The sequence below is a fragment of the Arachis ipaensis genome, chromosome B7 (genome assembly GCF_059453495.1).
Source record: "Arachis ipaensis isolate K30076 ecotype BB chromosome B7, ASM5945349v1, whole genome shotgun sequence".
NCBI classification, from domain to species: Eukaryota; Viridiplantae; Streptophyta; class Magnoliopsida; order Fabales; family Fabaceae; genus Arachis; species Arachis ipaensis.
The window spans coordinates 48,218,563-48,290,651 of NC_142442.1; the positions used below are offsets into that span (position 1 = coordinate 48,218,563).

The 72,089-nt window shown below is 39.8% G+C and overlaps 1 protein-coding gene and 2 non-coding genes across 3 annotated transcripts; 2 read left to right on the forward strand and 1 right to left on the reverse strand.

Moving 5' to 3' along the window:
- Positions 1–4,913: 4,913 nt before the first annotated feature.
- Positions 4,914–39,155, forward strand: LOC148551071 (uncharacterized). Its single transcript, XM_088494703.1, has 5 exons — positions 4,914–5,129; positions 5,855–6,016; positions 38,002–38,289; positions 38,377–38,502; positions 39,000–39,155. The coding sequence occupies exons 1-5, from the start codon at positions 4,914–4,916 to the stop codon at positions 39,153–39,155; spliced, it is 948 nt and encodes a 315-aa protein (XP_088350829.1).
- On the forward strand, positions 14,288–14,395 carry LOC148551072 (small nucleolar RNA R71). Its single transcript, XR_015892591.1, has one exon. It is a non-coding gene; the product is annotated as a small nucleolar RNA R71 (small nucleolar RNA).
- LOC148551073 (small nucleolar RNA R71) lies at positions 18,291–18,397 on the reverse strand. Its single transcript, XR_015892907.1, has one exon. It is a non-coding gene; the product is annotated as a small nucleolar RNA R71 (small nucleolar RNA).
- Positions 39,156–72,089: the final 32,934 nt, after the last annotated feature.

Here is a 72,089-nt window from a genome sequence, read left to right on the forward strand (position 1 = left end):
ATTACCATTAGATGCCTTGATATGTGTGTTAAGTGTTTTCAGATATTATAAGGGAGGAATGGCTTGGAGGATGGAAAGAAAGCATGCAAAAGTGGAAGGAATGCAAGAAGTTGGAGAAATTGCTAAACTGTCCAGCCTGACCTCTCTGCACTCAAACGGCTATAACTTTAGCTGCAGAAGTCCAAACGATGCGGTTCCAGTTGCGTTGGAAAGCTAACGTCCGGGGCTTCGATTTGATATATAATATGCTATAGTTCCCCTGACTCTAGGCGACGCGACGGCGTGATCCATGCGGCCGCGTCGCAGTGACGAAAAACCAGCGTGGCAAAATCCGAAACCAGCGAATTCTGGACTGTTTCTGACCCAGTTTGCGGCCCAGAAAATACAGATTAGAGGCTATAAAGTGGGGGACTGTATCCATTCAAAAGAAGGCTTCCATAATTCATAATTTTAGGAGTAGATGTAGTTTTTAGAGAGAGAGGTTCTCTCCTCTCTCTTAGGATTAGGATTTAGGATTTCTCTTAGTTTTAGGAGTAGCTCTCAATCCCAGGTTCTTTATTTTTATTTATTTTTCCAATTTAATTTATGAACATCTATGCCAGATTTAATTTCTTTTGTTAATGCAATTCGAGGTATTTCAGATTTAAGATTGCTTTGCTTTATTTATATTGATGCTCTGTTTAAGATTGCTTTTAATTTAAATTAGATATTTTCTCCCTTTTGGCTTTGGTTAGGTAATTGGTAACACTTGAGTTGTCAAACTCAGGAGTGGTTGAAATTGGCTGATTTTGCTTTAGTTAGGATTGCTCTAACACTAGTCTCTCCACAGGAGTTGACTAGGACTTGAGGATCAAGCTAATTAGTCCACTTGACTTAACTAAGTGGGATTAAAATCCAATTCTCATCACATCTGATAAGGATAACAAGGACAGGATTTCCGGTTCTCATACCTTGCCAAGAGTTTATTTTACAGTTATTTATTTATTTTTATTGCTCGAAAATATACCTGTGCGCATTGCCCAAACTTCCAAAACCCCCAATTTACAATCTTCATAACTAATAATAAGAACATACCTCCCTGCAATTCCTTGAGAAGATGACCCGAGGTTTGAATACTCGGTTATCAATTTCAAAGGGGTTTGTTGCTTGTGACAACCAAAACGTTTGTACGAAGGGATTTTTGTCGGTTTAGAGACTACATCTACAACGCGACTGTTTTTATGACATTCTTTACTGGCGAAAATTCTAACGCCAATGCTATAATAAAATAACTCATCTGTGGGGAACTCAACAAAAATCTTAAAAAACAAAAGACTTCACAAGTAATTTAACACTAAACTAGAATAATAACTACTACTTTTCAAACTAAGGAACCTAGGAAGTTAACAGCCAAACTGGAGGAGCACTAGGTGAATTTGAGCTAGGGAAAAGCTGATAGAAGGCAGAATTAAAGCAAATTCAAAATACAATATATGAATAAAAGAAACAAAAAATAAAAACAAAAGCACATAAACTACTACTCATGTGTTTTTATGCCCGAAATAACAGCATTTTACTTTGATGATTCCTATAGTCCAAACCATGAAACCTATTTACATTAGTGTTCATACCCTGGGTCGAGCTATGCAATCCAGGTTGGACGAAGACCTGAACGACCGACCTCTTTCTAAAGAGCTCGGCCAAATCACCATATTGTCCCAAAGTAGGCCCAAAGCAGAGGATTATAGCCCACCTGAAGGCGGCTGAAAGATGAGTGACCTCACCCACAAAAAGATAAGATAAGATAACAAACTTATCTCAAGGAAGGTCACTCCCCACTGCTATAAATACGCTGGAGCACCCAGGTATAATACACACTTTGATTCTACACAAAAAACCTGCCTAAAGCCCGTGCTAACTTAAGCATCAGAGTCTCTTGCAGGTACCACCCCCCTCCGGTGATCAAGGATCAGCAGCATCTCAAGATTCAATAAGTCGGACCCAGCAGCTTCGATCACACCGAAGATCGACCTTCAATTTCAGGTAACCCTCGGAACAATTAGCTTTCACAGAAAATAGAAATCTACAACTTCACACTTATGTGACTGTTATCAAATAAAGTAATGAACACCCATATACCTCTCTATGAACACCCCTATACCTCCCAATGGAATAATGCCATTCTCTATTGAAAAGTGAATTACAGCTGTAGGGTGACAGAACAGACCTTCAGAGCTTCACCATGGAGAACTGGACTTTCATTTTCTCGCAAAGCTCGATTCAGCAACTTAGGAAAGTCAAAGTTCCAAATCCAAATAAAAATAAAACAAAAATTAAATATAGTCAAAGCTCCAAATCAAATGAAGCAAAGCAAATGTGTTTGAAGTCTGCATTACTATTTTATTTCAAGTTTTGTTCATTTTAACTTCGATTACATAATAAACTAGTTAGCTATAGTAATAATAAACTTTCTTATTCAATTCAATCCTATATTCTACCTTTATATCTCTTACCTATTATTAGGATAAGAAACAATGATTTACTTTTAAGAATTAAATTAAAAGTATAAGAGAATTATTACACACAGCAGCAGAGGATTAATTGAACATATAAATTAGGAATATATGTAACACCTTATTCTTTCTCGTAATAAGCTTTTACATTTTCATGACTCAAACTATATTGCAAGCCAAATATTAAGTTTAAAAACAAATGAATAAGAATTTCATGATTACACAAACCCTAAAATTAAAACGTAACATACACTAAGATAGAGACTCAAAGGAATAAGCATAAAGGTTTACCTTGATTTCCTTAGATGGATGAAGCATTTCGTCGAACAGGTCGGATGCATAAAGACACAAATACAAAAGTTCAAACAAAATTGTTTCACTTAGCAGCTCTGTTCGTGATGGAGAAATAGAGGAGCATAGGAGCAACGATCAACGAGAAACAGGCAACGAGCAACAAGTTTGGCCACCAGAGAGAAATAGAGGAACAACAACAACCATCGGCTACGACGACAACAACAACAAAATCCTGCTGAACTTTAGAATTAGCAAAAATATAAAATAAAAAAAATCGAAAACATAAAAGGAGAAGAACTAATGACGGCAGTGTGGTGTTACAGCAACAACGTCGTTCGCAAAGAGGCGGTTTCTCTCGATCTCAGAGGTTTGGGCGTCGCTACCAGATCTAGACATCAGCTATGTCTTCTCTTCTGAACCTTTGTTTCTGAAAATTCAAAACTAGGTAAACACTAATTTTTGAACTTGCAGTTATAAAATTACAAAAAAATTAAGTTAGGTTGGAAGAGAAAAAGATTCAGATTTCAATCGAAATCAGCACAAGCTTGTTTGAGAAAAGGATTCAGATCACGATTCAGACTGAGATGAAAAGTGGGAAGAAATTCGAGTGATAAAGATGGAATGATCAGTACGTGGTTCTCAGAGTCTAGAGAAAATGAGGCACTAAGAGAGTAGTTTGAGTGAGGGAAAACAGTGAGGTGCTGAGAGCGGGGAGATGTTTCAGAGTTTCAGGTTCAGTTGTTTTTGTTATTTTAAAATTTTAGTATTTTTTTAGTGGCAATAGTTTAAATACCATTATAAGTTATAGTATTATTGGTAAATATATAATTGCCGGTAAAAAATTGTTTTAAAAAGAGAAATTGTGGTAATACTACTATTGCTACTAAAAGTTTGTCCCTAAAAATCATTTTTCTTGTAGTGTTAGCCTTTCTATATGTAAGTGCGCAAATCTTTTATTAAACAGTTAATTACACTTGTTCTACTAACGAATCCCATACTAATCAACTCTAGTCCTACTTTCATCAAGGTTTTGGAAAGAAACTTGTCCTGGAGAAAGCGATGACCGATTTCCTCCTTGGTTTGCATCATATGTAAGTGCATAGATTCGTATCATTTGTTGTAAAGGATGCATTACCTAGTAATAACATATCACTTCTATTAAATAATTTGTTGCATGTTTCTAACTAGGTTCAAAATCAATGCAATGAAATTATTGATCCTGGTTTGCAATCACTTTCTTGGGGTCCTTCAAACAAAGCATCAAATTGTCCAATTTATAAAGTAAATTGATATACATTTCATACTCTTGCAAGGGAAAAAGGAAAAAAAATCGATAACATCGGTGTGTTTGTTAAAGGTGATGAAGGCAACGGGAAAAGTGATTGGTTTGGAGTATTAGAAGATATACTCGAGCTTGAATATACTGGTGGTGACTCTAATCGAGTTGTTTTGTTCAAATGTCAATGGTATGATCCAAGTCGTCCAAATGGAACACGTATTCATAATGACTACAAAATAACTGAAGTCAACCATAGTAAAAGATATCGCCACTATGATCCTTTCATTGTCACCCAAAAAGCTAAACAAGTTTACTTCTTACCTTATCCTGGAAATTGCAAGTCTATGTGGCGTGTTGTTGTAAACACTAAACCAAGAGGTAGAATTGAAACCAATTATGTACATATAGAGGAGGATAAGGAAGAGAATGATGTAGCTTATCAAGTGGATGAGAGCAATCCTTCTAGAATTTCTGACACTGAGTCTCCTATTTGTCTTAAGTCTCCATTTGGAGAGGACCGCATCATCGAATTGTCCATCGGCTCTAGTTCTGGGGCTAAAAATGAATATGATGATGTTGCAGACTTTGACGATCATATCGATTTTTAATAGGGTAATCATTTTTAATATTTGACTTGTCTTTAATATTATTTTAGCTTGTATTGTTTTAATATTGTCTTTAATATATATATGTAGGTCATGGCTCTTTGGGTCAAGGGTAAAGGTGTCAAGGGTCATAGAGGTTCTCGCACCACCACCGTAGTCGCTATTTCAACCACCTCCACCTCTTCTGGGACTTCAATTGTGCCAGATTTTTAGTCAGGACCACTTAGCCAGCTACCGTATTTGATGGTTTCTAATCTAGGCTACACGGGTATTCATCCACCAAGTTGGCCTACTCCAGGATGTATGGGTCCCCCTCCTCCACCCCCTCCTCCAATTTTGATTCCTCCTCTGCCTCGCAATTCCAGTCTATTAGTTGATTCAGAGACACTTGGAAGCTCTAGTATATCTCCTCCATTAGAGACTGCATCGGTTCCTAATAGTGTTACAAAAGAAAGATTGGTTCCAGATGAAAAAACCAGGTAAAATTTGGATCTCTCCATAACTAAATACAAGTTGAAAAAAGTTCTAAAATAACCATATATATATATATTAATTTTGATTATTAATTTTATTAATTTTGTTTGTATATGTTTTCACTAGTTATATGCTTCTAGATTATGATTAAAGTGCCAATAGACTAAAGATATGTGTTTACTACTATATTTAGTACATAGATTGTTACTCAAAAAATTAAATAAGGTGGAATGTCGCTGCTTTTATTTGTTGATCGATTTCATCTATAAATAGGAGAATAGTAAAAGGTTGAAAATTTTACTCAAAAATACACTTATACACATAGACTTCATCACTTCATCCTAAGTTAGTTTTCTATAGATTTATTTCCACTCTTTTTTATTCACAAAATAACAATTTTGATGCATAAAAATTATGATTTTGCTCCTAGATACTAGATTTTGAAACATGGTTTTACGTTGATTCTATCAACTTGTAGCCTTTGATCTCGAAAACATAAAACCGAACCTGCATAACATAAGTAATCTTTTAATAAAATTGTCTGCCTTAATAATTATGGAGAAAGTTAGATCCTGGCCGGCTACGAGGAACAATTCCAAATGTGAAAGGAATCATGCAAATTATAACACATTGAATGAATCCAAATTCCAAACCCATTGAGTGGCATTATCCATATATAAAAACATTCTGTTTAAAACTATTTTTTTTAGTTTCCTAACTTGTCAATTCTTTATGAAATTATCAATTGGTTACCTTTCCCTCCTGGTTCTCATAAGATTACAGAGATTATCAAGAAACGATATGATAAACCATACAAAAAGTTTGGAGATGTCCCTCTTCCGACAAAGAAGCTTTGGTTTAAGGAGTGGAAGGTAAAAGTAACATATATATCATGCAAATCATATAAATTATTCTAAGAACAAGATTATTTTCTTATGAATATTGTTATGTGGCAACTTAATTATAATTATGTTCATGTTGATCTTTGCGTGACACTAGACATGAATGAGAATTTTGTTGGATTGATATTAAAATGTGATTGATTGATTGCGTGATGATTCGCAAAAATTTACCTCTCAACAAATTTCCTAACGGCAAGTGCACCGGTTTGTCATCAAGTAAAAACTCACTGTAGAGTGAGGTCGAATCCCACAGGGATTGGTAGATTGATCAATGTTAATTGGAGAATTATACTAGTTGAGCGAAATCAGATTTGGTTGATAATTGCAGAAAGTAAAATTTGGCGGGAAACTTAAATTGCAAGAAAGTAGATGAACAGAAATTAAATTGCTAGAAATTAAATAACAGAAGCTTAAATTGCAAGAAATTAAATGGGAATGGGAATTAGTGTGAAATTAAAGAGTAAAAAGTAAATAGAATGGGTAGATCAGAGATGGGGGTTCATTGGGTTTCAAGATATTGAATTCTCCGGATCAAATCATTTTCACCTCTTCCTCAATCAATGCATTCATTGATATTGCTTGGCAATCTTAGATGATTGGATCCCAATGTCTTGGCTCACCAATCTTTCTAAGCATGAACAATTGTCCAATGTCTTTATTTAATTGCTCATGGAAAGAGTTGAGGTTCGGTCACTGACTATACCACACAAATTCATAGATCAAAGTATTGGTAGGATTACATGTCACTATATTCATCCAACCCCTAATCTAATCCAATGTGAGAAAGAAATTCTAGCATGAATTCTTCATCCCTCTCTCAAGGATCTGAAGAATTCCAATTATGGATAGCCTCTCTCTCAGGACAACTACCCAATTGAATTAAGACCGAAAGCTTTCTAACAAAAATCAAGAGAAAAGAAAGAATAAGAAGATGAAAACTACTATTGATCCATTGAAATACAATAGGGATCCCTAACCCAATGAAAGGGGTTTAGTTGTTCATAGCTCCCAAAATGAAAATTGGAATTGAAAGATACATTGCAAAGGAAAAATGAACAAAAAGTCCAATGTGCAGTACAGTAAAAGGAATAATAAAAGGGAAAAAGTCCACTGTAACTCAAATTCTAAGCTATTTATACACTCTCTTCCATTGATCTTTAATCTATGAATTGGGCTTTTGGCCTTGATGGAATTGGGTTGAATTGGCTCCAATTAGTTTCCCTTGCTGTTGAGAAGAGACCTGTTCGAATTGCAAATTATGATGCTTCACGTTGGAGTCAACGTTTGATGGCCAACGTTGACTCAAACGCTCTTCAAAAAAACCAGATAACTTTGTTGTCATTGGCGTTTGACTCAATGTTTGAGGGCCAACATTCTGCTATCCACGCGTACGCGTGCCTTGCGCATTTGCGCACAAAGGGCAAAAATAATCATCCACGCGTGCGCGTGCTTCACGCGTGCGCGTGGATGCAAAGATCTCATTTTCCAGCTATAAAACCATGCAGGGGATGTTGGCCTCAGCGTTGGACCTCCAACGCTCCTTCCAACGTTGGCATATTCACGCGTGCACGTACTCCACGCTTACGCATGATTCACCCTTTTCCCCATCCACGCGTACGCGTCACTGACGCGTACGCATCGATTCAAGTTTTTCAAATCCAAATTTTGGGCTCTTTATCGCGGACATTGGAGGCTAGCGTTTGAGGCAACATTGGACTCCAATGTTCTTGTAATGACGCGTATGTGTGACCCACGCGTACGCGTGGATGGTCAATTTTTCCATTCCACTCGTGCGCGTGATTCACGCTTGCGCGTGGATATGAAAATTTTGCTTTTTCACGCCTACGCGTCATAGACGCGTACGTGTCACTCAAAAATTCTTCAGCTCCAGAATTGATCATTTTCTCACAACGTTGGGGGTAACGTCGGATGTCCGACGCTCCCTCAAACGTGAGCATCAGCAAAATATGCAGAGACTTGTTCTGCTTCTCTTCCAACGTTGGAGGCAACGTTGGTGGTCCAACTTGGCCACCAACGTTGCTTCCTCTTCATCTTTTCCAGACTCCTTCTTCATCCTTCTTCCATGCTTTCTTTCACCTATCATCAACAAATACATGCATCAAAGCCTTGATAAAGTCATGAGAATTCTCATCATTCTTAGCATACAAGCAATTATGGCATAATTCTCATGAAATTGCATCAAATTAATCATGGTTGAATGATTCTAGGCATATATAAATTTCCTACCCAATTGCTTAGTTATAGCTCAAGAAAGTGCATAAAACCCATTAAAAACAAAGAAAAAGGCTAGTGAAAACTAGCCTAAGATGCCCTGGCATCACAACACCAAACTTAAATCTTGCTTGTCCCTAAGCAAGTAATGAATTATTTGAGAAGAAAGAATGAAACAGAAAGTGATGTTCATATCAGCAAGACATTATTAGTAGCTCATGGGGTTTAATGCAGAGAATGCAGCAGCTCATTTTTTATTGAGCTTTAGGTATAGGCTGTTTCCTTTAAGCATCAATTAACACACTGCTATGACCTCTTATTATTCACTCATCCTTGGTAATTGCTTTTCTTTATTTTCTTTTTCTGTAAACTTGTTTCTTACTTGTAGCTTAGTGTCATGTGTAGTAGTAGCTTCTTTAGCTCATTTGTACTCAACACATATTCACTACAGACACTTGGCTCACAATTCTTCTTAAGACATTGATGTCCAGCACCTCTTTGGGTCACTAAATGCCTTGTAACTAGGTTGTTCTTGATAATGGACTTTCGGTTGATAATCCCGGGTTAGTAAACCCAAGTTACCAAGTGTTAAAGCACTCCATAAAACCTAATCATCCAAGCAGATCCTAGTACAAAGACACCACAGGCATATGTCCTAAGGTCCAAGCTATTGGTGTCTAGCCTTATTCTTTTGCTTTCTTCTATTTTTGTTGCCACTTTTGGCCTTTCTTTTCTTTCTTTTTACTTGTTTTTCTTTCCTCCAAGGACTTTTATTTGCTAAGATTCATAGACAGCAAGCTAATTTACACTAAAATGAAAACAATCTATCCTTTTATTTATTATAAGTGAGATACTACACAATCAAACATATATACCACCACTTATTGTTATTTCACTTCTTGCTAAAAAGGAACTATTCCACTTCTTTGTTCAAACATTTCTTTTATTTAATTGAAAAGACTCAGGGGACAAGACAAGCATTTAACAAGTGAAAGTGGAAGCACACACACTTAGGCTAGTATACTTATTGCAACATTAAACATGACAGAATGCAAAACAACTTAAACTAACAATTACTATCAACTAAAATAGACATGTTCTTTCTTTATTGAATAGAATAGCCAAGGAGCAAGTCCACCTTTCATTTTTTATCCTGTTTGTCTTTCTTCTTCTTCTCGCTTGCTTTCTTACTAGTTTTTCCCTTGCCTTTGCCCTTTAGCTTTTGCCAGAATCCAGCTTTCTTCATTGTCTCTTCCACTCTGTTTTCAAGGCGTATTGCTTTGTCTATTTCTATGTCACTCCTTTCCTTGAAGTATTGATCGTAAATTAGAAATGCTGGGTCCATGCTATGTAGATATTTCGCAATGTAGTTGAGCTTGAGTTGGCCATTTATGTTATAATCAGCTTGAACTCCATATCTTGCATCCTGAAGGGTCGTGAACTCCTTGAAAGCTCTCATGTTATCAACTTGAAGTTGGGCCAGCTGGTTGAAAGATTCTTGAAATTGTGAAGCTTGTTCCCTTTGCATAACTAAGGATCTTGACTCATAATCTCTCTGTTGACTCATCATTCTCAACTGAAGCTCCTCTTGTCTTTGTTGAGCTCTCATGTACTGTGAATGGAATTCTTCTTGCTTCTCTTAAACTCTTATGTACTGTTCTGATAACCTTTCAATTGCTTCTTGCATCAGCCCCATGTCCATGTTGTTTTGTGGTTGGAATTGTTGCTCCTCTTCTTGTTCTTCTTGTTGTTCTTCTTCCTCCCGTGGTTCTTCTCTCCTTCTCCTCCTTTATGGTCTTCGACTATGTTGTGCCTCTGTGACATTCATCATCCTTTCGAGGGTCAAAGGCATGCCCGGATGCAGCCATGTTGGGTTTGCATCCTCCAGTGGCACTCTGGCCTTCATGCATAACCGTATTATAGTGCTGGGGTAGTTTAGCCAGGATTTAGCAGAATTTTTCTCTGAGATCTTCTGAATGTCATTTGCAATGATCTCATGAACCTTTACCTCTCCTCCTACTATTATACAGTGTAGCATGACAGCCTTTTGCCTGTTAACTTCAAAGGTGTTCACTGTGCCCAGAATTGATCTCTTTATAAGTTCATACCAACATTTTGCCTCAGGAGTGAGATCTCCTCTTCTCAGGTACTTGTGCCCTCCTTCATTGTCTCTCTCCTAGTTAGTATTTATCACACAGATATCACTGCAAATTTCATCATAATCAGGGTTCCAGTTCACTCTTTGTAGGTACCCTGGCTCATCAAAATGTGCTTGCCTTAGTCCTAAGACCTTCATAATGGCCTTCAGGCTAAAGTCTACCTCTACACCCCGTACAAAACTCTTGTATGTTGGTGCTTCAGTCATATCCAGCCTTGTAGCATTAGCATAGAACTCCCTTATGATGTTTGCATTAATCCTGGTGATTGGTGAGGTAAGCTCTTCCCACTTCCTCTTTCTGATCTTGGCTTTTATTTCTGGGCATCCCTCCTCAGGCAACAGGAAAGGAATTTCTGGATATATCTTTTTGTCATTCATCCACCCAAGTTGCAATTGGTGGAACCATGATATGAACTTTCATCGATCATAGTCATTTTCAGCTTCCTTAGTGACAGGTTCCTTTCCTCTCTTTATTTTTGAACTTGAAGAAGATTCCATGCTTTCCTTGATAGTTAGCCGAGTGGGGGTTAAAGGTTTGTCAAGAGCGACGGTTGGTGTGATGCACTCTCGGGGGAAAAGTGTTTGAAGTTAAGGTAGTGTTATGGAAGCAAGTGAACAAGGGTGCTTTGTTGCACAAATAACACGGCTATTAGGTTTTAGTTTTAGAGAACACAAGAGTTTAATATTTGGAGTACAAGAAGTGTGAAACTATAGTTTACATGCATGGTTCAAGGGAGGCCATTTATAGTAAGCTTTAATGAAGAACGGATGGCTAGGATTCTCTGGGACAAGTCATGAATTAATGGTTTGCATGTAAAGATGAATGAGGACAAAAGTTGCCTCTTCATTAAGCATGTGGGGTCGGTCTTCTAAGGGTTTCTCCCAAGGATATGCAGATCTTGATCCTTACAAAGCAACCTTCCAAGCCATGTGATCTACTTTTGTCTTCATGCTAGCTTTACTCTTCCTTGTCTTGTCCCTTTCATCAAACATTTCTTCTGCATACCTATCCATCATGTCACAACAAAGAAAAGAATTAAAATAGGTGGTGGTGAATACATGGCAAGCAATGCTTAAATTTTAAACTAAAAATTTGACTAGTGTTCTTCATAATTGCTCATCCATCTGTGACTCCTTTTGTACTTTATATATTCTTGGAGGACACCAAACTCAGTGTTTGGCTATATGGTTCAAAGTGTTACTTCCTCCAAATATTATCATTGAGATCTCACAGGATTATTGTCACTTTTGGTTGGACCATTATGAGAACACTTTATTTTTTCTATTTCTAAACATGAACTAAAAATTATAAACATGGTTGCACTTTCATGACTTTCAAAACTCAAAAGAACTTTGACTCTCATGACTTGTTCTTGCAATATATAGAACACCAAACTTAATGTTTGGCTATATATTCCAGGAAACATATGTCACCATGGCAATATGATCATTATTTTTGAAAGGTATCTTAGTATGCTTGTAGGCACACCAAACTTAGAATTGGATCATATGCTTCACCATATCATGGATAGTTGTCAAAATTGTCTATGAGAGCTTGAATTCATGTTAGAGCAACAATTATTATTCATACTGAATTATTAAAAACAACGAAACTAAACCATGGGCTGCCTCCCATGGAGCGCTTCTTTAGCGTCACTAGCTTGACGGTTGGTCTTTGTCATGGTGGATTGTAGTGCCTTAGGTCTTCTCCCCTTACAGTGAAGCGGTCTCCACTTGATTCCTTAATGATTTCTTCATGCTCTAGGGAGAGGACATTTCTAATGGTGAACACTTGAGGTAATTGAGATGGAATGGTTGGAAGATAGGGTGGGGTTGGTGGATGGTGGGCTGATATCACCTTGTCTCCAGTGGAAAAACCCTCTGTAGGAATCTTTTTATTTCTCCATCCCCTTGGCAATTTCTTCACAATTCTTTCCTCTTCTTCCAGTGGTGCTCCAATGAGTATTGTGTCAGGAAGTTTCTTGTTAGATGCTCCTCTCAACTCTTGTGGCTTCAGTTCTTTCTTGAGTTCTCCTGGTTGCTGTATCTCTTAAATTTCTTGCTTGTTCACCAAAGAAGGTTTCAGTGGTTCAGCTGCTGATTTACTGTTGCTTTCCTTTGTGCACATGTTGCTGTGATCATTCTTTGACTCTTTAGGTTCTGGCTCAGACTCAGATGTAGGTTTGAACACATGGAAGGTGAGGTGTTCATCATGTATTCTCAGGATTAACTCTCCTTGTTCCACATCTATCAGGGCTCTAGCAGTGGCTAGAAATGGTCTCCCTGGAATAATGGGATGAAGGTAACTTTCCTCCATGTCCATAACAACAAAGTCAGTGGGGAGGAAGTAGTTTCCTACTTTCACCAATACATTTTCAACTACTCCTTCGGCCTGCTTATGAGTTTTATCTACCAATTGGATGATTACATCCGTGGATCTCAGCTCATTGATTTGCAACTTCTTCATAAGAGATAGAGGCATCACATTTATGCTAGCTCCTAAGTCACAGAATCCTCTGTCAATTTTTGTCTCTCCTATGGCACATGGAATATGAAAGCTCCCTGGATCTTTTTTCTTCATGAGTATGTCTTTCTTGATGAGGGCACTACATTCCTTGTTCATTGTCACTGTTTGTCCCCCTTTTAAGGTTCCTTTCTTGGTCAACAGTTCTTTCATGCACTTGATGTATGTTGGCATCTGTTGGAGAATTTTGATGAAGGGGATGTTGACACTGAGGGATGCAAACATGTCTAGGAATCTTGAATATGACCTGTCTTTCTCACTTCCCTTGAGTCTCTGTGGAAATGGTGCTTGTGGCATAAAAGGCTTGAGGGATTCTTTCTCTTTTTGTTCCTTCCTCTGTTCAGGGCTAGCCATTTCTTCTATCTCCCTTACATTCTTTTTTGACTCTCCTTCATCATGCTCTGAGTGTCTGGAGCATTCTTTCTTCAGACCTTTTTCACTGATTAGATTGATTGACTAGCATTCTTTCCACCGTACCTTCTTCATTCCCCCTCTGGATTTTTCTCTGTATCACTTGGAAAACTATCAGTGGACTTTGGAGTCTATTGTGAAAGATGTCCTACATGAGATTCGAGATTTTTAAGAACCTCCCCTCGGCTTTTTATATTACCTCTCTCTTCTTCCCTGAATTTTTTCATGTCTTCACACTCTTTGCTAAGGTTTGCAAGCATAGCTTCCATCTTGGCCATTCTGTCATCATCATGTGGTGATGGTTGGTTGGAATTGGGGTGTTGAGAGTGGTTGTTGTGGTTTTCATATGGTGGCTGTGAATAAGTGTTTTGTGTGGTCTGGTATGGTTTTTGGTTGGAGTTTTGGTGAGTAGAGTTGTTATACTGGTTGGGTTATGGGGTCTGTGATCTTGGCCTTGATTTTGTTGGTTTCCCCACCCAAAATTTGGGTGGTTCCTCCAACTAGAGTTATAGGTTTTAGAATAAGGATCATTAGCTGGCCTAGATGAGTTTCCAAGGTAATTAGCTTTCTCCCAGTTAACTCCTTCTTCTGTATCCAACTCTTCTTGGGTTGATGGTTGAGTGTGGATAGCTGCAGCCTGATTCTTCTCTATTTGTTTGGTCAATTCAGCTAGTTGCTTGGTGATCATCTTATTCTAGGCCAGGATTGCATCCATATGGTTTAATTCCAAGACTCCCCTGTTGTTGCTCCTATCTGAGGCATAAAAGTACTCATTGTCAGCCACTGTCTCTATAATATCAATGGCTTCTTCAATGGTCTTCTTCTTGTTGAGGGAACCTCCAGATGAGTGGTCTATAGCCTTCTTTGATTCATGACTCAGCCTTTCATAGAAGATATGGATTTGCACCCACTCATTAAACATGTTAGGGGGGTATTTCCTTATCAAATCCTTGAATCTCTCCCAGGCTTCATATAGAGTCTCACAATCCTGTTGTTTGAAAGTTTGTACCTCAGTTCTCAGCCTGTTTACTTTTTGTGGAGGGTAGAACCTTGTTAAGAATCTGTTCATTACATCTTCTCAGGTGGTCAAGCTTTCCTTGGGAAATGACTCTAGCCATTTTGATGCTTTGTCCCTCAAAGAAAATGGAAACAGTAGCAATCTATAGGTATCAGGATGAACACCATTAGATTTAACTGTGTCACATATCCTTTGGAATTTAGTGAGATGCTCATTAGGATTCTCTTGGGCACTTCCTCCAAAAGAACAGTTGTTTTGGACAAGCGTTATGAGCTGAGGCTTCAATTCAAAATTATTAGCATGAATTGTTAGCTTTTGAATGCTGCTGCCACAATTTCCTGGATTTGGATTGATGTATGATCCCAAAACTCTCCTTTCTTGTCCAGCAGGGTTAGCTCCACCTCTTCTAGCATGATTGTTTACCTTTCCTTCATGATGGTTTTCCATATCATCGTCATGGTTATATCAAAGTATTCCTCCTCTTCTTCTGCACCAACAACTCTTTTTCCTCTTGCTTCCCTCCTTAGTCTCAGGAAGGTTCTTTCCGGTTCACTATCAAATAAGGTTGAGGTTTCCTTTCTCATACCTGTCATACAAGTAGCACAACAAGCAGCAACCAGCAAGAATTCACAATTAATGAAAAAGGTGGTTAGAGCAATGATGCCAGGGCATTTTGGCTAGTTTCATTGACCTTTTCTTTACTGTTTTTAGGGTAGTTTCATGCATTTTCTTAGAAAATAAGCTAGTCTGGGTAGATATTCACTTACATCTTGATTCAAGCATACATTGTGCACTTTACATTATTTCATGAGGATTTTGCATGAATTTAATGACAAATTGGATGTTGCATTTCCCATGACTTGGATTAGAACTTTGATGCACATTATTGCTTAATTTTAGGACAAAAGAGGCAAGGAAGAACCACGTTAGCAGCCACGTTAATCTAACTAACGTGACCTCTAACATGGAATGGGAGCTAACTTGCAAAGTTAATGAGAAAAGTAATCGCCAATAACGCCCTCGAAGCCATCATAGCCCACGTTAAGAGTCACGTTAACTAAGTTAACGTGAACTCTAACGTGGAAGAAAAAAAATGGAGCCAACATTAGTGACACTTACCTTTGTCACTAATGTTGGACCAAGCTCATAAGTGGCCACGTTAAGAGCCACGTTAACTTAGTTAACGTGGACTCTAACGTTGGGAAGCAAAGAAGAAGCCAACGTTAGTGACACTAACCCTTGTCACTAACGTTGGCCAAGCCTCAATGAGCCACGTTAACTCCCACGTTAACCTAATTAACGTGGAAGCTAACGTGGAGATAGCATGTGATCGCCAACGTTAGTGACACCTACCTTTGTCACTAACGTTGGAATGAACCCACACAAGCCACTATGAGCCACGTTAACTCCCACGTTAACTTAGTTAACGTGGAAGCTAACGTGGATAAGGGAATGATGAGCCAACGTTAGTGACACTCACCTTTGTCACTAACGTTAGAGATGGCTAGCATTGCTACGTTAGAAGCCACGTTAACCTAGTTAACGTGGACTCTAACGTGGGAAATAGGGGCATATTGGAACGTTAGTGACAAAGGTAAGTGTCACTAACGTTCTCGAAGGATTGGCAAGCCTACGTTGAGAGCCACGTTAACTAAGTTAACATGGACTCTAACATAGGGAAGGGGGAGGCTTATCAACGTTATTGGGAAAGGTAAGTCCTAATAACGTGTGCGAAGGACCAAGAGGCAACGTTAGTGGCACGTTTGTGCCACTAACGTTGAGGTTAACGTGGCTCATACTTGGGTGAGCAATGTTAGTGAAAAAGGTGATTGTCACTAACGTTCTCGAACCCACACCTCCACTTAACGTTAATACCACTAACGTCCTAAGCTAAAAGTCCCTGCCTACTTCACACTTTCTCTCTGCAAGCAAAGCTAAGCCCAATGAAGAAGATAACTGCTTCAAACTCCGGATCCAAAGGCCCATACCCAAGACTTGAAGAGCCAACTAGAAGATCAGAAGAGTAGTATATATAGGAGTAGCTTTGAATTAGTTAAGAGAGATGGAAACTTTAGAGAGCCTTTGGCTTAGAATTACTCTCTGTATTTTACTTTCTCTGCACTTCTAGTTTACTTTCAGCATGTATTCTCCATCTTTGTTTTCATTTTCCAGAGCTATGAACAACTAAACCCCTTTCATTGGGTTAGGGAGCTCTGTTGTAATTTGATGGATCAATTTTAGTTTTCATTATCCTTCTTCTATCTTTTCTCTTGATTTTACTAGAAAGCTTTCGATCTTCATCCAATTGGGTAGTTATCTTGGAAAAGAAGCTATTCATACTTGGATCTCTTCTGAACCTTGAAAGAGGAATGAAGGGATCATGCTAGAAATGCTTTCTCATGCTGGACCAAATTGGGTGTGGAAGGATATGTAACTATAATCCTTCCAACACTTGATTTGGGAAATGCATGTGGTATAATCAGTGACCATACTTCATCTCTTTTCATGAGCAATTGACCAAGGAATTGGCTATTGATCAAGATTTGAGAGATTGAATTACAAGGAATTGTAATTCGATCACTTAAGATTGCCAAGGAAATCAATGAATGCATTGATTGAGGAAGAGATGAAAATGAACTTGATCCGGAGAATGCAACATCTCCTGAGCCCAATGAACTCCCCATTTCTGATCTTACCCATTCTCTTTAATTTCTGCCATTTACTTTTATGAGCAATTACCCCATTCCCATTTAAGATTCTGCAATTTACTTTCTGCCATCTACATTCAGCTCTTTATTTCCAGCATTTACTGTTTCTGCCTTTTACTACCCACTATTTAATTTTTTACAATTCTCAACTCAAATTTTGGTTCGCTCAACTAGAACATTCCTTTAATTAAAGTTGCTTGATCAATCAATCTCTGTGGGATTCGACCTCACTCTATTGTGAGTTTTTACTTGACGACGAATTCGGTACACTTGCCGAAGGAAATTTGTTGCGAGACAAGTTTTCCGCGTATCAAGTTTATGGCGCCGTTGCCGGGGATTGATTTTGAATCAACAATGATTAAATTGGAGGATAACTAGATTGAGCATTTTTAGTTTGTTTGATTTAATTTTTCTGTTTGAGTAATTTACTTTAAGTTTTAGTTAATTTCTTCCCCTCCCCCTACTTTTTCGTTTTTTTCTTAGTTATTTACAATTCAGTTCACTGACCCACTAACTGTTTGATATATTGCATCACTCACACTAACAGTAATTCTAACAGAAATATTTCCTGCGTCTATTTTCTTTGCTTGTGCTTTGTTGGTTGTATGACAGGGAGAAGAAGTGGGGCTTCAACTTTCTTTGATTCAGAACCTGAGAGGACCTTCCTTAGATTAAGGAGGGAAGCAAGAGAAAAACGAGTAGTGGGTGCCGAGGAAGAGGAGGAATACTTTGAACCAAACATGGAAGAAAACATGGAAAACCATCATGAAGAAGAGGCTCTCAACCATGGCATAGAAGGTCGAGCAAATCATGCTGGGGAAGAGAGAAGAGTTTTAGGCTCTCACATCAATCCAAACCCAGGAAACTGTGGAAGTAGCATTCAAAAGCCGACCATCCATGCCAATAATTTTGAACTAAAACCACAGCTCATCACCCTTGTTCAAAACAACTGTTCGTTCGGAGGAGGAGTCCAAGAAGACCCCAATCAACATCTAACCACCTTCCTGAGGATATGTAACACGGTGAAGTCTAATGGTGTTCATCCTGACGCCTATAGACTGCTCTTATTTCCATTCTCACTCAAGGATAAGGCAGCCAAGTGGCTGGAGTCTTTTCCGAAGGAGAGTTTGACAACTTGGGAAGATGTGGTGAACAAATTTTTAGCCAAATTCTATCCTCCCCAAAGAATCAACAGGCTGAGAGCTGAGGTCTAAACCTTCAAGCAACAAGATGGTGAGACTCTATATGAAGCATGGGAGAGGTTTAAGGACCTGACAAGGAGGTGTCCACCAGATGTGTTCAATGAATGGGTGCAGCTACACATTTTCTATGAAGGCTTTTCTTATGAATCAAAGAAGGCAGTAGACCATTCATCTAGAGGATCTCTGAGCAAGAAGAAGACCATTGAGGAGGCCATAGATGTCATTAAAACTGTAGCAGAAAATGACTATTTCTATGCTTCTGAAAGAGGCAACACTAGAGGAGCAATGGAGCTAAACACTGTGGATGCACTGCTTGCTCAAAACAAGCTCATTACCAAGCAGCTGGCTGACCTCACCAAGAAGATGGAGAGGAACCAAGTAGCAGCAATCACCACTTTATCAGCAACCCAAGAAGGAGTGAATAAAGAAGCAGAGGGTAGTCAGGAGCAAGCCAACTACATTGGGTATTCACCTAGGCAAAACCATGATCCGTACTCCAAGACCTACAACCCTGGTTGGAAGAATCACCCAAAATTTGGGTGGGGGAATCAACAAGATCAAGGGCAAGATCGGAGACATCACAACCCCAACAACAATGCAGCTCACCAATAATTCACATAGAGAACATATCAACACCACCATGACAACACCTCTCCACATGCATATCAAAACCAAAATAACACTCCTCATCCTTCCACCTCTAATCTCAATCCACCATCATTTGATGACAGACTCTCAAGGATTGAGAATCTACTTGAAGGCATAGGCAAAGAGATTCAAGACAACAAGGCGTTCAAGGAGGAAGTGCGAGCAAATTTTAAGAACCAAGGAGACACCATCAAGAGGTTGGAATCTCATGTAGGGTATCTCTCTGAGCAGATTCCCAAACCTACAGATGGATTCCCAAGTGACACAGAGAAAAATCTGAGAGGAGAAACAAAGAAAGTAAGATGGGAAGATTACAAGATGGTCACTATAAGTGATAAGGAGACTGAGGACAAGCCAAACAAGCCGTCAGAACAACCTAGAGATACCTCAGCAGAGGAGAAGGAAAAAGATCACCAAGAACTAAAAATCTCACAACAGGAGCTGCTGAGACTCTATGCACCCTTTCCTCAACTACTCAATGGTGCTGTGGAGAAGAGAATATACTCAAGATTTCTTGACTTGTTTGCATCTCTGCATGTAAACATACCATTCATCAAGACCATCCAACAAATGCCTGCATACATCAAGTATATGAAGGAACTGCTTCCCAGGAAAAGCTCACTCAAGGGAGGCCAAACTATAGTGATGAACAAGGAGTGCAGCGCCCTCATTCAACCAGAGTTGCCTACAAAAAGAAAGGACCCAGGGAGTTTTCACATACCCTGTACCATAGGAGAAACAATGTTTGATAGAGCACTCTGTGATTTGGGAGCAAGCATCAACTTAATGCCCTTGTCCCTTGTGAAGAGGCTGCAGATCAATGAGATAATGCCCACAGATGTAGTCATCAGGCTGGCTGACAAAACTCAAAAACAAGCAATAAGAGTGGTGGAAAATGTGTTGGTAAAGGTTGGGAAATACTTCCTCCCAGCAGACTTTGTCATATTGGACATGGAAGAGAGTTACACTCACCCAATCATATTGGGAAGACCATTCCTAGCTACAGCCAGAGCACTCATAGATGTGGAGCGAGGGGAGCTAATCTTGAGGATCCATGATGAACAGCTCGCCTTCACTATTTTCAAACACTCACAGGAAATAGATCAAGAGAACAAGGAACCAAGGAAGGATCACAGTGAGACACTGAAGGAAGAGGCAAGTACTAAAGAACAACAAGCTCATCCGGAGACTCCCTTGGTTAATGGACAAGGAAACAAGTAGCTGTCACAGCTCAAGGAAAAGTTGGAGGAACCTAAACCACTAGTGGCATGTGAAGACAACCTCAAAATTCCTTTAGAAGAAGAGGCCACAAAGAGCAAGGCAACATCAAAAGAAACAAAGAAGAAGGTACCAAGGAGGTGGAGGAACAAAAAGATCCCTACAGAGGACTTCTCTCCAGGGGATAAAGTGATCTTAGCTTACTTCCCAGATATCCCCCCTGATCTCCCCACTGTACCATTGATAAACCACTATTTTATGGTTTATATTGTGCTCAATTGAGTGGTTTTTATCTACTCTTTACCCACTTATTCATACTATTTGCATGGTTTTACATTTGCCTTCCTAATTATGTGCTTTGATTGAAAACATGCTTCTTTGATCTTATATTTGCTTATTATTAATCCTCTCTTATTAGCATTAGATTCCTTGATATGTGTGTTAAGTGATTTCAGAGATTACAGGGCAAGAATGGCTTGGAGGATGGAAAGGAAGCATGCAAAAGTGGAAGGAATACAAGAAGTTGGAGAAACTGCTAAGCTGTCCAGCCTGACCTCTTCGCACTCAAACGGCTATAACTTTAGCTATAGAGGTCCAAACGACGCGGTTTCAGTTGCATTGGAAAGCTAACATCCGGGGATTCGATTTGATATATAATATACTATAGTTTCCCTGACGCTAGGCGACGTGACCGCATGATCTATGCGGCCACGTCGCAGTGACGGAAATCCAGCGTGGCAAAATTCGAAACCAGCGAATTCTGGACTGTTTTTGACCCAGTTTGCGGCCCAGAAAACACAGATTAGAGGCTATAAACTGGGGGAATACATCCATTCATAAGGAGGCTCTCATAATTCACTTCTCATGATTTAGATTAGTTTTGAGAGAGGTTCTCTCCTCTCTCTCTTAGGATTTAGGATTTCTCTTAGTTTTAGGAGTGACTCTCAATCCCAAGTTCTTTATTTTTATTTATTTTTCCAATTTAATTTATGAACTCTTCCATGTTACATTTGATGTCTTTATTAGAGTTAATTGAGGTATTCCAGACTTATGATTGCTTTCTTTAATTTATTAAAGTTCTCGATTTATCCAAATTATTTTCATTCAAGTAGAATTTCTCCCCTTTTGGCTTTGGTTAAATAATTGGTGACTCTTGAGTTATCAAACTCATTGTTGATTGAGAATAAGAATTCTTCAAAAATTAATTCATCCACTTAACTTACCTTCATAGTTAGAGGTTAATAAAGTGGGAGAATAATCCAATTCTCATTACAATTGATAAGGATAACTGGGATAGGACCTCCAGTCTTCATACCTTGCCAATAGTTTATTTTATTATTACTATTTTATTTTATTCTTTTTGTGCAACATACTGCTTCCTTACTTCTAAAACCCCCAATTTACAATCTTCATAACCAATAATAAGAACATACCTCCCTGCAATTCCTTGAGAAGACGACTGATAAACCACTATTTTATAGTTTATATTGTGTTTAATTGTGTGATTTTGTCATGATCCTTACCCACTTATTCATCAATTTAGCATGCATTTAGATTTCCTTCCTAAATTCAGTACATGTTTGAAAATTGCTTCCTAGAGACTTTAATTATTTAATTTTAATTCTCCTTTATTCCATTCGATGCCGTGATCTGTGTGTCAAGTGTTTCAGGCTTTATAGGGCATGAATGAGATGGAGATTGGAGAGGAAGCTAGCAAAAAATGGAAGGAACACAAGAATTTGAGGAGATAACCAGCGAGAAGTGACGCGGTCGCATGGCTCACGCGACCGCGGGAAGGAGCGCAAATCGCAGTGACGCGGCCGCATGGCTTGCGCGGCCGCACGGATTGGAAAGCGCAAGCGACGCGGTAGCGTGGACGACGCGAACGCGTGGAGAGGAAAAAGCGCAAGCGACGCGAAAGCGTGGAGAGGAAAAAGCGCAAGCGACGCGTCCGCATGGACGACGCGATCGCGTGACATGTGCGATCTGCATAATCTGCAGAATTCGCTGGGGCGATTTTTGGACCTTATTTCGGCCCAGTTTTCGGCCCGGAACAGCAGACTAGAGTCAGAGAATATGCAGAAACAACACACACATTCATTCAGTAGTTTTAGATCTAGTTTTTCACTCTCTTATGTTTTTCTCTTTAGTTTTTAGAATTTTAATTTTCAATTGGTCTTAGCATTGGAACATTGAGAAGAGTTATTTCCTCATCAAGACTTCATCATTCTAGTTTGTTTTCTTAACTTGGTTTTATTCTTCCATATTCTTTGTTTTGTTCAATTTTATTATTCAGATACTTTTATGATTATTTAATGCAAGGATTATTTCTTTTTAATTCAATTTCAATTCCAATAATCATGTCTTCTTTTAATTCCCTTTTATGTGTTATGGGTTTATTATTTACAATGCGTGAGTAGTTTCCTTACTTGATGGAGAATTGATTGAAAAGGAACTCTTGAGTTGGAAGGATTAAAAGAAAATTTGTAATTGGGTTAATTGTTGAATTGCTATCCTGTCACCAACATCAATCCCTTGAACTAAGTGGGTTGTAACTCGTGAACGGATCTAGTAATCCAACTTGTTTGACTTTCCCTTACCTAGTAAAGGATAACTAAACAGAGTAACCGTTAATTATAAATCCATCTAAAAAATCATTCCATCAATGATAGAGATTCTAACTAATCAATTTCTAGTCAAGGTTTTTATTCATATCATTTAATTTTCCTCAGTTTACATTCCAATTTACTTACCTCAACTTCTTCGAACCTCTGATTAATAAGATAGCACCCTTCTCTGCAACTCGTTGGGAGACGACCTGGGACTTAAAACTCCCAGTAATTTTGATTTAAACTCTTTGTGACACATTTCTAAATTGATAGGCAGATTTTCGGTGAATTAAGAACTATACTTGCAACGTATCAATTTTAATAATTTTTTAATTCATCAGCTTCTGCTTCCCATCAACGACCCGAGGTTTGAATACTTCGGTTATCAATTTATTTAGGGGTTTGTTACTTGTGACAAACAAAACGTTTGTACGAAGGGATTTCTGTCGGTTTAGAGACTATATCTACAACGCGACTGTTTTTATGACATTCTTTATTGGCAAAAATCCCAACGTCAAAATGGCGCCGTTGCCGGGGAATTGCAAACGTGTGCCTTATTATTGGTTATTGTAAATATTTTTTTATTTTTGCTTGTTTATTTGTTTTTATTTTTGTTTTTTATTTTTGCTTTTTCATAAATTAAGAGGTTATTGGTTTTTATTTAGTTATTAAAAATTTTCAAAAATTTATTCTTAGTGTTCATCTTGATCTTCAAGTTGTTCTTCACGTTCATCTTGACCTTCAAGCTGTTCTTAGTTGTTTTCTTCGTTTTGATCTAAAAATTTAAAATTTGGTGTCATTTTATTGTTTTTCTCTTTCTTCATTAAATTCAAAAATATTTTTAATTAATTTTTTTCGAAAAAAAATTTCAGATTTTTATTTTTAAAATTTTTATCTTATCTTATCTTATTTCAAAAATCAAATTTCAACATTCAAATTTCAAAACTTCAAATTTCAAATTTCAAAATTTAATTTTCAAATTCAAAATTTAAATAACCTTTTAATTTAAATTTATTTTTATTTTTATTTTCATTTTTAATTTTTATTTGCTACTATGAACTCTCACCCCTTTGGCTATGAGTCTGGTTACAATACTGTTGCAGGAAGAAGAAATTACAGTGAGAACAGGCATCAAGGTTGGAACAATCAAAGATGGGAGGAGCCACAAGGATTTGATCAATCCTCATGGCAACAACCACCTCCAATGGACTATCAACAACCACCACCATATGCCTATGAACCCTTTCCTCAACATAACTTTGGACCACCAAACTCACAAGCCCCTTTCCGCCATTCACCTCCATATGACCCTAACCCTCAACCACCATACCAACCACCTTATGAGCCATATGAACCATATATAGAACCACCCCAATTCCAATCCAATCACTCCCAACCACCACTACTTTCTTTTGTATGATGTCCAAGTCCGGTAACCCGAGAAGCAGAGGTTCGCCTAAGGGAAACAGTAATTAAATTTCAGGCAACCGTTCAACAACTGGAGCAAGTATTAATTCAATGGGCTTCTAGACGCTCAAATATACAAGGGTCAACCACAGCCCCATGTGGACAGTTTCATGAAGGGCGTAGCATGAAGGAGATACTAGAGGCTCCAGTGGACAAGACAGAGCATGAATTCATACTAGAACAAGTAGAAGAAGCTGTCATCGTTCAAGAAGAAGAATTGGTTAAAGACTTAGGAGATGCAGAACCTCCATGGGAAAGTCAAGACATAGAGCCTCCTTCCAAGACGGTTGAAATTGATGCTGAAGAGGGTGTACAACCTCCAAAGCATATTATAGTTGAAGACTTAGAAGAGGTTGATCAAGAGATGGATATTCAAGAAGAAGAAGCACAACCTCCCATGCCCTTGGAAAGCAATGAAGAGAAGATTGAATTGGAAGGAAGCTACCAAGAGGAAGAGGTTGAAATTGAAGAAGCTTGCAAAGAGGTGGTAATTATCAGAGAAGAACACAAGGGAGTGGAGCTTGCAATTTCAATAAAAACACCTCCCCCTAAGTTGCCATCATCCTTCACAACATTCAAGTGGGTAAAATTCATATCCCATAGCTTTTTAATCCCACTTGAATATGGGCTACTGGAGACGGATAGTCAACTTAGAGCTCTTTGTGGCATTAAGAGTAAGAGGAAGATGGCCAGTGGTAAGAATTGTCCTGCAAGGTTCATCATGGTTGGAAGCTTTAAGTTTAAACGCAAAGGTTGGTGTAGAGCTCAATTGAATGGGTCTAGGAAGCTGTTTGGTAGCTGCAGTGAGAATTCAAATTACTTATCACCCGACTGGAAAAATACAGATCCCGACAAAAATGGGTGTAAAAGCAAGGTTTGGGATCCTGGAATCCGTTCTGACATCCAACACCCCAGGAGCCTAAGAATCTCTTTGAAGTTGCTCAAGGGTTTTACATGCCTAGTTTGGGACCCCAGAGGTTACTGGAATCACAAACACTGGTGGAGATTTCTGGATGAGTTCAAGCATAAGCCACCATAACAGGAAGCTCATCAAATGTCCAACTTAAGGACTTTAACTAAAAGTGCTAGGTGGGAGACAACCCACCGTGGTATAATCATTCCTTTCTCAATTTTAATTTTATTTAGTTTTGTTTGTTTTTGAAATTTTATTTTAGTTTATATTGAACCTGGAGTTTTGCATCACATTCATGTTAACACTGCATTCTGCATCATTTCAGACTTAAAAAAAAAAAAGCGAGCACGCGACGCGACCGCATCAGTGACGCGTCCGCGTCGCAAGGAGATGGGAGACAATATTAATATGAACAGAGAGTTTCACAGGAGCAGTGCTGGAGGCGTGCTAATGGCACAAATCGACCCACGCGACCGCGTGCCCCACGCGGCCGCGTGACCTGAAAATCGACGTCAACTAGGTGCATGGCCGAAAGTTGAGCTGGAGTTGGGCTGGACTCGTGCTAGTAGCACAAGCCCTGCCACGCGAACGCGTCACCCACGCGTCCGCGTCATATTGGAAATAAGGCCACCTGCGCGATCGCGTCGACCACATGACCGCGTCACCCTGGATTTTGGCAATACTAAATTTTGAACAGAGAGTTATGCGACCGCGAGGCTGCACTCGCGCCACTAGCACAAATCGAGTTACACGATCGCGTGCCCCACGCGTCCATGTCACCTGACCTTATTGCGCATCACGCGACCGCGTCACCCACGCGACCGCGTCGCCAGCGTCGCACAACCTATCCAGATTAGTACCAATTTTCTTATCTTTTCTCTTCTAATCCTAATTTCTTCCTTCTCTCTCCTTTCTCACTTTCTTTTTCTACTTCTCATTCTTTTTCACTTTCATTTTATTTTATTTAATTTATTTGCATACTTTCATTCATTGCATATTTTTATTTTTCTAAATTTATTATTGGTGTTCAAATGTTCTTATTCAACTGTTACATGTTTTCTGGTATTTTCTTGGTGCTTAGTGACTTGTTTAATTCTGATTGGGTAATATTATTTAAATCAATGCTAATTTTTATAATACTGATATTCCTTTTGCATTGACATGAACTCACATTGTCTTTCATTACCCACTCTTTTCTCCATTGTTGCAAATTTTGCACCATTGGTATGCCATGGCTTCTATTATTTTCTCACTTACATGTTGAAGCTTCCATGTAAATGAGACCCTTATTATTTGGCATTAACCCACCCATACTTCTTTTATTTTCTTATCTCTATTTCTGGGTTACTCTTCTTCCCTTTTTCTTTCAGGATGGCCACCCAAAAGGGAATCGGAAGACGTTTACATGGGGAGACAAACAAGTCCATCTGCACAATCCTTGAAGAAAAGCATCAGTTGGAACAGCCCGTCCACTTGTACATCTTAGCATGCACCGAGGACGGTGCAACCTTTAAGTGTGGGAAGTTCGATACCGATCTCCGTGGGTTAGTACTTTCTTTTCAACACCAATAATCTTATTTTCTTTATTTGTTCATTGTTGCATCTGCATATTTGATTGCATATTTATTTGATTTTGTGCATTTAGTTACTACTTGGTTAAAATAATAAATCTCTTTTTAAGATCCTATTTTTGAAAAAAATTTCACTAATTTAAATAAATTTTTTTTTTTAAATTTTTATGTGTTAAATTTGTTTGAAGTTGTATTTGGAACATGGTTTTTGAGTCAAAGAACACACAACCTGTGAGACTTTGAGCTTATTTACATAGTTACATTATTTAACCATAAATATTTTATTCCTGTGTGTTCCTTTCTCTATGATTGTAATCTATATTTTGTTTCAATCTATATGTCCATTATTTAGTATATTTACATGCTTGCATATGATTGAGGCCATTGTTTGATTTTAGCTCACTTATCCCAAATAAGCCTACCCTTTAAATCACCCTTGTCAGCCACTTTGAGCCTTTTAAATCCCCATTTGTTCTGTATTTCACCATATCACTAGCCTTAAGCAGAAAAACAATTAAATATCCCAATTGAATCTTTGGTTAGCTTAAGATAGGGATTGTGCAACAATTAAGTACGGGGAAACTGTGGGAACATGGGTTAATAAGGGAATGTATCATGTTTCTAATTTTGAATATTGGGAATTTGGGAACCTACTCATGAAAAATCAAAATAGAAAAATAATGGAAAATCCATGTGCATTGATGAGTTATGTTTACTTTTATGATTCAAAAAAAAAAAAGAAAAGAAAGAAAGAAAGAAAGAAAAGAAAAAAAAATAATATTCAATAAATAAGCAAATAAATAAGGGGACAAAATTACCCCAATGTTAAGTTAATGAAAAATCAATGCTCATGTGATAAAAATTAAAGAGAATTTGGTACATGAGTATGGGAATTATACAAAAGTGAGAATTATGGGTAGCTAGGTATGATTTTAAAGTTATATAGAGTATATGTATATTAGGTGAGAGCTTAGGTTAATTAATGATTCATATTATAGCTCACTTGGCCATACATATATCCTTACCTTTACCTCAGCCCCATTACAACCTTTAAAAGACCTCATGATGTTTGCATTGGTACATTAAATATTTGTTGATTGGTTAGATGAAGAACAAGGTTTAGAAAGCATGACTAGAAAAGAGTAGAGTGAAAAAAACCCTATACACTTGAGAGATTAGAGTGATATACACTACCAGTGAGGGTTCAGTACTTAATTCTATGTTTCCTGCTTTCATGAGCTATCTTCTTACAAGTTTACTTGCTTTTTATTATGATTTGAATTAGTGAAATCCAGTTCATATTTCCTCTTGAAAGATTTGTTTACTTTTAACTAAGTAGGTAGAATCATTTTGCATGTAGTTGCATTCATAGGATTGCATTTCATACATTCTACCATTCCTTTTCATCTTTATAGCTTTTCTTGAGCTTAGCACGAGGACATGCTAGTGTTTAAGTGTGGGGAGGTTGATAAACCACTATTTTATGGTTTATCTTGTGCTCAATTGAGTGGTTTTTATCTACTCTTTACCCACTTATTCATACTATTTGCATGGTTTTACATTTGCCTTCCTAATTATGTGCTTTGATTGAAAATATGCTTCTTTGATCTTATATTTGCTTATTATTAATCCTCTCTTATTAGCATTAGATTCCTTGATATGTGTGTTAAGTGATTTCAGAGATTACAGGGCAAAAATGGCTTGGAGGATGGAAAAGAAGCATGCAAAAGTGGAAGGAATACATAAGAAGTTGGAGAAACTGCTAAGCTGTCCAACCTGACCTCTTCGCACTCAAACGGCTATAACTTTAGCTATAGAGGTCCAAACGACGCGGTTCCAGTTGCGTTGGAAAGCTAACGTCCGGGATTCGATTTGATATATAATATACTATAGTTCCCCTAACGCTAGGCGATGCAACCGCGTGATCCATGCGGCCGCGTCGCAGTGACGGAAATCCAGCGTGGCAAAATTCGAAACCAGCGAATTCTGGACTGTTTTTGACCCAGTTTGCGGCCCAGAAAACACAAATTAGAGGCTATAAAGTGGGAAAATACATCCATTCATAAGGAGGCTCTCATAATTCACTTCTCATGATTTAGATTAGTTTTGAGAGAGGTTCTCTCCTCTCTCTCTTAGGATTTAGGATTTCTCTTAGTTTTAGGAGTGACTCTCAATCCCAGGTTCTTTATTTTTATTTATTTTTCCAATTTAATTTATGAACTCTTCCATGTTACATTTGATGTCTTTATTAGAGTTAATTGAGGTATTCCAGACTTATGATTGCTTTCTTTAATTTATTAAAGTTCTCGATTTATCCAAATTATTTTCATTCAAGTAGAATTTCTCCCCTTTTGGCTTTGGTTAAATAATTGGTGACTCTTGAGTTATCAAACTCATTGTTGATTGAGAATTGGAATTCTTCAAGAATTAATTCATCCACTTAACTTACATTCATAGTTAGAGGTTAATAAAGTGGAAGAATAATCCAATTCTCATTACAATTGATAAGGATAACTGGGATAGGACCTCCAGTCTTCATACCTTGCCAAGAGTTTATTTTATTATTACTATTTTATTTTATTCTTTTTGTGTAATATACTGCTTCCTTACTTCCAAAACCCCCAATTTACAATCTTCATAACTAATAATAAGAACATACCTCCCTGCAATTCCTTGAGAAGACGACCCGAGGTTTGAATACTTCAGTTATCAATTTATTTAGGGGTTTGTTACTTGTGACAACCAAAACGTTTGTACGAAGGGATTTCTGTCGGTTTAGAGACTATATCTACAACGCGACTGTTTCTATGACATTCTTTACTAGCAAAAATCCCAACGTCAACCATCTCAGCTACCTAAGGTCTTCACTATCAACAGAGTTCTTTCCTTGGAACATGTAGAGATCATTGATACAACCAATGTTTATAGGTCCACTGCAAGAGGGGAGGACTTGAAGCATTACCAATCACCCTGACAAAGGAAAAAACGTCAAGCTAGTGACTCTAAAGAAGCGCTTCATGGGAGGCAACCCATGTTTTATATGCTTTTAGAAAATTGTTAATAAGTCAATTTTTATGAATTCCAACCCAAACTTGACTAACACTTGGTGAAATCCTTGTCATGCAGTATATAGTGAATAACAAGTTTGGTGTTCAAAGCCTGCCAAGGAAGCATGAATACAACTCAGAGCATGCTAGTCTTGGAGCTTTGAACAACAACTTTTTCATCACTGTGCTTCAAACTAAGTTTGGTGTCACCCAAGGTGCACACATACATGAGATGCATCGAAGACAAATAGAACAGGCAGAACTATTGGACGAGCAAAGGGCATTCGCAGAAGGAGTTTACACGAGCGAGACTGGGCATCATATAAACACTCAAGCCAGGCTCGGTTACTTAGTAGGACAGCTGCCTATATTGCATCCGGGAATCGCAAGGTATGAAGAAATGAGGGATGAATTAGCACGAGAAGAAAGACAAAGGGTGGAAGAGAGCCATGAATCAGTGAGGAAGGCACTTGAGGAGTGGAAGCAAGCAAGATTGGCACGGATGCGAGGAAATACAAGAAGACACAAAGAGGACAAGCAAGGAGGGGAGCATGGTCATCCAGATGAGTAAAAGGTGGTGGAGTTCCTTCGTTGGTCCATCCTTTTTCTATGCTTTAAATAAGGAAGATCTTGTATGAAATAGAACATGCTTCCATGATAGTTTGAACCTTTTTAAATTCTGTCTTTTAAGATTTTTGTTGAATAGGTCTATGCTTGCTAGTCTTTATGTCACTGCATCCTTTCCTTACTTACTTGTATGCTTGTCCTTTTGAATCAAATGAAAAGAGAATGAGTGTTTATTAAAAGACTAGAGTGGAGTTCATACTATGGAGTAAGTCCTGAGCTTGTGGTGTGGTCATAAGTTAGCTAAGTTGGTTCAACCACAAGGTGGGAAGACAACTATCTGTCCGGAATCGTATGCTTGAGACACACCCCATGAGACTAACTAAATAACAAGATCCTAATAAGAAAAAGGGGGAAAAGAAAAATGAAAGTGGAAAAATAAAAGAAAAAGAGTAAGCAATAAGGCTAGGCACCAATGGTTTTAATCTTGAGGCATATGTCTGTGGTGCTCCTGTGTGAGGGATTTACTTGGATGAATAAGCTCTTAGGGGTGCCTGATCACTTGGTAACTTGGGTTAGCTAACTCGGGATTATCAGCTGAAAGTCCACTATCAAGAGTAACCCTCACTACAGAGCATTTAGTAACCCAAAGAGGTGCTGGACACCAAGGTCTCAAGAAAGAAAATAAATAAACCATATGCCTGTGGTGTGTATGTATGGGGGAGAGACTTGAGGGAGTAAGTCCTTAGGGGTGCTTCAACACCTAGCACCTTGAACCAACTGGTTCGGGAGTGTTGGCTAAAAGCTTATTTTAAAGAGTTGCCCCCTTACAGAGCACTTAGCCTAAGAACACAAATAAGCCCTGAAATAACAACAAAAGGATCAATGAATAAAAGTCTCATGGGATGCAATCACAGTGAGGATTCTATGACATGATAAAGGTCTGAAAGCCAGTGAAGGAATGAACCTAAGTTGCTATGCATGAAACCACCATAAAACCAGAAACATGACTTCCACAAGAATGACTCATTTCTTTTGGCATTCCATTCATCATTCTCTTGTTCCAGTACTTGCTTAGGGACAAGCAAGCTTTAAGTTTGGTGTTGTGATGCCAGGGCATTTTGGCCAGTTTCACTGACCTTTTCTTTACTACTTTTAGGGTAGTTTCATGCATTTTCTTAGAAAATAAGCTAGTCTGGGTAGATATTCACTTACATTTTGATTCAAGCATACATTGTGCACTTTACATGATTTCATGAGGATTTTGCATGAATTTAATGACAAATTGGATGTTGCATTTCCCATGACTTGGATTAGAACTTTGATGCACTTTATTGCTTGATTTCAGAACAAAAGAGGCAAGGAAGAACCACGTTAGCAGCCACGTTAATCTAACTAACGTGACCTCTAACATGGAATGGGAGCTAACTTTCAAAGTTAATGAGAAAAGTAATCGCCAATAACGCCCTCGAAGCCATCATAGCCCACATTAAGAGTCACATTAACTAAGTTAACGTGAACTCTAACGTGGAAGAAAGAAAATGGAGCCAACATTAGTGACATTTACCTTTGTCACTAACGTTGGACCAAGCTCATAAGTGACCACGTTAAGAGCCACGTTAACTTAGTTAACGTGGACTTTAACGTTGGGAAGCAAAGGAGAAGCCAACGTTAGTGACACTAACCCTTGTCACTAACGTTGGCCAAGCCTCAATGAGCCACGTTAACTCCCACGTTAACCTAATTAACGTGGAAGCTAACGTGGAGATAGCATGTGATCGCCAACGTTAGTGACACCTACCTTTGTCACTAACGTTGGAATGAACCCATACAAGCCACTATGAGCCATGTTAACTCCCACGTTAACTAGTTAACGTGGAAGCTAACGTGGATAAGGGAATGATGAGCCAACGTTAGTGACACTCACCTTTGTCACTAACGTTGGGGATGGCTAGCATTGCTACGCTAAAAGCCACGTTAACCTAGTTAACGTGGACTCTAACGTGGGAAATAGGGGCATATTGGAACGTTAGTGACAAAGGTAAGTGTCACTAACGTTCTCGAAGGATTGGCAAGCCTACGTTGAGAGCCACGTTAACTAAGTTAACGTGGACTCTAACGTAGGGAAGAGGGAGGCTTATCAACGTTATTGGGAAAGGTAAGTCCCAATAACGTGTGCGAAGGACCAAGAGGCAACGTTAGTGGAACGTTTGTGCCACTAACGTTGAGGTTAACGTGGCTCATACTTGGGTGAGCAACGTTAGTGAAAAAGGTGATTGTCACTAACGTTCTCGAACCCACACCTCCACTTAACGTTAACACCACTAACATCCTGAGCTAAAAGTCCCTACCTACTTCACACTTTCTCTCTGCAAGCAAAGCTAAGCCCAATGAAGAAGATAACTGCTTCAAACTCAGGATCCAAAGGCCCATCCCCAAGACTTGAAGAGCCAACTAGAAGATCAGAAGAGTAGTATATATAGGAGTAGCTTTGAATTAGTTAAGAGAGCTGGAAACTTTAGGGAGCCTTTGGCCTAGAATTACTCTCTGTATTTTACTTTCTCTGCACTTCTAGTTTACTTTTAGCATGTATTCTCCATCTTTGTTTTCATTTTCCAGAGCTATGAACAAATAAACCCCTTTCATTGGGTTAGGGAGCTCTGTTGTAATTTGATGGATCAATTTTAGTTTTCATTCTCCTTCTTCTATCTTTTCTCTTGATTTTACTAGAAAGCTTTCGATCTTCATCCAATTGGGTAGTTATCTTGGAAAAAAAGCCCTTTTCATACTTGGATCTCTTCTGAACCTTGAAAGAGGAATGAAGGGATCATGCTAGAAATGCTTTCTCATGCTGGACCAAATTGGGTGTGGATGGATATGTGACTATAATCCTTCCAACACTTGATTTGGGAAATGCATGTGGTATAATCAGTGACCATAATTCATCTCTTCTCATGAGCAATTGACCAAGGAATTGGCTATTGATCAAGATTTGAGAGATTGAATTACAAGGAATTGTAATTCGATCACTTAAGATTGCCAAGGAGATCAATGAATGCATTGATTGAGGAAGAGATGAAAATGAACTTAATTCGGAGAATACAACATCTCCTGAGCCCAATGAACTCCCCATTTCTGATCTTACCCATTCTCTTTAATTTCTGCCATTTACTTTTATGAGCAATTACCCCATTCCCATTTAAGATTCTGCAATTTACTTTCCGCCATCTACATTCAGCTCTTTATTTCCAGCATTTACTGTTTCTGTCATTTACTTTCCCACTATTTAATTTTCTGCAATTCTCAACTCAAATTCTGGTTCGCTCAACTAGAACATTCCTTTAATTAAAGTTGCTTGATCAATCAATCTCTTAGGGATTCGACCTCACTCTATTGTGAGTTTTTACTTGACGACGAATTTGGTACACTTGCCGAAGGAAATTTGTTGCAAGACAAGTTTTTTGCGTATCAAGCAATTAAGGTAATTAATCAAACAGTTAATGAGTTAGTGGATTAGCCTTGCTGGAAAGTAAAGAAGTAAGGTAAAATTAAAGAGGAATAACTAACAGAAAATTACAGAGAATAAAATGAACAACTGAAATTAAAATTTAATTAATCAAAACAAAAAGTAAAGTTCTCAATCTAGTTATCCTTCAATTTAGTAATTGTCAATACAAAACCAATCCCCGGCAATGGTGCCATAAACTTGATTCGCGAAAATTTGCCTCTCAACAAATTTCCTACCAGCATGTGCACCAGTTTGTCGTCAAGTAAAAACTCACTGTAGAGTGACGTTGAATCCCACAGAGATTGGTAGATTGATCAATGTTAATTGGAGAATTATACTAGTCGAGAAAAATCAGATTTGGTTGAGAATTGCAGAAAGTAAAATTTGGCGAGAAACTTAAATTGCAAGAAAGTAGATGAACAGAAATTAAATTGCTGGAAATTTAATGATAAAAGCTTAAATTGCAAGAAATTAAATGGAAATGGGAATTAGCATGAAATTAAAGAGTAAAAAGTAAATAGAATGGGTAGATCAGAGATGGGGGTTCATTGTGTTTCAAGAGATATTGAATTCTCTGGATCAAATCCTTTTCACCTCTTCCTCAATCAATGCATTCATTGACATTGCTTAGCAATCTTAGATGATTGGATCCTAATGTCTTGGCTCACTGATAAACCACTATTTTATGGTTTATCTTATACTCAATTGAGTGATTTTTATTAACTCTTTACCCACTTATTCATACTATTTGCATGGTTTTATATTTCCTTCCTAATTATGTGTTTTGATTGAAAACATGCTTCTTTGATCTTATATTTGCTTATTATTAATCCTCTCTTATTACCATTAGATGCCTTGATATGTGTGTTAAGTGTTTTCAGATATTATAAGGCAGGAATGGCTTGGAGGATGAGAAGAAAGCATGCAAAAGTGGAAGGAATACAAGAAGTTGGAGAAATTGCTAAGCTGTCCAGTCAGACCTCTTCGCACTCAAACGGCTATAACTTTAGCTACAGAGGTCCAAACGACGCAGTTTCAGTTGCGTTGGAAAGCTAACGTCCGGGGCTTCGATTTGATATATAATATGTTATAGTTTCCCTGACGCTAGGCGACGCGACCGCGTGATCCATGCGGCCGCATCGCAATGACGGAAATCCAGTGTGGCAAAATTCGAAACCAGCGAATTCTGGACTGTTTCTGACGTAGTTTGCGGCCCAAAAAACACAGATTAGAGGCTATAAAGTGGAGGACTGCATCCATTCATAAAAAGGCTCTCATAATTCACTTCTCATGATTTAGATTTAGTTGGAGAGAGGTTCTCTCCTCTCTCTCTTAGGATTTAGGACTTCTCTTAGTTTTGGGAGTAACTCTCAAATCCCAGGTTCTTTATTTTTATTTATTTTCCCAATTTAGTTTATAAACTGTTCTAGATTACTTGAATTAATGTTATTTGAGATATTTCAGTTATTATTGCTCTCTTTTATTTACATGATTATTGCTTCCCATCTGAAGGCATTCTTATTCCAGTAGATTTACTTTTCCCCTTTTGGTCTTGGTTAAGAAATCAATAACTCAGGAGTTATCCAACTCAACAACATAATTGTTAATTATTATCTTGCCAATTGAATTGAACTTCAATAATCCCAATCTTTTCTTAGGAAATAAATAGGATTCGAAGAGCAAACTAATTAATCCCTTGACTTTCCTTTACTTTAGTAAAGGTTGACTAAGTGGAATTAAGATTCAATTTTCATTATCATTGATAAAGATAACTTGGTCTAGACTTTCAATTTCTCTTACCTTGCCAAGAGTTTAGTTTATAGTTATTTATTTATTTTACTTGTCATTTAAATATACCTGTGCCCATTGCCCAAACTCAACATTCCCCAAAAACACACTTTTTCATAATCAATAATAAGAACACCTCCCTGCAATTCCTTGAGAAGACGACCCGAGGTTTAAATACTCAGTTATCAATTTTAAAGGGGTTTGTTACTTGTGACAACCAAAACGTTTGTATGAAAGGACTTTTGAAGGTTTAGAAACTATACTTGCAACGAGGATTTATCCGCAAATTTCTAGACCACGCAAAAGTTCTCTCATCACTCACCAATCTCTCTAAGAATGAACAATTGCCCAATGTCTTGATTTAATTGCTCATGGGAAGAGTTGAGGTTCGGTCACTGACTATACCACACAAATTCATAGATCAAAGTATTGGTAGGATTACATGTCACTATATCCATCCAACCCCCAATCTAATCCAATGTGAGAAAGTAATTCTAGCATGAATTCTTCATCCCTCTCTCAAGGATTCGAAGAATTCTAATTATGGATATCCTCTCTCTCAAGATAACTACCCAATTGAATTAAGACCGAAAGCTTTCTAACAAAAATCAACAGAAAAGAAAGAAGAAGAAGATGAAAACTACTATTGATCCATTAAAATACAATAGAGCTCCCTAACCCAATGAATGGGGTTTAGTTGTTCATAGCTCCCAAAATGGAAATTGGAATTGAAAGATACATTGCAAAGGAAAAATGAACAGAAAGTCCAATGTGCAGTATAGAAAAAGGAATAATAAAAGGGAAAAAGTCCACTGTAACTCAAATTCTAAGCTATTTATACACTCTCTTCCATTAATCTTCAATCTCTGTTGGGCTTTTGGCCTTGATGGAATTGGGTTGAATTGGCTCCAATTAGTTTCCCTTGCTGTTGAGAAGAGACCTGTTCGAATTGCAGATTCTGATGCTTCACGATGGAGTCAACATTTGATGGTCAATGTTGACTCAAACGCTCTTCAGAAAAACCAGATAACATTGCTATCATTGGCATTTGACTCAATGTTTGAGGACCAACGTTCTGCTATCCACACGTACGCGTGCCTTGCGTGTTTGTGCACAAAGGGCAAAAATGATCATCCACGCATGCGCGTGCTTCACGCGTGCGCGTGGATGCAAAGATCTCATTTTCTAGCTTTAAAACCATGCAGGGGACGTTGGCCTCAGCATTGGACCTCCAACGTTCCCTCCAATGTTGACATATTCACGCGTGCGCATACTCCACGCTTACGTGTGATTCACCCTTTTCCCCATCCACGCGTACGCGTCGATTCAAGTTTTTCAAATCCAAATTCTGGGCTCTTTATCGTGGACGTTGGAGGCTAGTGTTTGAGGCAACGTTGGACTCCAATGTTCGTGTAATGACGCGTATGCGTGACCCACGCGTACGCATGGATGGTCAATTTTGCCATTCCACGCATTCGCGTGATTCACGCTTGCGCGTGGATATGAAAATTCTGCTTTTTCACGCGTACGTGTCATAGACGCATACGCGTAACTCAAAAATTCTTCAGCTCCAAAATTGATCATTTTCTCACAACGTTGGGGGTAACGTTGGATGCCAACGCTCCCTCAAATGTGAGCATAAGCAAAATACGCAGAGACTTATTTTGCTTCTCTTCCAACATTGGAGGCAACGTTGGTGGTCCAACTTGGCCACCAACGTTGCTTCCTCTTCATCTTTTCCAGGCTCCTTCTTCAACCTTCTTCCATGCTTTCTTTCACCTATCATCAACCAATACATGCATCAAAGCCTTGCTAAAGTCGTGAGAATTCTCATCATTCTTAGCATACAAGCAATTATAGCATAATTCTCATGAAATTGCATCAAATTAATCATGATTGAATGATTCTAGGTATACATAAATTTCTAACCCAATTGCTTACTTATAGCTCAAGAAAGTGCATAAAACCCATTAAAAACAAAGAAAAAGGCTAGTGAAACTAGCCTAAGATGCCCTAGCACCATATGACACCAGCAGGAGGGTGTTGTGGGGTTTCCATTTGGGGGATGGTTCTCATTATTATGTAGCCAATAAGATAATATATTTTACCATTTCCTTACATGAACCGCCTAAAAGATGTAAAGTTCCTTCTGTTTGTGTCGTTATTATTGTTTAGTTTAATGTGACTTTATGCAAAGTTGCAAACTCTTGCTAATGCATGCTTAAATATATACCTCATCAGTCACTAAATTTGGGATATTATTTAAGTATCATTGATAGTTATGTCTTGTCTATACGTAACAACTTGATGAGTATGGGATGGATAGCTGGATTTAAATTCTTATATCATAGTATCCTTTTTATGTGCAGAGCCACTTTCTTATTGATGACGATGATGATGATGAGTTTTTTTGGAGGGCTTTCAAGTATAGGACAAGTAAGCGATTTAGTCAAATGATGTCAGATATCCGTGAAGGTGTGGATACAACCCACGAATGGCTAATTCCTGCTTACAAAAAGGTGTTGGAAAGGTACTGGAAAACAGATGAGAAATGGAAAAATATAAGAAAAAAAGCAAGGGAGAATCGAGCGTCACTCTTACGTGGTTCTGTCCATTACGATGGTTCTATTCCATTGAGCTCAACTATAGAGAGGATGGCAACATAATTTAAGTGGCTTTAGATATTATTTAATAGTCATCTATCTGTGTTAAATTTTTCTTATTTTGTATTTTATGTGAAACAGAAGAAGCAATTGGGCTGTACACCAACCTACGAGGAAGTTTTCAAGGAAACCCACACATTTAAAAGTGACAAGTCTAAATGGGTAGACAAGTGGTCTCAAGACACTCATGTGAGATATAGCATAAATGTTAAATTAATGTACACACATGTATGTATGTATATATGCAACTAGAAATGATTAATTAGTTTAGGGTGTGATTAAGTGAAAGATGAGTTGTTAAATTAATAGTTTATTAGTGGATTGATTTAAGAGTGGAGAGAAAGAAGAGGAAAAGAAAGTGGTGAAAGAATATTAATTAAATGAGCGGAGAGATTGGCATCAAAGAGAGAGAAGGTAATTGATTTCATGTGCCCAAATAAAACCTATCTTCTTCTGAATTTGATGCAATTTTTTTCCCAGCAAGTTGTATTTGATGTATGCATAGAGATATATATGTTTATAGTTTATCTCATGCTGTATTGTACTAAATCTAAAGTGATAATAGGAATATTTGAATAATTTTTTGGTAGACATAATCAAGCCATAAATACCCTATTATTCTTAAATAGTGTACTATATTATTTAAAACTTGATTTATATAATTGATATAATCATTGTGCAACAGGAGAACTTTATAAAAATAGTTGGCAGAAGTTCAGGCCCAACATGCCTTGGCTCAAGCACAGGGAATGGAGCTACCACCAATTGATGAAGACTTGATTTGGGAGGAAGTGTGTGGTGGGCAAAAGAAGAATCGAGTTTGCGAAAAAGGGGAATTCTTTTCTAGCTCTATCATGTAACACCCTAATATTCAAATCCTTATGCTCGAGTCATAAGTCAATGATATTACGGTGGTACGACCCTCAAGGTAGATTTTTATTACATAATTATAAGTATAATATAAAGTGGTATTAATCGAGAAGCCTGAAAAGAGTAAAAATAAAATTGCGAAGTCGTATCAGTCACGCATCGACAACTAAAAGATAAAGCGTGAAGTCGAAAGCGATATACAGATAAAGGCATAAAGGAGAATAAGATAAGAACATTATATAGATATATAACATAAGTAAATAGCTACTAGTCGCGGCCCGCGAAGTTTAGGCCAGCTAGGGTACGGTATGAAAGTAGTTGACAACAGTATCTCCTAATCTCTCCCAAAAGAAACATAAAAGCCTCTATAGGCAAGTTCAAAAGAGTCCAATACATAATATAAGCTTTTCCAAATAAAGGTGGAGAAATTCTAAGCAAAATATAAAGTAGAGAATATAAAGATCTTTGCCATCTATCAGATGAAGCACAGCTCACTTCTGAGCACCTGGACCTGTATCTAAAAAATAAGAGATATATACAGAATGAGAACCCCCGACCCATGGGTTCCCAGTACGGTAAAAGTACCAAATAAATATAATGCATTGTAATAAAAACTCACTAAGCATCCTAAACTTCCTTTCATCATATATTCATCCTATGTTCTCACTAATCCAAGAATAGGTAACTGTCATAGGGGAATGCAAAAATCTAATTCATATTCCTCATGCTTCCCAACTTTATAACTCTTCGACAAATCAGAATCGGAATCATAAGCCAAACCATCACCAGTTACTTTGTCTCAGTGATTCTATATCAATACTTCATATTCTCACCTAGAGCAAGTGAAATCACTTCAGTACGTCTACCTAGGGAACTCAAATTGTCACATTCAGTAATCATCATTTTAAATTAATCATATCATTATTCCATCTCAACAAGAACAGCCCTCAGCGTCAACCGACACCAGCATGAGGGAACTCTCAGTTGTACAAACACAATCAATACAGACAAGTAATATACAATTAAGGTACAAGTAGAATAGATAGTATATAGTCAGGTAACATAGCATATATGATATAGCAATCCAAACAAATAGGCAAACCCAACCAATTCAAACATATGCAAACATTAGAGGGTAGCTAACCTGGGCACAGTCTCTTTGTTGTGTATTAATATCATTAGAGGGAATACGTGCCCTGTCACCATTAGAGGGTATCTGCGCCCTGTCGCCATTAGAGGGTGTTCATGCCCTGGGTCGAGCTGTATGACCCGGGCTGGCTAAAGACAAGTCGACCGACCTCTTTGGATCAGGATTACCCGACCTCGTCATAAAAGAGTTCGGCCAAATTGCTACAGAGGCCCAAGTAGGCCCAAACAGAGGAACATGACCCAAATCTAAAGGAATCCCAAACCTAGAAAGATAAGGGCAGTTCCCTTAAAGATAAAGATGACTTCACTCAAAGATAAGATAAGATAACTATCTTATCTCAAGAGAAGATCACTCCACATCATTATAAATATACTAGAGTACCCAGGTATAACTCATACTCTGATTCTACAAAATACCTACTTAAAACCCATGCTAACTTAAGCATCAGAGTCTCTTGCAGTACCACCACCCTCTGGTGACAAAGGATCAGCTACATCAGCACCACCACCACCTCCCACAAGTCGGATGTATCAGCTCCGGCCGCCACAGCAGATCTCATCCGAGATTGACCTAACAGTTTCAAGTAACTCTCGGAACATTGGCGCCGTTGCCGGGGAACCTGTAAGTCATCCCATTACCATGACGGACAACCTTAACAATGACCACGACTCCAGATTGGAGGAGAGAACTCCGTATAAGAACGCGGACACCACACCAAAGGATACACCTCAACCAAACAAAGACAAGAATTCGCCAAACACAGAAATTATGGAGGCCCTACAAGCTCAACAAGATCGCCTCAAATAGCTCGAAAAAGAGGCCGAACATCAATAGGAAGCCGAAAGAAACCTCCAGAGAGAAACTAGGCGATGCCGAGAGTTGGAGGACAAACTCCTAAAACTCAAAGCCGACCTGAAAACCAAAACCATCCAAACCAGTCGCGATGACACATCCCACAAGGATCAAGGCCCTTTATCAAGGAAATCATGAAAGCTAAGGTTCCAAAGGATTTTAAAGCTCCCGACATGACCCCATACGACGGTACCTTCGATCCCAGCCATCATCTTAGCAATTTCAGAAGCAGAATGTATCTCACTGATGCCTTAGACGCAACTCGATGCAAAGCCTTCCCGACCACTTTAACAAAGACAGCAATTAAGTGGTTTGACAATCTGCCCCCTAGATCCATCACAAGTTTTGACGACTTAGCCAAGAAATTTCTTGCCAGATTTTCCATCCAGAAAGACAAAGCCAAACACGCCCCACGCTTATTAGGGATCAAGCATGGAGATCGGGAGAGTCTTCGCAATTACATGGAAAGATTCAACAAAGCGTGTTTGGACATATATGATTTACCAACAGAAGCAGCCATCATGGGTCTCATCAATGGCCTACGTGAAGGACCTTTTAGTCACTCCATATCAAAGAAACATCCTACGTCTTTGAATGAAGTGCAAGAACGAGCAGAGAAGTATATCAACATGGAGGAAAACTCTCGACTAGGAGAAACCTCAAAATTTGGATTCTCCTATCCCTCTCAGGACAAGGATAAAGAGTCCAAGAAAAAAGAAGATTAACATGGAGAGAAGATTAAAAAATACCACAATTACACCCTTCTTCGGGTGTCACTCGTGGAAGTTTACCGAGAAGTTGCCACACTGAGAAGATTCCACCGCCTCGACCAATCAAAGGTAAAAGAGGAGGTGGAAATCGGATAGAATATTGTGAATATCATCGAATCTACGGACATCCCACCAACGAGTGCTTCGACTTGAAGAATGTCATAGAAAAATTGGTAAGAGAGGGGAGACTAGATCGGTACTTAGCTAGCAAGACGGATGAGCCCAGAAAAAGAAGAAGGGACGAAGAGGTCGGACGAACTGAACGACCACCTCTCACCCCACAGAGACATGTCCACATGATAAACGGAGGATTTGCAGGAGGAGGAATCTCCAAATCATCTCGCAAAAGACACCTTAAAGAGATATATCATGTCGAGGGAGGAGAAGGAGCACCCGACCTCCCTACTATTATTTTCACCAAAGAGGACGCAGCAGGCATCATCCCGGGACATGATGATCCCATGGTGATTACTATCATATTGGCCAATGCTAATCTCCACCGTACATTGGTGGACCAAGGAAGCTCGGCAAATATCTTGTTTAAATCTGCCTTCGACAAACTCGACTTACAAGAAAAAGAGCTCAGAGCATATCCAAACAGTTTGTTTGGACTAGGAGATACTTCAATCCAACTACTTGGATACATCTCACTACACACAACCTTTAGCAAGGGAACTCGATCAAGGACACTCAATATAGACTACATCGTAGTCGATGTGGGCTCAGCCTACATCGCCTTGATAGGTCGGACAACGCTAAATCAGCTCGCCACGGTAGTTTCAACTCCACATCTATGCATGAAATTCCCAACTTCAGAAGGGATCGCGATGATAAAAGGAGATAAAAAAATCGCGCGACGATGTTATAATGAAAGTCTGAACCTTAGAGGCAAAGGAGAAGAAATCAACACTATCGAACTCGGAGGAGTTCGAAGTCAGGAAGAGCTTCGTCCACAACCGGAGGGCGAGATCGAGGAAGTCCAGATCGGAGATGTCCCAGATAAGTCAACAAATATTGGGGCGACTTTGAAAGGAGACATAAAGGAATCTCTGATACAGTTCTTAAGAGATAATGTCGACCTCTTTGCATGGAAGGCCGCAAACATGCTGGACATAGATCCTAAGCTAATGTGCCACAAACTGGCAGTATACCCAGGATCTCGGCCAGTACAACAGAAACGTCGGAAGCTCGGGCCAGAAAGATCCCAAGCTGTGGAAGAACAAGTACAAGCTCTACTGGAGGCAGGATTCATAAGAGAAGTCAAGTACCCACTATGGCTAGCTAACGTCATATTGGTGAAAAAGTCAAATGGAAAATGGAGGATGTGCACTTATTACACCGACCTCAATAAAGCCTGTCCAAAAGATCCATATCCACTCCCAAGCATAGACACTCTAGTGGATGCCTCCTCCGGATACAAGTACCTTTCCTTCATGGATGCGTATTCGGGATATAATTAAATCCCAATGTACCCACCTGATCAAGAAAAGACCTCATTCTTAACCCCAAGGATCGGGACACATAAAATTCCTCATCGTATGGGTAGACTATTTCACAAAGTGGATTGAGCCAGAGCCCCTAGCTAATGCCACTGCTCAAAGAAGTCAGAAATTCCTATATGGAAACATTGTCACAAGGTTTGGTGTTCCTCACTCCATCACCACAGACAATGACACTCAATTCACATATACAAGATTTAGAAAGTTGGTAGCCGACTTAAAAATAAAGCACCAATTCACATCCGTAGAACACCCCCAGGCTAATGGACAAGCAGAAGCTGCCAACAAAGTCATACTAGCCGGGTTAAAACGGAGACTACAGGACGCGAAGGGAGCCTGGGCTGAAGAGCTCCCACAAGTCCTATGGGCATATCGAACAACTCCACACTCCACCACAAAGGAATCACCTTTCCGATTGGCTTACGGAATGGAGGCAATGATCCCAGTGGAGGTCGAAGAAGGATCGTCCAGAATGATCCACTACAGTGAAGAGGCCAACTCTCAACTTCAAAGGGAAGAACTCGACCTACTTCTAGAAATCTGAGAAAGAGCTCGGATCAGGGAAGAGGCGTTAAAATGTCGAATGGCCTCAAGATACAATTAGAAGGTAGTACAGCGAAGCTTTGCCAACAACGACCTCATCCTAATCCGAAATGATATTGGAACAAGTCGACTGGGAGAGGGGAAGCTAGCAGCTAACTGGAAATGACCCTACTGAGTCACAGAGGTACTGGGAAAAGGCTACTACAGGGTGTCCGAACTAGAAGGGCGAGAGCTACCAAGGTCATGGTATGCCTGCAACCTAAGAAGGTATTATAGTTAGAGGTAATAAAGATCTTAGGTCAAGGTGCACTCTTTTTCCTGAAAAGGTTTTTTAACGAGGCACCAAGCCAAGATCTATAAAATTGCCCGACTTAGAAGGGTAAACACCCACTTGTATATATTTTATTTGCCTATATGTCTACTTTCTTTTGGAATAAAACTTTTCAGATTTTCTACAAAGTTTCTCTACAAAGACGCATTAATCTGAACGCAAAAATTCATCGCCCGATTATAAAGCTACAGGTCGGCAAGGTGAAAACCAAATTCGCCACCCGATCACGATGAAGTCGAATTCATCGTCTGAAATTCTACAAACGTCGGCAAGGTGAAAACAAAAATTCACCACCCGACTTCGACAAAGTCGACCAAGCAAGAACAAAACTCACCGCCCAACTTCGACGAAATTGGCAAGATGAAAAAGCGATAAAAACATATTAATGCGAAAGCGACAAAAGTTATAAAAAGTAATCCATAGAAAAAGGCCCGACGAGGTCTGAGAAAAAATGGATTGCTAAAAATAATTCGGGAAGGACCGGCATGAAGAAGCCGGACCAATCCCCCAAAGCGACAAAAGTTATAAAAAGTAATCCATAGAAAAAAGCCCAACGAGGTCTGAGAAAAAATGGATTGCTAAAAATAACTCGAGAAGGACCGGCATGAAGAAGCCGGACCAATCCCCCAAAGTGACAAAAGTTATAAAAAGTAATCCATAGAAAAAGGCCCGACGAGGTTTGAGAAAAAATGGATTGCTAAAAATAACTCGGGAAGGACCGGCATGAGGAAGCCGTACCAATCCCCCAAAGCGACAAAAGTTATAAAAAGTAATCCACATAAAAAGGCCCGACTAGGTCTGAGAAAAAATGGATTGCTAAAAATAACTCGGGAAGGACCGAAATGAAGAAGCCGGACCAATCTCCCAAAGCGACAAAAGTTATAAAAAGTAATCTATAAAAAAAGGCCCGACGAGGTCTAAGAAAAAATGGATTGCTAAAAATAACTCAGGAAGGACCGGCATGAAGAAGCCGGACCAATCCCCCAAGGCGACAAAAGTTATAAAAAGTAATCCATAGAAAAAGGCCCGACAAGGTCTGAGAAAAAATGGATTGCTAAAAATAACTCGGGAAAGTCCGGCATGAAGAAGCTGGACCAATCCCCCAAAGCGACAAAAGTTATAAAAAGTAATCTATAGAAAAAGGCCGGACGAGGTCTGAGAAAAAATGGATTGCTAGAAATAACTCGAAAGGGACCGACGTGAAAAAGTCGGACCAGACTAGTCAAAGTGACAAAGTTATAAAAGGTAATCCATAGAAAGAGGCCTGGCCAGCCCTTATCAAAAATGGATTATTAAAAATAACTTAGAAGGGATCGGCATGAAGAAGTCGGCACAAGCTGATCAAAGCAACAAAGTTATAAAAAGTAAACCCCTAAAAAGAGACCCGGCAAGCCCCAATTAATAAAGGGATTACTAGAAATAACTCTCCCTGGTCCGTCGAGAGAAACCAACCAATAAGAAGACGTGCGCTAGAAGGGACGCAGCTCTACCCAAAAATCCACGGCCTCACCAAAATCAATTTACAAGTGTTCTATGAGAATACTAAAAAGAATAGCCGAACAAGCTAGCCTCAAAGGTCACTGGTGTACGAATTGTGAATCACACTTTTCACAACTCGTACCACTAACCAGCAAGTGCACTGGGTCGTCCAAGTAATACCTTACGTGAGTAAGGGTCGAATCCCACGGAGATTGTTGGTTTGAAGCAATCTATGGTTATCTTGCAATTCTTAGTCAGGAAGTCAATTGTATTTATCAGTTGAATTGCGAATAAACAAGAGAGCATGGGTTAAAGGTTACTTGTTATGCAGTAATGGAGAATATGTTGGAGTTTTGGAGATGCTTTGTCTTCTGAATCTCTGCTTTCCTTTGTCCTCTGATTCACGCACGCACGTCCTTCTATGGCAAGCTGTGTGTTGGGGCATCACCGTTGTCAATGGTTACATCCCCTCCTCTTGTGAAAATGGTCCAAATGCTCTATCACAGCACGGCTAATCATCTGAGGTTCCCGATCATGCTGGAATAGGATTCACCCTCCTTTTGCGTCTGTCACTACGCTCAGCACTCGCGAGTTTGAAGCTCGTCACAGTCATTCAATCCCTGAATCCTACTCGGAATACCACAGACAAGGTTTAGACTTTCCGGATTCTCATGAATGCCGCCATCAATCTAGCGCATACCACGGAGATTCTGATTAAGGAATCTAAGAGATATTCATTCAATCTGATGTAGAAATGAGGTGATTGTCAGACACACATTCGTGGATTGAGAAAGGTGATGAGTGTCACTGATCATCACCTTCTCCATAGTTAGGCGCGAATGGATATCTTAGATAGGAACACTCATGTTTGAATAGAAAACAGAAATACTTGCATTAATTCATTGAGACACAGCAGAGCTCCTCACCCCCAACAATGGAGTTTAGAGACTCATGCCGTCAAAGAATACAAAGTTCAGATCTGAAATGTCATGAGATGCAAAATAAGTTTCTAAAAGTTGTTTAAATACTAAACTAGTAGCCTAGGTTTACAAAAAGTGAGTAGACTATGACAGATGGTGCAGAGATCCACTTCTGGGGCCCACTTGGTGTGTGCTGGGGCTGAGACTTAAATAATTCATGTGCATAAGGCTGTTTTGGGCGTTCAACGCCAGGTTTGGATCCATTTCTGGCGTTGAACTCCAACTTTTAATCCTTTTCTGGCGCTGGACGCCAGAATTGGGCAGAGAACTGGCGTTGAACGCCAGTTTACGTCATCTATCCTTGAGCAAAGTATGGACTATTATATATTGCTGGAAAGCTCTAGATGTCTACTTTCCAACGCAATTGGAAGCGCGCCATTTCGAGTTCTGTAGCTCCAGAAACTCCACTTTGAGTGCAGGGAGGTCAGAATCCAACAGCATCAGCAATCCTTTTTCAGCCTGAATCAGATTTTTGCTCAGCTCCCTCAATTTCAGCCAGAAAAATACCTAAAATTACAGAAAAATACACAACTCATAGTAAAGTCCAGAAATATGAATTTTTCCTAAAAACTAATGGAAACAAACTAAAAACTCACTAAAACATACTAAAAACTATATGAAATTAACCCCAAAAAGCGTATAAAATATCCGCTCATCACAACACCAAACTTAAACTGTTGCTTGTCCTCAAGCAACTAGACAAATAAAATAGAAAACTAATAGGTTGGGAAGCAATAATATCTCAGAGTTTTGAGTGAAGCTCAGATTCTAATTAGATGAGCGGGACTAGTAGCTTTTTGCTTCCGAACAGTTTTGGCATCTCACTTTATCCGTTGAAGCTCAGAGTGATTGGCATCTATAGGAACTTAGAATTCAGATAGTGTTATTGATTCTCCTATTTCAGTATGATGATTCTTGAACACAGCTATTTCATGAGTCTTGGCCGTGGCCCTAAGCACTTTATTTTCCAGTATTACCACCGGATACATAAATACCACAGACACATAATTGGGTGAACCTTTTAGATTGTGACTCAGCTTTGCTAAAGTCCCCAATTAGAGGTGTCCAGAGTTCTTAAGCACACTCTTCTTTCTGCTTTGGACCTTGACTTTAACCGCTCAGTCTCAAGTTTTCACTTGACACCTTCACGCCACAAGCACATGGTTAGGGACAGCTTGGTTTAGCCGCTTAGGCCAGGATTCTATTCCCTTAGGCCCTCCTATCCACTGATGCTCAAAGCCTTGGGATCCTTTTTATTACCCTTGCCTTTTGGTTTTAAGGGTTATTGGCTTTTTTTTTTGCTGCTTTTTCTTGCTTCAAGAATCATTTTTATGATTTTTCAGATTATCAATAACATGTCTCATATTCATCATTCTTTCAAGAGCCAACATATTTAACAGTCTTAAACAACAAATTCAAAAGACATATGCACTGTTCAAGTATTCATTCAGAAGACAGAAAGTAATGCCACTACATGTAACTAATTAGAATTTCTCTTATTAAAACTCGAAATTTTATTGCCTCTTATTCAAAAGATCTACTATTTTATTCATGTTTGCTGATGATGAGAAAAATAAACTATGGCTTAATTGGAGATAAAATCAAAATAGATACTAATTACTATTATATGACTCCTAAGGTGAACTTCTATAATGACACTATCACAGAGCTAAAGCAGAAATTGGAATTTAACAACCTTTGTTCTGGGAAGTGGATGTTCCTCTGATCCGTGGGGTGCTTGGTCCTTCAAGAGATAACTTCTGGCGCTTCAATTCCCTTAAGTCACGCCCTTGCTCCTCTTGTTCTTTAAACATATAGGTAAGAATTTGACTGTGTTCCTTCTGTTCTATTATTATTTGTTCCATAGCTTCCCGTATCTTGTAACAGACGTCTCAAGATACTCCCAGTATTCAGATTGAGGGATTTCTGGGAGAAATTCCTGTGTTTTCTTCTTGGTGGGATCATCATGTGCTTGTTGTTTTTCCATTGATGCTTTGGTGATTGGTTTCTCAACTGAGATATACTCAGTTATTCCCATCCTTACTCCAGCGTCCTTGCAAAGCAGAGAAATCACGCTTGGATAAGCCAACCTGGCTTCTTTAGAATTTTTGTTAGCAATTTTGTAGAGTTCAGCTGAGATTAGCTGATGAACTTCCACTTCTTTTCCCATCATGATGCAATGGATCATCACTGCTCTTTTAACAGTGACTTCAGAACGGTTGCTAGTGGGCAACAGAGAATGCCCAATGAAGTCCAGCCATCCTCTGGCGACTGGTTTGAGATCTTCTCTCTTGAGTTGATTTGGGACACCCGTTGTGTTGGTGGTCCACCTGGCTCCAGGGATACATATGTCCTCTAGAATCTTATCCAGGCCCTTGTCTGTTCTCATCATTCTCCTGTTGAAGGAGTCTGGATCATCTTTCAGCTGAGGTAGCTTTAAGATCTCCCTGATCCTGTCAGGGTGGGTATGAACAATCTTTCCTCTAACCACGGTCCGATAGTCATAGAAAGCAGTCCCAGATAGTTTCTGCTTGTCAGTTTGCCACATATTAGCATAGAACTTCTGAACCATGTTCCTCCCTACTTTTGTTTCAGGATTAGCTAGGACTTCCCAGTTCCTGATTTGAATTTGCTCCTGGATCTCCGGATATTCATCTTCTTTCAGATTGAATCTAACTTCCGGGATCACTGATCTCAGACCCATTATTTTGTTATAATGGTCTGAATGTTCTTTAGATAAGAACTTCCCTTGATTCCAAAGTGGTTTTGGAACGCTCTCTTTCTTGCCTCTTGGAGTGGGTTGTTTTCCTTTAGGAGCCATGATCTTAGTGATCGCGGATAAACACACCAAACTTAGAGGTTTGCTTGTCCTCAAGCAAAAGAAAAGAAAGGAGAGGGATAGAAGGAGAGATAGGTGCAATTGTTGATGGAAGGGGAGGGAGGCCGAACCCAAATTTAAAGGGAGGGAGGGTGGGTTTTCGAAAAAAGAGATAAAGATATGATAAAAAAAGATTGATTTGGAAAAGATAAGATAGAAGATATGATAAGAGAGGATATAGTTTAAAATTGAAAAGATATGAAAGATTTTTGAAAAAGATAGATCTAGATTTTGAAAAAGATAAAGTGGAGATTTTGAAAAAGATATTGATGAGTTGAAAAGATAGATTTGTTTTTTTAAAAAGATTTGAAAAGAGTTGGATTGAATTTGCAAATAGGGTTTGTGCTTATGGATTAAGATATATTTGATATTTTTAAAGTAGGATTTTTAGAGATTGGGGATTTTAGAAATCAGGGTTCTTAACATGTTTATGTAAAAAAAATCATGCATTGAAACATAAAATTTAAAATTAGAATGAAAAATATGTAGAAAAACGAATTTGTCTCCTCCCTACCATCCTGGCGTTTGAACGCCCAAACACTGCCTGTTTTGGGCGTTCAACGCCCAAATGCTACTCTCCTGGGCGTTCAACGCCCAGTTGTTGCCCTTTTCTGGCGTTGAACGTTAGATAGCTATCTTTACTGGCGTTCAGCGCCCACTGGATGCCCCTTTTGGGCGCTGAATGCCCAGAATGGACTTTCACTGGCGTTTTCTTGCCAGTGAGCTCTTTTTCTCTGTTTTGAATGCAGATTCCTTCTGTAACCCTGTGAATTTATGCAATTGATTCTTTATCTTAGTGTCAGTGAACTTTATATAAACAAATAAAAATAAAAATAGAAATAGGGAAAAATGCTTAGAGGATTGATGCCCCATGGCTGGGTTGCCTCCCAGCAAGCGCTTCTTTATTGTCTTTAGCTGGACCTTGCTGAGCTTTTAGTCTAGCTTCAGCCTTGAGCACTCTTGCTCAACGTTGCCTTCAAGATAGTGCTTGATTCTCTGTCCATTGACAATGAACCTCTTATCAGAATCAATATCTTGAAGCTCCACATAACCATATGGTGATACACTTGTAATCACGTATGGTCCCCTCCACCGGGATTTCAATTTCCTGGGGAATAGCCTGAGTCTAGAGTTGAACAGCAGAACCTTCTGTCCTGGCTCAAAGATTCTAGATGACAGCTTTCTGTCATGCCACTTTTTTTATTTCTCTTTATAAAGCTTGGCATTTTTGAAAGCTGTGAATCTGAATTCCTCTAGCTCATTTAGCTGGAGCAATCTTTTTTTTCCTGCTAATTTGGCATCAGAGTTTAGGAATCTGGTTGCCCAGTAGGCTTTATGTTCCAGTTCTACGGGCAGGTGACATGCCTTACCATACACAAGTTGGTATGGAGAGGTCCCTATAGGGGTCTTGAATGCTGTTCTGTAAGCCCACAGAGCATCATCCAAGCTCCGTGCCCAATCCTTTCTACGGGTACTTACTGTCCGTTCTAGGATTCTCTTTAATTCTCTGTTAGAGACTTCAGCTTGCCCATTAGTTTGTGGATAATATGGAGTAGCCACCTTGTGGCGAATTCCATACCGAACCATGGCAGAGTAAAGCTGTTTATTGCAGAAGTGAGTGCCCCCATCACTGATTAGTACTCTAGGGACACCAAACCTGCTAAAGATATATTTCTGGAGGAACTTCAGCACTGTTTTAGTATCATTGGTGGGTGTGGCAATGGCCTCAACCCATTTTGATACATAGTCAACTGCCATCAGAATATAAGTGTTTGAGTATGATGGTGGGAAAGGTCCCATGAAGTCAATTTCCCATACATCAAACAACTCAATTTCCAAGATTCCTTGTTGAGGCATGGCGTAACCATGAGGCAGATTACCAGCTCTTTGGCAACTATCACAGTTACATACAAACTCTCGGGAATCTTTATAGAGTGTGGGCCAATAGAAGTCACATTGGAGGACCTTGGTGGCTGTTCGCTCACCTCCGAAATGGCCTCCATATTGAGATCCATGGCAATACCACAGGATCCTCTGTGCTTCTTCTCTAGGCACACACCTACGGATTATTCCGTCTGCACATCTCTTAAAGAGATAGGGTTCATCCCACAAGTAGTACTTTGCATCAGTAATTAATTTCTTCTTTTGTATCCTGTTGTACTCCTTGGGTATGAACCTTGCAGCTTTATAGTTTGCAATATCGGCAAACCATGGTGTTTCCTGAATGGCAAATAAATGCTCATCCAGAAAAGTCTCAGAGATCTCAAGAGAGGGGAGGGGCGTCCCTTCTACTGGCTCTATCCGGGACAGATGATCAGCCACTTGGTTCTCTATCCCTTTTCTGTCTCTTATTTCTATATCAAACTCTTGCAGAAGTAACACCCATCTGATGAGCCTGGGTTTTGAATCCTGCTTTGTGAGTAGATATTTAAGAGCAGCATGATCAGTATACACAATCACTTTTGATCCTACTAAGTATGATCTGAACTTGTCAATGGCGTAAACCACTGCAAGTAATTCTTTTTCTGTGGTTGTGTAATTTTTCTGGGCATCATTTAGAACACGACTAGCGTAATAAATGACGTGCAGAAGCTTGTCATGCCTCTGTCCCAACACTGCACCAATGGCGTAATCACTGGCATCACACATTAGCTCAAATGGTAATGTCCAGTCTGGTGCAGAAATAACTGGTGCTGTGACCAGCTTAGCTTTCAGCGTTTCAAACGCCTGCAGGCACTCTGTGTCAAACACAAATGGTGTGTCAGCAGCTAGCAGATTGCTTAGAGGTTTTGCGATTTTTGAAAAATCCTTTATAAACCTCCTATAGAATCCTGCATGCCCCAGAAAGCTTCTGATTGCCTTAACATTGGCAGGTAGTAGTAATTTTTCAATTACCTCTATTTTTGCTTGATCCACCTCTATTCCCTTGTTTGAGATTTTATGCCCAAGAACAATCCCTTCAGTCACCATGAAGTGACATTTTTTCCAGTTTAAAACTAGGTTGGTCTCTTGGCATCTTTTCAGAACAAGTTTCAGGTGATCAAGACAGGAGCTGAATGAGTCTCCATATACTGAGAAGTCATCCATGAAGACTTCCAGAAATTTTTCCACCATATCAGAGAAAATAGAGAGCATGCATCTCTGGAAGGTTGCAGGCGCATTACACAGCCCAAATGGCATCCTTCTATAAGCAAACACTCTAGATGGACATGTGAATGCTGTTTTCTCTTGATCCTGAGGATCTACTGCAATCTGGTTATAGCCTGAGTAGCCGTCCAAAAAGTAGTAATAATCATGACCTGCTAGTCTTTCTAGCATCTGGTCTATGAATGGTAAAGGAAAATGATCCTTTCTGGTGGCTGTATTGAGCCTTCTGTAGTCAATACACATGCGCCACCCTGTAACCGTTCTTGTAGGAACCAGTTCATTTTTTTCATTATGAATCACTGTCATGCCTCCTTTTTTTCGGATGACTTGGACAGGGCTCACCCAGGGGCTATCAGAAATAGGATAAATAATCCCAGCCTCTAGTAATTTGGTGACCTCTTTCTGCACCACTTCCTTCATGGCTGGATTTAGCCGTCTCTGTGGTTGAACCACTGGTTTAGCATTATCCTCCAATAAGATTTTGTGCATGCATCTAGCTGGGCTTATGCCCTTAAGGTCACCTATGGACCACCCAAGAGCTGTCTTGTATGTCCTTAGCACTTGAATAAGTGCTTCCTCTTCCTGTGAATTTAAAGCAGAGCTTATGATCACTGGAAAAGTGTCACCTTCTCCCAGAAATGCATATTTCAAGGATGGTGGTAATGGCTTGAGCTCGGGTTTAGGAGGTTTTTCCTCTTCCAGAAGAGACTTCAGAGGCTCTTTCATGTCCTCTGAATCCTCCAAATCAGGCTGAACATCTTTAAAGATGTCTTCCAACTCCGATTCGAGTCTCTCAGCCATGTTGATCTCTTCTACCAAGGAGTCAATAAGATCAACTTTCATGCAGTCTGTTGATGTGTCTGGATGCTGCATGGCTTTGACAGCGTTCAACTTAAACTCATCATCATTGACTCTCAGGGTTATTTCCCCCTGTTGGACGTCAATGAGGGATCGTCCAGTTGCTAGGAAGGGTCTTCCTAGAATGAGAGTAGCACTCTTGTGCTCCTCCATTTCCAGCACAACGAAGTCAGTGGGAAAGGCGAATGGCCCAACCCTGACAATCATGTCTTCAATCACGCCTGATGGGTATTTAGTGGAGCCATCAGCAAGTTGGAGACATATCCGGGTTGGTTTAACTTCTTCAGTTAAACCAAGCTTTCTAATAGTGGATGCAGGTATTAGGTTGATGCTTGCCCCAAGATCGCATAAAGCTGTCTTGGTGCAATTACCTTCTAATATGCATGGTATCAGAAAACTCCCAAGGTCATTAAGCTTTTCAGGAAAGCTCTTCAGAATGACTGCACTGCATTCTTCAGTGAGGAGAACTCTTTCTGTTTCTCTCCAATCCTTTTTATGACTCAAGATCTCTTTCATGAACTTGGCATAAGAAGGTATTTGCTCAAGTGCTTCTGCGAATGGAATCTTTATTTCAAGAGTCCTGAGGTAATCTGCAAAGCGAGCAAATTGCTTATCCTGCTCCTCTTTCTGGAGTTTTTGAGGATAAGGTATCTTGGCTTTATATTCCTCAACCTTAGTTGCTACAGGTTTATTGCCTACAGAAGTGGTTGGAGAAGCCTTTTTAGAGGGGTTGTTATCAGCATTTGTGTGTGTCTGATCCCTCACTGGCAATTGAGTGCCAGGGTTAGAAGCTGGAGTGAAATTGGACGCCAGCTCCTTGTCTGTTCCTGGCGTCTGAACGCCAGAACTGTGCCCATTTTGGGCGTTCAGCGCCAGATCTTTGCCTATTTTTGGCGTCGAACGCCAGTCCTACCTTGTTTCTGGCGTTGAACGCCAGTCCTGAGCATGGTCTGGGCGTTCAGCGCCAGCCTTCCACCAAATTTCTGGCGTTTTAGTTCCAGAATTACTTTTCCCTGGGCTCTTACTGTCCTCAGGTGAATTTTGGGTGGTTTGCTCATTTCTTAGCTTTTTGCTGCCTTGAGGTGGGGTATTTAATGTTTTCCCACTTCTTAATTGAACTGCTTGGCATTCTTCTGTTATTTGCCTTGACAGCTGCTGCTTTGTTTGCTTAAACTGTTCTTCCATATGTATATTAGCCATCCTTGTCTCTTGTAGTCTATCTTTGAATTCGGCTAACTGCTTTGTTAGAAAGTCCAATTGTTGATTGAATTCTGCAGCTTGTTTTACAGGACTGAGTTCAGCAGTTACTGTCTTAACCTCTTCTTTCATGGAAGGGTCACTGCTTAGGTACAGATGCTGATTCCTGGCAACTATATCAATGAGCTCTTGAGCCTCTTCAATTGTCTTTCTCATGTGGATAGATCCACCAGCTGAGTAATCTAGAGACATCTGAGCTCTTTCTGCAAGCCCATAGTAGAAGATGTCTAACTGAACTCACTCTGAAAAAATTTTAGAGGGGCATTTTCGTAGCATCTCTCTGTATCTCTCCCAGGCATCATAAAGAGATTCATTATCTCCTTGTTTAAAGCCTTGGATGTCCAGCCTTAGTTGTGTCATCCATTTTGGGGGAAAGTATTGATTCAGGAATTTTTCTGTCAGCTGTTTCCATGTCCTTATGCTAGCTTTAGGTTGGTTATTCAACCACCTCTTAGCTTGATCTTTTACAGCAAATGGAAATAGTAATAATCTGTAGACATCCTGATCTATTTCTTTATCATGTACTATGTCAGCAATTTGTAAAAACTGTGCCAGAAACTTTGTAGGTTCTTCCTGTGGAAGACCGGAATATTGGCAACTTTGCTGCACCATGATAATGAGCTGAGGATTCAACTCAAAGCTACTGACTCCAATGGAGGGTATGCAGATACTACTCCCATATGAAGTCGTAGAAGGGTTAGAATATGACCCCAGAGTCCTCCTGGACTGTTCATTTTCGCTTAGGTCCATGATGGAGAAAGGGAGATGGTGTAAAATAGAAAAAATATTTTTATTTATTTATTTATTTCGAAAACAAAATAAATCAAAATAAAATAAATAAAAATGAGTGAAAGATTTTCGAAAAAGTGAGGAGAGAGAAAGTGATTAGGAGATTTTGAAAAGGATATGATGATTTTAAAAAGAAGAGTTTTAAATTTTGAAATAAAAATCTGAATTTTAGAAATAGATTTCGAAAAAAGATGCTTTAAAATAGAGAGAAAAGATATTTTTGAATTTTAAGAAGAGAGAGAAGAACAATAAGATAGCACAAGATTTAAAATTTTTAGATCTAATGCTCCTTGTTTTCAAAAATTTTTGGAGGGAAAAACACCAAGGAACACCAAACTTAAAAATTTTAAGATCAAGACACAAGGAAAACTCAAGAACAATTTGAAGACTCACAAGAACACAAGAACATGAAGGAAGAACACCAAACTTAAAATTTTTAGAAAATCAAACTAAAATTTTTGAAAAACATAGAAAAATCAATAAGAAAACACCAAACTTAAAGTTTGGTACAGGATTTAATAGAAAAATTATTTTCTTTTTTTTTTTTTTTGAAAAAGATTTTAAGAAAAGGAAAATAAGGATTCTAAAATTCTAACACGACAACAATAAGAGACTCTAAACTAAAAGGAGAATTTTTTTCTAATCTAAGCAACAAAATAAACCGTTAGTTGTCCAAACACGAACAATCCCCGGCAACGGCGCCAAAAACTTGGTGCACGAATTGTGAATCACACTTTTCACAACTCGTACCACTAACCAGCAAGTGCACTGGGTCGTCCAAGTAATACCTTACGTGAGTAAGGGTCGAATCCCACAGAGATTGTTGGTTTGAAGCAATCTATGGTTATCTTGCAATTCTTAGTCAGGAAGTCAATTGTATTTATCAGTTGAATTGCGAATAAACAAGAGAGCATGGGTTAAAGGTTACTTGTTATGCAGTAATGGAGAATATGTTGGAATTTTGGAGATGCTTTGTCTTCTGAATCTCTGCTTTCGTTTGTCCTCTGATTCACGCACGCACGTCCTTCTATGGCAAGCTGTGTGTTGGGGCATCACCGTTGTCAATGGTTACATCCCCTCCTCTTGTGAAAATGGTCCAATTGCTCTGTCACAGCACGGCTAATCATCTGAGGTTCCCGATTATGCTGGAATAGGATTCACCCTCCTTTTGCGTCTGTCACTACGCCCAGCACTCGTGAGTTTGAAGCTCGTCACAGTCATTCAATCCCTGAATCCTACTCGGAATACGATAGAAAAGGTTTAGACTTTCTGGATTCTCATGAATGCCGCCATCAATCTAGCACATACCACAGAGATTCTAATTAAGGAATCTAAGAGATATTCATTCAATCTGATGTAGAACGGAGGTGATTGTCAGACACACGTTCGTGGATTGAGAAAGGTGATGAGTGTCACTGATCATCACCTTCTCCATAGTTAGGCGCGAATGGATATCTTAGATAGGAACACGCATGTTTGAATAGAAAACAGAAATACTTGCATTAATTCATTGAGACACAGCAGAGCTCCTCACCCCCAACAATGGAGTTTAGAGACTCATGCCGTCAAAGAGTACAAAGTTCAGATCTGAAATGTCATGAGATGCAAAATAAGTTTCTAAAAGTTGTTTAAATACTAAACTAGTAGCCTAGGTTTACAAAAAGTGAGTAGACTATGACAGATGGTGCAGAGATCCACTTCTGGGGCCCACTTGGTGTGTGCTGGGGCTGAGACTTAAATAATTCACGTGCATAAGGCTGTTTTGGGCGTTCAACGCCAGGTTTGGATCCATTTCTAGCGTTGAACTCCAACTTTTAATCCTTTTCTGGCGCTGGACGCCAGAATTGGGCAGAGAACTGGCGTTGAACGCCAGTTTACGTCATCTATCCTTGAGCAAAGTATGGACTATTATATATTGCTGGAAAGCTCTGGATGTCTACTTTCCAACGCAATTGGCAGCACGCCATGTCGAGTTCTGTAGCTCCAGAAAATCCACTTTGAGTGCAGGGAGGTCAGAATCCAACAGCATCAGCAGTCCTTTTTCAGCCTGAGTCAGATTTTTGCTCAGCTCCCTCAATTTCAGCCAGAAAAATACCTGAAATTATAGAAAAACACACAACTCATAGTAAAGTCCAGAAATATGAATTTTTCCTAAAAACTAATGGAAACAAACTAAAAACTCACTAAAACATACTAAAAACTATATGAAATTAACCCCAAAAAGCGTATAAAATATTCGCTCATCAGTCACTTCGACTAAGGCAGGAAATAAACAAAGGCAATCAAAAGAGGTCAGACAGCAAGACTCCTACACTCTAAAAACTCCTGGAAGTGGCAAAAGTGCAAGCCAGCATAGCCAAAAAGATACTATAATAAAAGCTCAAGAAGACAACCTCGAAATCGGCCTCAAGAGCTCGAAAGTATTTGTTTTTTAAAAGGCAAAGGTTACTAAGTAAAGCAACCTAACGTCAACAAAAGTCAAATCATCCAAAATTACAAAAAATAGAGTTCAAAGACCCACAAGCCGGGCCATACAGATACTCAAACAAACTACAAAGGATTCAAAGACTCCCCAGTGGCAGCATCCCGAGGTGAAGGAGGACGGGTCGCAAGCGGGACAGCATCAACGGTTCTGTTCATACCCTTGGTCGAGCTATCCGACCCGAGATGTTCGGTGACAAAGCGACCGACCTATTCAGGTCAGGCTATCCGACCTCTTCTCAAAGAGGTCAGCCAAATCGACAGGAAAGCCCAATAAAGGGCCCAAATAGAGGAACACGACCCAAATCCACAGGCCGTCCAAGCCTATAGAGAAAAGGGCGGTTCCCTTAAAGATAAGCTGACCTCAACTCAAAGATAAAGATAAGATAAGATAACTAACTTATCTTATCTAGAAAGGTCACTTTACAACCACTATAAATATACTGGAGCACCCAGGTATAACTCATACTCTGATTCTAAATAAAATCTGTTTAATACCCATGCTAACTTAAGCATCGGAGTCTCTTGCAGGTACCCCCCACCCTTCGGTGACCAAGGATCAGCAGTGCAGTCAGTCCAACAAGTCGGACACGACAACTCTGGCTGCCACTCACCAGCCGGACACGTCGGCACCGACCCGTACAAAAGATCTCAACCGAGATTGACCTACAGTTTCAGGTAACCCTCGGAACATTGGCGCTGTTGCCGGGGAACCTGGAAGTCATCCCAACACCATGGTGGACGGTCATGAAAACGACCACGATTCAGATCTGGAAAACAGAACACTGCACAAGAACGCAGACACTACACTAAAGGATACCCCGGAATCCAACGGGGACAAAAACTCATCAAATCCGGGGGTAATAGAAGCACTTCAAGACCGCTTAAAGCAACTTGAAAAAGAAACCCAACAACAACGAGAGGTCGGGAAGGATCTACAAAGAGAGGTACGGCGGCGTCGAGAATTGGAAGATAAACTACTGCAATTAGAAGCCGATTTCAAATCAAAAGCTCCTCGGACCACTCCTGAGGAAAATTCACGCAAAGAACAAGATCCATTCACCAGGGAAATCATGAAAACCAAAATTCTAAAAGACTTCAAACTCCTGGATATGACTTTGTATGATGGCACCACAGATCCCAACCATCATCTCAGCAATTTCAGAGGCAGAATGTACCTCACCGACACCTCATATGCCGTTCACTGCAAAGCTTTTCCAACAACTCTCATGAAGACAGCAATCAGATGGTTCGACAACCTACCTCTAAAGTCCATCTCAAACTTTGACGACTTGGCCAAAAATTCCTAGCCAGATTCTCCATCCAGAAAGATAAGGCCAGGCACGCCCCCAGTTTACTGGGGATCAAGCAAGGAGATCGGGAGAGCCTCCGCAACTACATGGAAAGATTCAACAAAACATGCATGGACATACAAAGCTTGCCAACAGAGGCCGCCATCATGAGACTCATCAATGGCCTATGAGAAGGACCTTTTAGCCAATCCATATCAAAAAAGTACCCTACCTCCTTAGACGAAGTGCAGGAACGAGCAGAAAAATACATCAACATGGAAGAAAACGCTCGGTTGGGAGAAACCTCAAAATCCGGGGTCCCCTGCCGAGATAAAGACAAGGAATCGAAAAGGAAACAAGATCGACAAGGGGAGAAAATAAAAAAATACCACAATTACACCCCTCTCAGGGCATCCCTAGTCGACGTATACAAAGAAGTCTGCCGTACGGAGAAAATACCCCCAGCTCGGCCACTCAAAGGCAAAAGAGGAGGAGGAAACCGAAATGAATATTGCGAATATCATCGAGTGCGAGGGCACTCCACCAATGAGTGCTTGGATCTAAAGAACATCATAGAAAAATTGGTGAGAGAAGGAAAACTAGATCGGTTTCTAGCCACCCGAGATGATGACCAAAGAAAGAGACGAAGGGACGAAGATATTGGACGAACCGCGCGATCACCTCGTACACCGGAAATACACGTCCACATGATACACGGCGGATTCGCAGAGGGAGGAATCTCCAAATCATCTTGCAAAAGATATCTCAAAGAAGTATATCATGTCGAGGGAAAGAAGGAAGCACCCGACATCCCTGCAATCACATTCACTAAAGAGGACGCATCCGGTATCATCTTGGGACACGACGACCCCATGGTCATCACCATCATACTGGCAAACCCCAATCTCCACCGCACATTAATAGACCAAGGGAGCTCCGCCGACATCTTATTCAAAACTGCCTTCAACAAGCTCGGCCTAGAAGACAAGGAGCTTAGGGCATACCCGAACAGTTTGTTTGGACTGGGAGATACCTCGGTATAACCACTGGGATATGTATCACTACATACAACCTTCGGAAAAGGGAACCAATCCAGGACACTCAAAATAGACTACATTGTGATCGACGTGAGTTCAGCCTACAATGCTCTAATAGGTCAGACAACACTAAATCAACTCGGTGCAATAGTCTCGACTCCACATCTATGCATGAAATTCCCAACTACAGAGGGGATAGCACAATAAAAGCAGATCAAAAGATGGCACGCCGCTGTTATAACGAAAGTCTAAACCTCAGAGGCAGAGGAGAAGAGTTTCATACAATTAAGCTTGGTGGAGTTCAGAGACGAGAAGAACTCCGTCCGCAGCCAGAAGGTGAGATAGAGAAGGTTCAGATCGGAGATACCTCGGACAAAACGACTAATATCGGCACGATCCTGAGAGGAGACTCAAAAGAATTACTGGTACAATTCCTACGAGATAATGTCGATCTCTTCGTATGGAAAGCCGCAGACATGCCAGGCATAGACCCCAAGCTAATGTGCCACAAGTTGGCAGTCTATCCAGGATCTCGGCCGGTACAACAAAGACGAAGAAAATTTGGGCCAGAGCGATCCCAAGCTATGGAAGAATAGGTACAAGCATTACTGGAGGCAGGATTCATAAGAGAAGTCAAGTACCCACTATGGCTAGCCAACGTCGTCTTGGTGAGAAAATCAAATGGGAAGTGGCGAATGTGCACCGATTACACCGATCTCAACAAAGCCTGCCCAAAAGATCCTTACCCACTCCCAAGTATCGACGCTCTGGTAGATGCTTCCTCCGGATATAGATACCTCTCGTTTATGGATACATACTCGGGATACAACCAAATCCCCATGTATCCACTAGATCAAGAAAAGACCTCGTCGAAAGTGAACTACTGCTACATTGTGATGCCTTTTGGTCTCAAGAATGCAGGAGCTACTTATCAAAGGCTAATGAATAAAGTTTTCTCAGATCACATCGGAAAAATCATGGAAGTCTATGTGGACGACATGTTGATAAAGACACAAAGCGAAGAGACATTATTGTCCGACTTGGTTCGAGTGTTTGACACTATAAGGAAGCATGTCATGCGACTCAATCCCGCAAAATGTACTTTTGCAGTAGAAGCGGGCAAATTCTTAGGTTTCATGCTCACACAAAGAGGAATTGAAGCAAATCCGGATAAAGGTCAAGCCATACTCAACATGAAAAGCCCAACCTGTGTCAAAAAGGTACAACAACTCAACGGGAGATTGGCCGCCCTATCCAGGTTCTTAGCAGGATCAGCGATAAGATCTCTCCCTTTCTATGCTACTTTAAGGAAGGGAAAGCAGTTCGAATGGACAACAGAATGTGAACAAGCCTTTCAAGACTTCAAGGAATTCTTAGGACGGCCACCTATCCTATCTCGGCCACGAAAAGGAGAACCGCTCTTATTATATCTCGCAGTAGGAAGCCAGGCAATAGCCTCAGCACTAGTCAGAGAAGACGAAAGTGGGCAACAACCCGTCTACTTCATTAATAAAGAGCTACAGGGATCCGAGTTGAACTACCAGAAAATAGAAAAGTTTGCCTATACTCTCATTCTAACATCTTGACGACTTCCCCCGTACTTTCAGGCTCACACAATTAAGGTTCGAACTAACCAGCCCATAAAAGGAATATTGCAAAAAACAGATTTAGCAGGAAGAATTTTACAATGGGTAGTCGAGTTATCCGAGTTCGACCTCCAATATGAAGCTCGGACGGCCATCAAATCACAGTATCTGGCCGACTTCATCGCAGAATTCACAGATGCCCTGGAAATCCCCACAGAATGGAATCTCTATATGGACGATTCTTCAAATAAGACTGGAAGCGACGCAGGTGTGATAATAGAAAGCAACCAAGGAACCCAAGTTGAGATCTCCCTCAATTTTGGGTTCCTGGCCTCAAACAATCAGGCGGAATATGAAGCGTTATTAGCTGGTTTGAAGCTGGCTAAAGAGGTTGGAGCTCAAGAACTCAACATTTACAGCGATTCACAAGTAGTCACCTCACAGATAACAGGGAGCTACCAAGCCAAAGATTCCACCATGAAAAAGTATTTGGATAAAACCAAGAAACAGCTTGGATAACTCGGGGAATATAAGATCTGCCACATACCCCGCGAACAAAATGCCTGAGCTGACGCACTCTCGAAACTAGCCAGCACCAAACCAGGGGGCAACAATAGAAGCCTCATCTAGGAAATGCTACAGAACCCGTCAATCTCGGAAGAGGAAAAAGTCCTAGCCATAACAAATCAGGACCAAGGATGGATGACCCCCATAATTAACTACCTCAAAGCAGAAACACTCCCCACAGAAGAAAAAGAGGCAAAGAGGTTAAAAAGGGAGGCACATTACTACACTATCATAAACAACATCCTGTACAAAAGAGGGATCTCAATACTATTACTAAAATGTGTGCCGACCTCCAACACAAAGGAAGTGCTAGAAGAAGTACACGTCGAAATTTGTGGCAATCATCTCGGAGCACGAGCTCTCGCCAAAAAAAAGTACTCCGGGCGGGATTTTATTTTCCAACTCTACAGAAAGAAGCTACAGAATTTGTAAAGACATGTCCACCATGTCAGAAACATGCCAACTTTCACATCGCCCCGCCAGAAGAGCTCATCAGCGTAACTTCGCCTTGGTCGTTTGCAAAATGGGGACTTGATCTTCTCGGACCCTTCCCCCAGGGATCAGGACAAGTTAAATTCCTCATAGTAGGGGTAGACTATTTCACAAAGTGGATTGAGGCAGAGCCCCTAGCCAATGCCACTGCTCAAAGAAGCCAGAAATTCCTATATAGAAACATTGTCACAAGGTTCGGGATTCCACACTCCATTACCACAGACAATGGTACTCAATTCACAGATGCAGGCTTCAGAAAATTAGTAGCCGACTTGAACATAAAGCACCAGTACACCTCCGTTGAACATCCACAAGCCAATGGACAGGCCGAAGCTGCCAACAAAGTCATATTGGCCGGGTTAAAACGGAGATTACAAGACGCAAAGGGAGCTTGGGCAGAAGAGCTTCCACAAGTTCTATGGGTGTATCGAACGACGCCACACTCCACCACAAAGGAATCCCCCTTCCGGTTAGCATACGGAATAGAGGCAATGATCCCAGTAGAGATTGAGGAAGGTTTGCCTAGAGTGGTTCATTACAATGAGGGAGCAAACTCCCAACTTCAGAGGCAAGAGCTCGACCTACTACCTGAAATCCAAGAAAGAGCTCAGATCAGGGAAGAAGCACTAAAACATCGAATGGCTTCCAAATATAATCAAAGGGTAGTGCCGAGAAGTTTTGCAGAAAATGATCTCATCCTAATCCGAAATGATATTGGAACAACTCGACCAGGAGAAGGAAAGTTGGCAGTAAACTGGAAAAGACCCTACCGAGTTGTAGAAGTACTTGGGAAGGGCTACTATAGACTGTCCGAACTCGATGGATGAGAGCTTCCCAGATCATGGCACGCCTGCAACCTAAGAAGGTACTACAGTTAGAAAAAGTAAAAGATCTCACTATTGGATGCACTCTTTTTCCTGAATAGGTTTTTTAATGAGGCACCAAGTTGAGACTCAGACACTATCCGACTTAAAGGGATGAAAAATTCCCACATGTATATATTTGCACTTTCCTTTGAATAAAATATATTTTAGATATTCTACAAGTTTTCAAGACGCATTAATCTGAAGCATTCATCGTCCGATTATAAAGCAACAGATCGGCAGAAAGTGAAAAACAATTTCACTGCACGATCACGATAAAGACAATCATCCGATAAAGGTGAAAACGCGATTCACCTAAAAGACGATCTAAAGATAGCAACCACCTTCTACAAATCGGCAAAGATGATCACAGAATAATGTAAGAAGTTATCGAAAGTGATCCGGAAAAAGAACCTGACGAGGTCTTATGGATTGCTAAATAATAACTTAAAGACTGGTCGACGTTAAGAAGTCGGACCAAGTCAACCCAAGTTATAAGTAAACCCTGGAAAGAGGTCTGGCCAACCCTATTAAAGAGGATTATTTTAACTTAGAAGGGCCCGACATGACAAAGTCAGCCGAAAATGAAAAAGTTATAAAAGTTGTCCCTGAAAGAGACCTGACAAAGGTCCAAAAAAGAGGACTACAAAAATAACTTAGAAAAGAGGACGACGCAAAGAAGTCGATCTCCTACAAACAAGTTATAAAAGTAGTCCCTGAAAGAGACCTGAAAAAGGTCCAAAAAAGAGGACTACAAAAATAACTTAGAAAGAGGACGACGCAAAGAAGTCGACCTCCTACAAACAAGTTATAAAAGTAATCCCTGAAAGAGATCTGACAAAGATCCAAGAAAGAGGATTACAAAAATAACTTAGAAGAGATCGACATAGCGAAGTCGGTCTCCTACAACAAACAAGTTATAAAAAGTAATCCTTGAAAGAGATCTGACAAAGATCCAAGAAAGAGGATTACAAAATAACTGAGAAAAGATCGACATGACGACGTCGGTCAACTACGAAACTACTTGGAAAAGGACAAAGAAGTCGGTCATATGACCTCCAAGTACAAAGCAGTTCAAAGAGGCTGAGCAACAAGGCTTCAACATTCTCGAAACATATAAAGAAGCTAAGACAGGCGCAAGCAAGCATGACATAAAATAACAAAGCTTCAGGGTCAGACCCAAAAGCTTAGAAGCTACTCGTTGTGTTTTTCAAAATAATGGGTTGCTAAACAAGCAACCAGAAAGAGTGTTAGCAAAATAAACCAACCACGAAATAAAGAGTTTAAAAGCCCACAAGCTGGGCCAACTACACAAATATCCAAAAAAAATCAGTTAAAGATTAGAAGACTTTTTAGCAGCATCAGCCTGAGGAGAAGGAGGGCGAGCCTGGAGAGGAACAGTATCCACAGTACCATTGTCCCAGTTTAAGATCTGGCAGTCAAGATCAGAAGCGGGATGGCCGACCTCGGCAGGAGGAACAACAGGAGCTGACACCTTGGCAGAAGACACAGGGAGGGGATCAACATCATCATCATCCTCGTCATTAGGGACAATCTTACCATCCCTAACAACATTATCCAGGATGAAGAGAGTAAGGTCGGCTTTGGGAGCAATAATCCGAACTTGCTATTTCTGGTTCTCATAGGCAGCAGTTACGTTGCCAACAAGATGACCTTGGAGCTCGGAGTAATCAGCTCGGGCGTTCTCCAACTCCGCCTTCAGACGCATTCCCTCCCGATAGGATGTAACATAGCTGTCTTTATGCCTCAGTGCCGTGTCCTCGGCTAGCCTCACAGAAGCCGCCAGAGAAAGTGAACTCGCCTTCTCGTTCTCCAGATCCTTCTCCAACTTGGCTACCTTTACTTCAAGCTCCTCCTTCAGGCCCTTCATCCGATCAAACTCCTGTTTAGCCTCCTCCATAAAGGCTTTGGTGGCGTGGAGAGGAAGATTTTAAGCAGTCCGGTATAGGGCAGCCCCCATATACGCCATTCTAACACTACTTCGAGTTATAAAGTCTAGATGGCGAAGGAGCGACACATCGTCCATAGGAAGGGCACCATAGGGACCGATTTGTTGATGCACAAATTCAATTGCATTAAAGTCAGGAGCATCAAGGTTGAAAGGCTCAGCTGTTTTTTGTTTCTTGTTGGGAGGAGCACCAGAACTAGAGGCAGAAGTCGGTGGTGGGTCAGCCAGATGAACCCGAGGAGTAGGGATCACCTTCCTCGGTCCAGGAGAACTCGGCACAGGTGGCTTTACTTGCACTTGGGAAGATCCCTCCCCGGCCGCCTTGGCCGACATGTTCTGAGCAGCAGTCGCCTTCTTTGCCCTTTTGAAGGCCTTCATGGAATCATTGTTTTTTGACATCTCTGCAAATATAAAATCAGCCACAGCAAAGGGTTACAATCACAAGATGAGGAAGCCAAACTAAGAAACAAGTATAGAAACAAGTCAGGAAAATACCCAAAACAGCCCAGACCAGGGATGGGTCATTCAAAAATCTTTTTTTATCAAGATGGGGTGGTGCTCCCCATAAATCCTCAAGAACAACAACAAAGGCACGCTCAACATCGTCAAGCATCTCCCAGGAATAGCGAGACACTCTCACATCCTTCTGCCACTCTAGAGGGAAAGAAGGCTCATCATTTTCATCAAGAAAAAAGGGGCGGGCCCCCTTGACAGCACGAACTTTAAAGAAGTAATTCTTGAAATCCTTAAAGGACTCATCATACATAGCAAATACTTTATGGCCCTGGGCAGACCTGAAAGAAACCCAGGAAGCTTTCTTTCTCGAAGAGCCACCAGGCTTGGCGGAAACAAACAGATAAAGGAATAGAGTCTGAGAAAGTGTTACACCTAACTCTTGGCAAAGTAGCTGAAAAATTTTGATAAAACCCCAGGAATTCGGGTGAAGCTGGGATGGGGCAATATTACACGACCACAACAGGTCGGTCTCAAAAGCAGTAAAAGGAAAAGTAACGTCCAGTTGACTGAAGAAATATTCATAGGCGTAGAAGAAGGGACGCTCCCCCTCGATGGAGGTCGGAAAATAAACCCTCTCATCAGAATCAGGAGCAACAAGCTCATAATCCCTCTCCCAGGCACTGTTACCACAAATCCTATGACGCTTCCTCAGCTCTATGCAAAATTTAGCATCCACAACAGAAACACACATCAAGACAAGGGAGTCCAGCCAATCGGACATCCCCTCGGGAACTCTGAAAGACATCTCTATAACGTTATTGCGAGAAGACATGGGGCCAACTAATCCTACAATAAGAAAAGAAGATTGGATTACTAAAAAGCATCTCGGGCAAAGGGCGAAACAACTCGACCAATATGATACAGAAGAACAAACAGAAAAGGAAAACCCCAAGACTCAAACCAAAGTCCTGGGGCATCCTTTGGAGGCAGTAACAAAGCAAGGTTTCTAGAAAAATCTACAGCTTATGTCTCGGCTTCCCCCAAACAAGAAAAGAAGATTTTCAAACAGCAAGCATTTTTCGTAGGAGAAAGACAAAACACAAAAAAAGTTTAAAAAGTCATCAAAGCCACTATCTTTTTACACTCTACCAGCAAAAAAGCTTCGACAACATCAAACACGCCAAACAGAAACCATCAAAGGCGCAACCTTTTTTAGAATTAGACAAAAAAGCAATCTTCAAACAAAGCGAGGAAAAGATGCAGATTTTCTGGGTATTGGTATCAGATAGAAACAACAGAACATGCAAAAGCCCTAAAAAGCATCAAGCAACAGGAAAGGCAAAAAGGATCATGCAAAAGATGAAGAAACTCCTAGAACACACATTTCAACAACAATTAGGCGCGACAAAAATAGAAAGATCCAAACTTTCTTTAAAGCAAAATCAAAACTTCATCACAAAGCCAAAGCAACGAAAAGAAAAAGAAAATACGAATGGAACTAACCTGGAGAAGGAAGAAGCTTCAAGGGAAAAAGGAGACGTGAAAATGAAAGCTGCCCAGAAAAATCGCCTAGCGACACCACAACGCAAAGCAGAAATGTGGGTGAAAGACAGAGAGCGAAAGAAGAAAAGAAGAAATTGTGAAGAAGTTACAAAAGAGCAAAGAAGAGAAACCGTTTCTGGGTTTTTAAAAATCAAAATAAAGAGCCAAAGGAAAACGGGGCAATTAATACTAATTAATGAAAGTATTAAACCCTCACACGTTCCCAAAGCGCTGATATAAAAGTGCGCGCTTTTAGAGGAAAATGTTCTACATTCAAAAGCCGCTACAAAGGAATCAACGAAATGCTTGAGTTCGGCTTCATTAGAGAAGGACCGAAGTCAAGGACTCGCCCCTAAAACAAAAGAAGACCGAGCTCAAGCAGGGGCACTGTTCATACCCTGGGTCGAGCTATCTGACCCGAGATGTTCGGTGACAAAGCGACCGACCTATTCAGGTCAGGCTATCCGACCTCTTCTCGAAGAGGTCGGCCAAATCGACAGGAAAGCCCAATAAACGGCCCAAATAGAGGAACACGACCCAAATCTACAGGCCGTCCAAGCCTATAGAGATAAGGGTGGTTCCCTTAAAGATAAGCTAACCTCAAGTCAAAGATAAAGATAAGATAAGATAACTAACTTATCTTATCTAGAAAGGTCACTCTACAACCACTATAAATACACTGGAGCACCCAGGTATAACTCATACTCTGATTCTACATAAAACCTATTTAATACCCATGCTAACGTAAGCATCGGAGTCTCTTGCAGGTACCCCCCACCCTTCGGTGACCAAGGATCAGCAGTGCAGTCAGTCCAACAAGTCGGACAAGACAACTCCGGCCGCCACTCACCAGCCGGACACGTCGGCACCGACCTGTACAGAAGATCTCAACCGAGATCGACCTACAGTTTCAGGTAACCCTCGGAACAGGTTCCATCTGGCCGGTTCAGGATCTGAATATCAGGGTCCGACTCGGGATGGCTGACCTCAGCTGTAGGAGTTGGAAAAGTCAGAGCAGTAGAAGCTTTGACTGATGGCTTAGGAGGAGGATCTACATCCTCGTCATCATCTGGGACAGGAACAATTTTACCATCTTCAATAATATTGTCAAAACTAAAAAGACTCAAGTCGAGCTCAGGAGCAAAAACTCGGACCTGAGCCTTTAAGTTCTCATATGCGTCAGTCACGCTACCCACTAGATGACTCTGAAGCTCAGCATAATTAGCATGAGCATTCTCCAGATTCTCCCTTGCCTCCAACAACTCGCCATAAGTACGGACATAGCTCTCCTTATGCTGCAGCGCCGTCTCCTCGGACAGCTTAGCAGAAGCCACAGCGGCAGTAGCTCGGGCTTTCTCCTTTTCCAGATCCAGCTCCAACTTGGCTACTTTAGCATCCAGCTCATCCTTCAACTCCTTGACCCTATTAAATTTTGACTTGGCCTCCTCTATAAAGGCCTTCGTTGTATGAACTGGGATATCCTGAGCAGTTTGAAATAAGGCTGCACCTATGTGTGTGAAGAACTGAAGATTGATGGTTTAGAGGTTATAAAAACTCTCGTTGTAAGTATAGTTACTAAACCAAGCAATCAACCTTTCTTACAAACGTTTTGGGTGTCACAAGTAACAAACCCCTTTAAAAATTGTTAACCGAGTATTCAAAGCTCGGGTCGTCTTCTCAAGGAACTGCAAGGAAGTATGTTCTTATTATTGGTTACGGAGGTTGTAAAATCGGGGTTTAGAAGGTGAGAAGCAAGTGATTTAAATGACAAGTAAAGTAGATGGCAATTGAAATAAATAAACACTGTAAAGCAACTTTTGGCAAGGTAAGAGAAATTGGAAGTCCAACTTGGTTGTCTCCCTAACAATAATGAAAGTTGAATCTAAATTCCACTTAGTTAACCTTTACTAAAGTAAAGGAAAGTCAAGGGAGTAATTAGTTTGACCTTCGAATCCTATTTATTTCCTAAGAAAAAGTTGGGATTATTGAAGTTCAGTTCAATTAGCAATGGTAACACAAATTAAGGAGAAAGCAATCAATAACTGAAATACCTCAAATAATCATTAATTCAAATCATAACATGGGAAGGATTCATAAGTCAAGTTGGCAACATTTATAGGTACGAATAAAAGCATTAAAGTAAATATTAAACCTGGATCGAGAGTCACTCTTAAAAACTAAGAGAAGTCCTAAATCCTAAATCCTAATCCTAAGAGAGAGAGGAGAGAAACTCTCTCAAACTAAATCTAAATCATGGAAAGTGAAAATTGGCGAGCTCTCCCTGAATGGATGCATTCCCCCACTTCATAACCTCTGGTTTATGCCTTCTGGACTTGGATTTGGGCCAAAAAGGGCTTCAGAATTCGCTATGAGCGTTTTCTGCAATTTCTGGTGCGTGGCCTCTGTCAGGCGTCCGCGTGGGTCACGCGGTCGCGTCATTCGGAGCATTTCCTTGCCACGCGGTCGCATCAGTCATGCGACCGCGTCATGTGCGTTCTGCTTAAGGCGCACGGTCGCGTCAGTCATGCGGCCGCGTCGCTGCTGATTCGCGCTTGGCATGCGATCGCTTCGTCCATGCGATCGCGTGGATGCCAGTTTCTTCAGAAGCTCCGTTTTGTGCTTTCCTTCCATTTTTGTATGTTTCCTTTTCCATCCCTTAAGTCATTCTGCCTTAGAAAATCTGAAACTACTCAACACACTAATCATGGCATTGAATGGAAATAATGGTAATTAAAATAATTAATTTTAAAGCTTAGGAAACATATTTTTCACATACATTACATAATAAGGAAGGGAAAGTAAAACCATGCAATTAATATGAATAAGTAGGTGAAGGATTGAATAAATCACTCAAATTAAGCACAAAATAACTCATGAAATATGGGTTTATCAACCTCCCCACACTTAAACAATACCATGTCCTCATGCTAAATCCAAGGTAAAGAATAAGGTAAGGTTAAAGTGGTGGAACGTTATGCAATGCAACATATTCTAAATGCATCTACCTAAATGAGTCATGCAATTCCGATTTATCCACTCATATATAAAGCTTACATATAGTCAAATTAATTCACATTCTCAAGGAATCATATATATATATATATATATATATATATATATATATATATATATATATATATAGCTATCCCTTAAATAATAAAGCATTTTAGCAAATGAGATGGGAAATAAAAAATATTGTACAAACTTGCAAAACAATTAGTAAATTAAGCACAGATATATGTTGATGAGTTATTGAACCCTCACTGGAATTTGTGTTTACCCTCTAGTCACTCAGTGTTTATTGGGTTTATTCACTCTACTTTTCTTTTTATTCTTACTTTCTATAACTTTGTTCTTCATCTAACCAATCAACAATTATAGAGTACAGTCATACCAAAAGTCATGAGGTCTTTGATTAAGGTTGTAATGGGGCCAAGGTAAAGGTAGGGATATATGTATAAGGCTAAGTGAGCTAATAAGTGAATCCTTAATTAGACTAAGATCTCACCTAACATACATATTTAGTAGAACAAAACTTTCTTTACCAATTTTTCCACATTATCCCACTTGTTGTTACATGCTCATGTTTTAATTTTATTTTTATCCCATGTGCATTACTTTTATTTTGCATTGGGGATTTTTTTTTTGTATCCCCTTTTATTGAATGCTGAAAAATAACTTTTTTTTAATGCACATGGTAATTGATCACTTTGATTTCTCATGAGCATGCTTCCCAAATCTTATTTTATTTCTTTTAACTTTTCTACCTTTTGTTTCTATCATCCATGTTCCCAATAGGTTTCCCACATTTTAATCTATTCATAATTTTCTATCTTAAGCTAACCAAGGATTAAACTTGGGATTTTATTTTGTTTTTCTGCTTAAGGCTAGTAGTGTGGCTAAATAGAATAAAAGGGATTTTAAAGGCTCAAGAGGGCTAACAAGGGTGATGTGAAAGGTAGGTTATTTTGGGGTAAGTGAGCTAAAATCAAATGATGGCCTCAATCATTCTTTTGGCATGTATCTATATTCTATAATTGGACATATAGATTAAAGCAAAGTAAAGAACATCAGAATAAAAAGAAACAAAACACACAGGAATGAAA

Coding starts and splice junctions, on each gene's coding strand:
- LOC148551071 (XM_088494703.1), top strand. CDS start 4,914: ATGGTTTCTAATCTAGGCTACACGGGTATTCATCCACCAAGTTGGCCT. Junction 5,130..5,854: donor GTGTTACAAAAGAAAGATTG/GTTCCAGATGAA, acceptor TATTTTTTTTAG/TTTCCTAACTTGTCAATTCT. Junction 6,017..38,001: donor TTTGGTTTAAGGAGTGGAAG/GTAAAAGTAACA, acceptor TTTTATGTGCAG/AGCCACTTTCTTATTGATGA.